General features: G+C 33.4%; 6 protein-coding genes across 6 annotated transcripts; 2 read left to right on the top strand and 4 right to left on the bottom strand.

The window, feature by feature from the left end:
* Positions 1-11335: 11335 nt before the first annotated feature.
* LOC142229540 (glucose dehydrogenase [FAD, quinone]-like) lies at positions 11336-13329 on the top strand. Its single transcript, XM_075300101.1, has 2 exons — positions 11336-11650; positions 11713-13329. The coding sequence occupies exons 1-2, from the start codon at positions 11342-11344 to the stop codon at positions 13264-13266; spliced, it is 1863 nt and encodes a 620-aa protein (XP_075156216.1). The 5' UTR covers positions 11336-11341; the 3' UTR covers positions 13267-13329.
* Positions 13330-26064: 12735 nt separating this feature from the next.
* On the bottom strand, positions 26065-28046 carry LOC142229857 (glucose dehydrogenase [FAD, quinone]-like). The gene is made up of 2 exons (XM_075300439.1): positions 27755-28046; positions 26065-27696 (listed from the first exon to the last, which is right to left on the bottom strand). Exons 1-2 carry the CDS (start codon positions 28037-28039, stop codon positions 26143-26145), a joined length of 1839 nt encoding a protein of 612 aa, XP_075156554.1. The 5' UTR covers positions 28040-28046; the 3' UTR covers positions 26065-26142.
* A 7205-nt stretch (positions 28047-35251) lies between these two features.
* LOC142229638 (glucose dehydrogenase [FAD, quinone]-like) lies at positions 35252-37148 on the bottom strand. The gene is made up of 2 exons (XM_075300216.1): positions 36860-37148; positions 35252-36796 (listed from the first exon to the last, which is right to left on the bottom strand). The coding sequence occupies exons 1-2, from the start codon at positions 37142-37144 to the stop codon at positions 35264-35266; spliced, it is 1818 nt and encodes a 605-aa protein (XP_075156331.1). The 5' UTR covers positions 37145-37148; the 3' UTR covers positions 35252-35263.
* A 5384-nt stretch (positions 37149-42532) lies between these two features.
* On the bottom strand, positions 42533-65416 carry LOC142230172 (glucose dehydrogenase [FAD, quinone]-like). The gene is made up of 3 exons (XM_075300801.1): positions 65303-65416; positions 49690-50002; positions 42533-44137 (listed from the first exon to the last, which is right to left on the bottom strand). Exons 2-3 carry the CDS (start codon positions 49990-49992, stop codon positions 42581-42583), a joined length of 1860 nt encoding a protein of 619 aa, XP_075156916.1. The 5' UTR covers positions 49993-50002; positions 65303-65416; the 3' UTR covers positions 42533-42580.
* Positions 63631-65655, top strand: LOC142230171 (glucose dehydrogenase [FAD, quinone]-like). Its single transcript, XM_075300800.1, has 2 exons — positions 63631-63955; positions 64017-65655. Exons 1-2 carry the CDS (start codon positions 63662-63664, stop codon positions 65616-65618), a joined length of 1896 nt encoding a protein of 631 aa, XP_075156915.1. The 5' UTR covers positions 63631-63661; the 3' UTR covers positions 65619-65655.
* Positions 65656-69594: 3939 nt separating this feature from the next.
* Positions 69595-71822, bottom strand: LOC142230305 (glucose dehydrogenase [FAD, quinone]-like). The gene is made up of 2 exons (XM_075300955.1): positions 71455-71822; positions 69595-71397 (listed from the first exon to the last, which is right to left on the bottom strand). Exons 1-2 carry the CDS (start codon positions 71749-71751, stop codon positions 69832-69834), a joined length of 1863 nt encoding a protein of 620 aa, XP_075157070.1. The 5' UTR covers positions 71752-71822; the 3' UTR covers positions 69595-69831.
* Between the last annotated feature and the right edge of the window lie 267 nt (positions 71823-72089).

The following is a 72089-nucleotide window of genomic DNA, read 5'->3' as shown; positions in this document are numbered from 1 at the left end:
CCTTTCTTCAATATTAAGCTTAAAGTTCAGCTTCCTGTCCAAAATAACGCCAAGGTATTTTGCACACTCCCTAAAGGGAATTTCAATACCCCCTAAGGAAATGGGCCTAACCGTGGGAGTTTTGCGATCTTTGCAGTACATGACTATTTCTGTCTTTGCAGGATTTACCCCAAGACCATTATCTTTCGCCCATTTCTCAGTCATCCGGAGGGCTCTCTGTATAATATCTCTAATTGTTGATGGGAATTTTCCCCTGACTGCTATCGCCACATCATCTGCGTATGCCACCACTTGTATCCTTTCTTTTTCTAGGGAAACCAGAAGGTCGTTTATAGCAACATTCCAAAGAAGAGGTGATAGAACTCCTCCTTGAGGAGTGCCTCTGTTCACATACTTTTGTATGTTTGCTTGTCCTAGTGTGGCTGAAATACGTCTCTTCATTAGCAGTTCGTCTAACAGCCTGAGTATACATGGATCAACATTCAGAGTTGTCAGTCCATTTAATATCGAGCTCGGATGGACATTATTGAACGCCCCTTCGATGTCTAGAAACGCCACGATTGTGTATTCTTTGACAGATAGTGAGCTTTCAATAAAGCTGACTAGTTCATGTAGTGCGGTCTCAGTAGACCTGCCCTTCGAGTATGCATGCTGTCGTTTCGAAAACAAACTTGAATCGATGCTAGTTCTAAGATAAATATCTATCATCCTCTCCAGAGTCTTAAGTAGGAATGAGGATAAGCTGATTGGTCGGAAATCCTTCGCCCTCGAGTGAGAGGCTTTTCCCGCTTTAGGTATGAAAACGACTTTTGTTTCCCTCCACTTTCCTGGGATATATGATAAGTTGATACATCCTTTATATATCACCGACAACCAGGGGATAATTTTGTCAGTTACAGCTTGTAACTCCGCCGGAGTAATTCCATCAGGTCCAGGGGATTTGAATGGTCCAAAGCTATTTAGCGCCCATCTTATTCTAGTTTCCGATACAATTTCCTCGACAGGAAACGACCGCTGAGCAACTGTGGCACCGCCAGTACATGGTTCAACCGTTTGATTTCCGGGAAAATGTGTGTCCAATAGTACCTCCAGCGTCTCCTCACTGGACGTTGTCCAATTGCCCTCCGATGTTTTAATGAAACCTGGAGCGGAGTTGGTGGATGCTAGAACCTTCCGTAGTCTGGAAGCCTCGGACGTATTCTCAATACTGCTGCAGTAAGCATTCCAAGAGTTATGCTGAGCCTTTCTCAGTTCTCGCTTGTATCCTCTCAGATTCTTCTTGTAAGCGTCCCAGTCCTCAGGGGCTCTGGTGGACTTTGCCTTGTTGAAGAGCTTCCTGCAGGATTTCCTCATATTACTTAATTCCGTAGACCACCATGGTGGTCGATGTTTCCCCCTTGGCTTTCCTCTAGGGCATGCAGCTTTCAGTGAGATGTTGAAGGCCTTAGTAATCCGCTCCACTGCGTGTTCGATATCTTGCACATTTCTCATATTTGTCTCTGTTATTTCCGGTATCATCATATTGAACGATTCCCTATACCTATTCCAGTCAGCTTTCCTAACATTTGGCGGAAATATGATCTTGGTGATATGATATAAAAGTGAAAAGTACAAGAAGAAGAAAAAGTGCGTTTTACAGTTGATAATATCACACGGAAATTGGAAATAGTGGAATAATAAACTAATATTTCAAAGAGATTCGATTCTGTTGATTCTTAATAAATATATATGCAATATATTAATAAAACATGTATTTTATTGAAGATAAAATTGCTTATAGAAATAAATAAAATTGTATTTAAAAACGAAGGTAAGCAGTTCTAATTATGAAGTAAAAGTTTTACCACAAATGTGTAAGATTTGTCGAAATGAATGAAAAAATTTCAATAAAATCATTCCATATATGAATTCAAATTAGTTAAATTTTTTTCATTCTGTAGTATAGTGGTATATAAATATAAGAAAATGTTAACTAATATATGGAATGCATTATTCCTAATTTCTACGAAAATCACATCGTTCAAACAAATAAAAATGTCTTTGGCGCTATACGAAGTTCAACTTTCTTCACAATGAGTTCATTTTAACTTAAAGAAGGGGTCACTTTTTTCTGGGTGTATATAAAATTTTATATAAAATTTTATTGCTATAGAAAATTTTGGCAAAATTTTATTTCTATAGAAAATTTGTTAACATTTTACTTCTATAGAAAATGTTGTCAAAATTTTAACTCTATAGAAACTTTTGTCAAAATTTTATTTCTATAGAAAATTTTGTGAAAAACTTATGTAATCGGCAGTTTAATAATAATATACCACGTATGGACTACCTTGCAATTTAGAAGACGGAGTTAGAAAGTTTTAAGATATCTTGCCATCGGCAAGTATTAACGCAACCCAAGTAATTCGATTGTGGATGACAGTCTTTCGTAGAAGTTTCTACGCATTCCATGGTGGAAGGTACATAAGATTCGGCCTGGCCGAACTTACGGCCGTATATGCTTGTTTTTATCTTATAATGTTATAGACTTCAAACTTTTCATATTGAAGTATTTATAAATCTATTTATTAACCTCATCATTTAATTTATTGACTACACTCGTGTTATTCACAGAAACTATTAATTTTGCAACTAAGCCCTCCCAGAAGCTTAGAGTCTAATTTACTTACAAACTATTTATTAAAGGAGGAGTACATATCACGCACTGTTAAATATTTTGATTAATTGTGTAGATTGATAAACTAAAACACGTTTAAGTATCTCATAATAAATTGCTTTCATAATTCGTTAGTGCACCCAGAAAAAAGTGACCCCTTCTTTAAGTTAAAATGAACTCATTGTGAAGAAAGTTGAACTTCGTATAGCGCCAAAGACATTTTTATTTGTTTGAACGATGTGATTTTCGTAGAAATTAGGTATAATGCATTCCATATATTAGTTAACATTTTCCTATATTTATGTACCACTATACTACAGAATGAAAAAATTTAACTGATTTGAATTCATATATGGAATGATTTTATTGAAATTTTTTCATTCATTTGGACAAATTTTACACATTTGTGGTAAAACTTTTACTTCATGATTAGAACTGCTTACCTTCGTTTTTAAATACAATTTTATTTATTTATATAAGCAATTTTATCTTCAATAAAATACATGTTTTATTAATATATTGAATATATTTATTAAGAATCAACAGCATCGAATCTCCTTGAAATATTAGTTTATTATTCCGCTGTTTCCAATTTCCATGTGATATTATCAACTGAAAAACGCACTTTTTCTTCTTCTTGTACTTTTCACTTTTAATAAGTTGCTGACTAACGATTTTGTCCTCCTTTTACAATTTCAATACCTACAAATATAAAAAATCATAAACCATTTTTTTTACAAAAGGTTAGCGTCACTGAATATTACCTAATAATTGAAGATTCCAAAATGAAGACAAATGAAAGGGTTGTTATTCTGCTGGTGTTTTCTTTCTTTATACACTATCACGAACATTGATAGATTTATTAAAAAAAAAACGAAAAATTTTCTCACTAATTTAAAATAATAAATATTTTATATATTTTATTTGTTATTTATTATATTATTTTACCATATTATTTTTTAACAATCTTTCCGTATACCACAACAACGCGATTCCAACTAAAAAAACAACCCACGCGCAAACATATCGATTACACCCACGCGCAAACACATCGATTGCGATGACAGGTATCGATTACAGGTAGACAATAGAAATATAGGAAAATTTCCTATATTCTAACAAGTGTGTTTCCTTAAGTTTTGAAAGGATTGCATACTTCTTAGTACGAATGAACTAAAATATTTTTCTATGCCAAGTGTTGTTCGTATGTATGAAAAACTTTCTATTATAAAGGAAGTCGCAATTATCATTTTATAAGAAATTTTACTAATTTTGAGGAAACTTGGTTTTAGTTCGGTTTCTGTTTATTTTCACGAATGCTTTGTTATCGGTGAATAAAATTTTCTTGTTCAGTAGTAAATTCTTATACCCAGCGAAGAAAATAGTATGAGTAAAATTCCATGCCTTATTCTAGTTAATGAACTATTTCTAACTGCTTACAGTTTAGGATTTTTTTTACTGAAACGAGTAAATTTTATTATTTCTCACAAAAATTTACCTTAATGGAAATAAAATGGATAAACTATATTGATGAAAAATTTTTCCTTTAGTTTCGAAGGCACTTTTTTCTGGGTGTGGTCACAACGTTTTGCAAATCATAATAAGCAAGCTAAATAAGCAATAATTTTGTGAAGGTGAAATTAAATACACTTCATCCTAATATGAGACTTTAATTAAGGGTCGCAAGTTTCGAAGATATCGTAACCTGAAGAAAGCAATCCTTAAATCCTTAAATTATGAACTCTCCTTTAATTACAATTTCTTTAGTTGAAAGAAATTTGTCGTTATTATTTTGTCAGTTGCATATTCTAAAATGTAGGTTGTACAATCTTTACTGCTTCGACCGAATACCAAACAAGTTTTTCAGCGGTGGATTATCCCACCTCAGTAATGCTGGTGACATTTCTGGGGGTTTCAAAGCTTCTCTAAGTGGTTTCACTGCAGTGGTTTCGTTGAGCTTAACATGGAATCGGGCAGCACTCAGTGATAAGAGAGAAGTTCACCAATGTGGTATCACAATGGACTGAATAGTCTAAGTGAGCCTGATACATCGGGCTGCCACCTAACCTAACCTTCATATTAGATCAATATTGTTTTTTTTTTTAGTGTCGAAGTTGGGTCTCATCAGTGTAGTAATTTGATTCGTCCTATCTTCCAAAAGTTTGCGTGGTCTACACTTCAAATCTGCACTGAAAAAATTATTGTAGTGAGGCTAAAGATTTCATACCCTTAAAATACGAATGCGAAATTTGTTTAGACGCTTTACTCTGAGACGCTTTATTCTGATATGAAGTTTTTTCCTTGTCCAAAAGTCGATAAATTTTTCAATGAAGTCGTTTTGTCGTTATAGTTAAGTTGATCCGATTTAAAAATGGGTATCGTACCATGAAACAAAAATTTGTTTGACTATTATTTGTTTGACTATTTTATTAATTCTGAAAAATTCTTACACACAAAGAAAGTTTAATTAAAAGTCAGCCAACGAAAAATTTTCAACAAATGAAAATATTCGTTAATAATACGAAACGTTACGTTGATTGCCAGAAAATTCGTTATATTAACGGAAAAATTCGTTGTATTAACGAATTTGTTTCATTTACTGATTTTTACCGACACATTTCGTTAATATAACGAAACTTTTTCTATTAGTGTAAAATTGTTGACTTTTTGTATATTTACTACAAAGCAACAAAGGATTCAAAAATAGGATATGTTTTTCAACATATAATACCCGCCACCATAGGATGGGGGGTATATTGAATTTGGCATTCCTTTTGAAACACATCGAAATATTACTCTAAGATCCCATAAAATATATATATATATTCTGGGTCGTGGTGAAATTCTGAGTCGATCTAAGCATGTCCGTCCGTCTGTTGAAATCACGCTAACTTCCGAACGAAAGAAGCTATCGACTTGAAACTTGGCGCAAGTTGTTGTTATTGATGTAGGTCGGATGGTATTGCAAATGGGCCATATCGGACCACTTTTACGTATAGCCCCCATATTAACCGATCCCCAGATTTGGCTTGCGGAGCCTCTAAGCGAAGCAAATTTCATCCGATCCGGCTGAAATTTGGTACATGGTGTTAGTATATGGCCTCTTACAACCATTTGGTACGTGGTTTTAGTATATGGTCTCTAACAACCATGCAAAAATTGGTCCATACCGGTCTTAATTATATATAATCCCCATTTAGACCGATCCCCAGATTTGACCTCCGGAGCTTTTGGAAGAGCAAAATTCATCCGACCCGGTTGAAATTTGGTAGGTGGTGAAATTTGGTACATTACGCTAGTATATGGCCGCTAACAACCATGACAAAATTGGTCCATATCGGTCTATAGTTATATATATAGCCGATCCCCAAAAATAATCTACCACAATTTTATTTCTATAAAAAAATTTGTCAAAATTTTATTCCTATAGAAAAATTTGTCAAAATTTTATTTCTATAGAACATTTTGTCAAAATTTTATTCCTATAGAAAATTTTGTCAAAATTTTGTTACTATAAAACATTTTGTTAAAATTTTATTTGCCAAAAAATAATTTTTCAAAATTTTATTCCTATAGGAAATTTTGTCAAGATTTTATTCTTATAGAAAATTTTGTCAAGATTTTATTCCTATAGAAAATTTTGTCAAAATTTTATTACTATAGAAAATTTTGTCAAAATTTTATTACTATAAAAAATTTCGTCAAAATTTTATTTCTATAGAAAAATTTCGTCAAAATTTTATTACTATAGAAAATTTTGGCAAAATTTTATTCCTATAGAAAAATGTGTCAAAATGTTATTTCTTTAGAAAATTTTGTTAAAATTTTATTTGCCAAAAAATAATTATTCAAGATTTTATTTTTATAGATAATTTTGTCAAAATTTTATTTCAATAGATAATTTTGTCAAAATTTTATTTCAATAGAAAATTTTGTCAAAGTTTTATTTCTATAGAAATTTATTAATTAATTGGCCTTTGTTTGTTTAATATATACCCCGTATGGACTAACTTACAATTGAGACGGTGTTAAGAAGTTTTAAGATATCTTGGCATCGGCAAGTGTTATCGCATCCCAAGTAATTCGATTGTGCATGACAGTCTTTAGTACAAGTTTCTATGCAGTCCATTTGCATAGAAAATTTTGTCCAAATTTTATTTCTATAGAAAATTTTGTCAAAATTTTATTGCTATAAAAAATTTTGTCAAAATTTTATTTCTATAGAAAATTTTGTCAAAATTTTATTACTTTAGAAAATTTTGTCAAAATTTTATTACTATAGAAAAGTTTGTCAAAATTTTGTTAGTATAAAAAATTTCGTCAAAATTTTATTTCTATAGAAAATTTTGTCAAGACTTTATTTCTATAAAAAATTTTGTCAAATTTTATAGCTATAGAAAGTTTTGTCAAAATTTTATTTCTATAGAAAATTTTGCCAAACTGAATTATTTACGTACTTAATTGGCCTTTGTTTGTTTAATATCCATACGGGGGTATGACTAACTTACAATTGAGACGGTGTTAAGAAGTTTTAAGATATCTTGCCATCGGCAAGTGTTATCGCAACCCAATTAATTCGATTGTGCATGACAGTCTTTAGTACAAGTTTCTATGCAATCCATGGTGGAGGGTACATTAGATACGGCCTGGCCTGCCCCCGTTCCGGTTGAAATTTGGTACATGGTTTTAGTATATGGTCTCTAACAACCATGCAAAAATAGGTCCATACCGGTCTTAATTATATATAATCCTCATTTAGACCTATTCCCAGGAGCTGTTGGAGGAGCAAAATTCATCCGATCCGGTTGAAATTTTGTACGTGGTGAAATTTGGTACATTACGCTAGTATATGGCCGCTAACAACCATGCCAAAATTGGTCCATATCGGTCTATCTATATATATAAAATGCAATCTATGTTTGTTTATTTGTTTGTTTGTTTGTATGTTCCGAGTTGGCTCCGAAACGGCTGAACCGATTTACTTGAAACTTTCAGAGATCGTAGGGGGTGTTCATGTGGTGAAAATAGGGTACCTCATTTTTTGACACCGGGTCGCGGAGGGGGACCTCCCCTTCGTCGGACTTTTTGAAAATTGGACCAAAGTTGACCGATTTGCTTGAAATTTTCATTGAAGATTGGGGTTGGCATCTAGACAAAGATCCGCTACTTTTTATTTCGATATTTGGTGGCGGAGGGGGGCCTCCCCTTTGTTCGACTTTTTTTAAGTACAGTGAAAAAACTAAAATTCTCTAAATTATCTGAGATTTACAGAGAACATGTGGTGAGGTTATGGAATTAAGTACAAGATGATTTCATATGTGGATGTGGAGGGGGACCTCCCCCTTGCCCTACTTTTTGAAACTTGGAACAAAATTATGCGATTTGCTTGAAATTTTCATTGAATGTTGGGGTTGGCATCTAGACAAAAATCCGATACATTACTTTTCGATATTTGGTCGGGGAGGGGGACCACCCCTTTGCCTGAATTTTTTTGTTTGGAAGTACAAACAAAACTAAACTCCCCCGACTGAAATTTTACGGAAAAAATGGGTTATGAAATTTATATCAGGTTCTTGATTTTTTAATAAAAATAGAAGGGCATAGGGAGACATCCGCTTCTCTTAAGTACATACAGAGAAACAATTAAACTTTTACCGAGTTACTTGAAATTTACAGAGGACTGCGGAGAGGTTACGATATTAATAGTTGATACCTCATTTTGTGATATTTGGACGGAAGAGAGGCCGCCCTTTTCACATCACTTTTCGATATTTAGTCGGGGAGAAGGTCCTCCTCTAAAACTGAAAAAAAAACAATTCTTAAGTTTTCTTGAAATTTACATAGGCAGTGGGGGAAGGTTATGAACGAAGAGGACACTTCATATAGAAAATTTTGTTAAAATTTTATTCCTATAGAAAAATTTGTCAAAATTTTATTTCTATAGAAAAATTTGTCAAAATTTTATTACTATAGAAAATTTTGTCAAAATTTTGTTACTATAAAAAATTTTGTTAAAATTTTATTTGCCAAAGTATAGTTATTCAAAATTTTATTTCTATAGAAAATTTGTCAAAATTTTATTACTATAAAATATTTTGTCAAAATTTTATTTCTATAGAAAATTTTGTTAAAATTTTGTTACTATAAAAAATTTCGTCAAAATTTTATTTCTATAGAAAATTTTGTCAAAATTTTATTACTATAGAAAATGTTGTCAAAATTTTATTTCTATAGAAAATGTTGTCAAAATTTTATTACTATAGAAAATTTTGTCAAACTGAATAATTTACGTACTTAATTGGCCTTTGTTTGTTTAATATATACCCCGTATGGACTAACTTACAATTGTGAACACGGTGGTTAAGAAGTTTTAAGATATCTTGCCATCGGCAAGTGTTACCGCAATCCAAGTATTTCGATTATGGATGACAGTCTTTAGTACAAGTTTCTATGCAATCCATGATGGAGGGTACATTAGATTCGGCCTGGCCGAACTTACGGCCGTATGTACTTGTTTTATTTTAAAGTCTTTTTACTTGAAACATAGCATAATTTCTAAATTTTTTTCTGATACAATCAAGAAATCAATTGGTCCAATTAATTTTTTAATTGAAATATCTTAAATCGCAGAAATGATAGTATTAAATAAAAAAATAATTTGAAGCCAATTAAATTGATCCAATTAAAAAATTAATTGATACTATTAATTTTTGTTTCAATTATTGAATTTGTTGAATCAATTAAATTTTTAATTGAATATTTTTATACCCACCACCATAGGATGGGGGGTATATTAACTTTGTCATTCCGTTTGTAACACATCGAAATATTGCTCTAAGACCCCATAAAGTATATATATTCTGGGTCGTGGTGAAATTCTGAGTCGATCTGAGCATGTCCGTCCGTCCGTCCGTCCGTCCGTCTGTTGAAATCACGCTAACTTCCGAACGAAACTTGAAACTTGGCACAAGTAGTTGTTATTTATGTAGGTCGGATGGTATTGCAAATGGGCCATATCGGTCCACTTTGACGTATAGCTCCCATATAAACGGACCCCAAAATTTGGCTTGCGAGGCCTCTAAGAGAAGCAAATTTCATCCGATCCGGCTGAAATTTGGTACATGGTGTTAGTATATGGTCTCTAACAACCATGCAAAAATTGGTCCACATCGGTCCATAATTATATATAGCCCCCATATAAACCGATCACCCGATTTGGCTTGCGAGGCCCCTAAGAGAAGCAAATGTCATCCGATCCGGCTGAAATTTGGTACATGGTGTCAGTATATGGTCTCTAATAACCATGCAAAAATTGGTCCACATCGGTCCATAATTATATATAGCCCCCATATAAACCGATCCCCCGATTTGGTTTGCGAGGCCTCTAAGAGAAGAAAATTTCATCCGATCCGGCTGAAATTTGGTGCATGGTGTTAGTATATGGTCTCGAATAACCATGCAAAAAGTGGTCCAAATCGGTCCATAATTATATATAGCCCCCATATAAACCGATCCCCCGATTTGGCTTGCGAGGCCTCTAAGAGAATCAAATTTCATCCGATATGGCTGAAATTTGGTACGTGATGTTAGTATATGGTCTCTAACAACCATGCAAAAATTGGTCCACATCGGTTCATAATTATATATAGCCCCCATATAAACCGATCACCAGATTTGACCTCCGGAACCTCTTGGAAGACCAAAATTCATCTGATTCAGTTTAAATTTAGTACGTGGTGTTAATATATGGCCTCAAACTCCCATGCAAAATTGGTCGATATCGGTCCATAATTATATATAGGCCCCATATAAACCGATACCCAGATTTGACCTCCAGAGCCCCTTGGAAGAGCAAAATACTTCCCATTCGGTTGAAATTTGGTACGTGAAGTTAGTATATGGTATCCAACAACCATGCAGGAATAAGAAGTTTTAAGATACCACAACCCAAGTAATTCGATTGTGGATGACAGTCTTTCGTAGAAGTTTCTACGCAATCCATGGTGGTGGGTACATAAGATTCGGCCTGGCCGAACTTGCGGCCGTATATACTTGTTTAAAACTCAATTAAGACTTTAATTGGAAAAATTTTCGTGAAAGTTTTTTTCTGTGTACGTGAAGTCGAGTCTGAAGCTAGATAGGTATTGAAGTCATCGTTAACATATTTTTAATAGATAGCACATAAAGAAAAAGGCTGAGAAAAACGAATGAAGTAAAACTTGTTTCTTAGAATCAATCAATATTTTCAACAAAAATTATGCACTAAGTAATTGACGAAACATACATACGTATATGAGAGCTAACCCTAAATCTGGACCGATTTGGATCTTATTGGACAGGTTTAGTATATGTAACATATATTTGACTTCTTTCCCTTGAACCTAACGTATTCATTTTTAAAATAAAATTAAATCCTATCTTTGGTAGTGAAAAATATATCGCTACATTGCCTATGTTCCCGATTACTCTTGTCTAACATTTAATTATTCACGACAAAGTACATGTTCCCTAATTTATTTTATCTTATAAAAATAGACACGCTTATACCGTATTGGTAATTAGGACAAAAGTGTAGACTTATTTCGAACAATTACTTCGAATTTTCCGTAACTATCGAATACTATTTAACACCTTAACTGTCACAATAGTTTCTTCAGTCTGTTAGGAGAAGTGCTTGACGTCAATATGTCTACAACGTTAGCTAATACAAGGGCAACTCAATGTTCCCCCATCAATAATGCAGGAGTAATGAGTGCTTTGGTTTCCTTACTGGTGGAGTCCCTATATACAGCCCAATGTGGCATAACACACGATGAGGAATATTCTCCTGATTATGGTCGTGAGGCTATGGCAAAGTCATCGACTTTAAATTTTGATTTTGTTGTAATTGGTGGTGGTTCTGCAGGATCTGTGGTAGCCAGTCGTTTAAGTGAAAATCCCCAATGGATGGTTTTGGTACTGGAGGCTGGTGGTAATCCTATGCAAGAATCAGAGGTAGGTAGACGGATGAGTTTGATATCGCAGCCAGCATATTACTTTCGTACATTCCTATTCAGGTTCCCAGATTGTTTTCAACACAACAGCCCAATAATGTCTACAGTTACACTACTGAACCCACCAATAGATCCTGTAATGCCTTCAAATCGAATCGCTGCTACTTAACCCAAGGCAAAAGTTTGGGAGGTTCCGGATCCATTAATGGTCTTTTATATTTTAGGGGATTGCGAGAGGATTATGATAATTGGTGGCGATTGGGCAACACTGGCTGGAGTTATAATGATGTTAAAGCTTATCTCGATAAATCAACTCAACCGCAAGGCAATATCACTCATCCCATGGGTTATGTTGTAGTCGAGGATTTTGAAGAAAATGATGGTGACATAGTCCAAACTATTATTGAGGCAGCCCAAGAGTTGGATATTCCAATTGTTGATCATTTTGATGAGAATACCACTTTGGGTTATGGTCTTATCAAAGGTATTGTAAGTCATGGTCGTCGTACTGGCGCAGCCAAAGGCCATTTGGGCCGTGTTGCTCATAGGGAAAATTTGAAAGTTATAAAAAATGCCCAAGTCACTAAATTGAAATTTGATTCCCAAGGCCAACATGTCAAATCTCTGAATTTTGTGGTTAATCAGAAAAGACATATGAGTGTAAATGTAGGCCGAGAGGCTATACTATCGGCTGGAGCTATAAATACCCCGCAATTACTAATGCTCTCTGGCATTGGTCCCCAGAGAATACTAAAACCTTTAAAAATCCCTGTTGTGCACAACCTCCACGTGGGAGAAAATTTCCAAGATCACTTGGTGGGTTTAGTATTTCTACAATTCAATGACAACCTCGATGTTAAACGTTTATCCAATGTTGTCTACGAATATTTAATGGACGCGAAGGGTCCCCTAGCCGGTGTGGGAGCGGCCCATTTAGGAGGATTTATCAAAGTGACTGAAAATACCAACACAAGTCAACCAGATTTACTAATCCATCATATGACCTTTAGAAGAGGTGAAGGATTTGCTACGAATATAACTCTCACACAATTAAATATGAAAAACGTCTTAAGGGATTATTTGGTAGACAAATTAAACAACTTTGGTATTATTATGTTTGCCATATCGCTTTTACACCCGATATCACATGGCTCCATACACTTGAAATCAAAATCTCACAGAGATCCTCCTGTAATCTATGCCAACTATGTTCAGGAGAAAGAAGATGCAGACATTTTGGTAAAAGGTTTTCAATATGTGAATCGTTTGACCACAACTCAGGCATTACAAAAGAAATGGGAAATGGATATTATCCATATACCGCTTAAAGAATGTGATCAATTGCAATTCAAATCTCCTAAATATTGGGAATGTTATCTGCGATATTTCTCTACTACTTGCTATCATGCTGCGGGTACTGCCAAAATGGGTCCTCCGAACGATGAGACAGCTGTTGTAACTCCTCGTCTGCTTGTGAAAGGTGTAGACAACTTGCGTGTTGTTGATGCTTCAATAATGCCAGTACTACCCAGTACTAATATCTATGGACCGACAATTATGATTGCCGAAAAAGCAGCCGATATAATAAAGCAAGATTGGTCCGAAACAAGCTCGTAAGCAAAGAAGTATATCTAATGAATTTTGTTTTATTTAACTAAAGAAAAAATATGTACATATATATTTTTGAAATTGTTTTTGCTCAGGTATATTTACAAATGAGCTTTAAAATAAATGCTAACTTTTCTCTCAACACACAGATAAAAAATAGGTTTGAGAACCAATAACTTTTGTAGGCAAAACAACGACAAAATTTGTTAATGTTCCTGCAACAAATTAATTTGAACAAGAAAAGTCGCTTGGGCCAGATCTGGAGAATACGGTGGGTGGGGAAGCAATTCGAAGCCCAATTCATGAATTTTTGCCATCGTTCTCAATGATTTGTGGCACGGTGCGTTGTCTTAGTGGAACAAAACTTTTTTATACCCTCCACCATAGGATGGGGGGTATATTAACTTTGTCATTACGTTTGTAACACATCGAAATATTGCTCTAAGACCCCATAAAGTATATATATTCTGGGTCGTGGTGAAATTCTGAGTCGATCTGAGCGTGTCCGTCCGTCCGTCCGTCTGTTGAAATCACGTTAACTTCCGAACGGAACAAGCTATCGACTTGTTATTGATGTAGGTCGGATGGTATTGCAAATGGGCCATATCGGTCCACTTTTACGTATAGCCCCCATATAAACGGACCCCCAGATTTGGCTTGCAGAGCCTATAAAAGAAGCATATTTCATCCGATCTGGCTAAAATTTGGTACATGGTGTTGGTATATGGTATGTAACACCCATGCAAAAATTGGTCCACATCGGTCCATAATTATATATAGCCCCCATATAAACCGATCCCCATATTTGGCTTGCGGAGCCTCAAAGAGAAGCAAATTTCATCCGATCCGGCTTAAATTTGGTACATCGTGGTAGTTATAGTCTCTAACAACCATGCAAAAATTGGTTCACATCGGTTCATAATTATATATAGACCCCATATAAACCGATCACCAGATTTCCCCAGATTTGACCTCCGGAACCTCTTGGAGGAGCAAAATTCAGTACATGGCCACAACCAGGGATCCGGAGCGGAGCGGAGCGGAGCAAGCCCTTTTTTTGCCGGAGCGGGAGCGGAGCGGGAGCGGTATTTCTAAAACCCGGAGCGGAGCGGGAGCGGAGCGGTTTCCAAATGAAAAACCGCTCCGCTCCGAATAAAATATTACTTGAATGAAATGTGTAACTTTGAAATTACACTGTGTAGGTAATTTCAAATTTAGCTAGTACTTAGCGTAGTGTGAGTAAACGTTTAAAATGTACGATATGTATTTTTGTACGTACGTACATTGGGGAAAACACAACGTGTTTTTTAGTAATTGTTTTCAAAAACGGCAAATGTCAAAATATATATCTAGTATGTGTTGTAAAAGTAACAACACTACTTTCGATCAATTTCATCCCGTATTACTACAAAGATGTTTGTAATGAACGTCGAATAAATGCAATTAAACGATCTTATTTATATTTAATTTTTTAGTTTTCTACACTGAAAAAAATATTGTCGTGAAGTCAAAGATTCCATGTCCTTAGAATAAGAATGCAAATTTGCTTAACATGGAAGACGCATTTCTCTAAAATAAAGTTTTTTCCTCGTCTAAAAGTCAATAAACTTTTGAATGAAGTTGTAATGTCCTTATAATTAAGTGATTTTACTTAAAAATGTGTATCATAACATGAAAGATAAAATTTTTGAGGTAAGGTCAACGTGACTTTAATAATTAAGAAAAATTCTTTAAAATTAATAAAATTGTCTTTAAATTTGTTTCCTTTTTGCATCTTGCCTACAAAGCAAAAAATCGTTAAAAAATAAGACATGTTTTTCAACACTTTATTTTAAAGACGCTTTTTACTTGAAACATAGCATAATTGTCTACTGGAAGTCGAGTCTTAATATGGAAAAAAAATAACTCGTTAACTCGTTTTTAAAGGATTTTGATAACAACTGACGAAAAAAAAATCTAAAAAAATTAAAAATTAACATTTGCTTCCTAGAAACAAGTACATAACCCCCAAATTTAAAAGAGAATTACGTCTTTAAGGTATCCTTACTTGTATTCTCCGCTTCTTTGGCTCGGAATTAATACCCAAACTGTTAAAGTAAAGACAAAATCTTTGGAACCGGGCATGCTTTTTTTCATTCACATTTGCTTTACTATTGTACTATATCCTAGCATTCTCTTATTTCTGATATTAGTTCTCGAAAATTTAATCAATATTATGGATAGTTTCAATTTTGGTTGAAAAATGTGCGCATATACATTTATTATACAATAAAGGGGAAAAAAGCGAAATTACACTCTTAGAAAAATATGTTTTTCATATGTTCCGATATAAACAAAGTGTGTTTCGGGCACAATTTTAAAACACAATATATTTAAGTGCAAACATGTAATGTTTCTAAACTAACACTAAATGTTTGGGACATCTATGTTAATATGTTAAAATATATTATGTTTGGGGCATAAATGTTTCATAAAAATCATATGTGTGAATGCAAACATATATAAATTTACAAATTTCGACTAAACATACATATGTTGTGATATTTTATCCAAAGCGACAGAGAGAGTATAGAGAAAGAAATAGAGATGGAAACCGGGAGAGTTGACGAAAGATATCAACATAACACAGCGAAACAATCCAAAGAGAGAAATTTTTGTGAAACTGCTTGTATGTTGTTTCGGAAAACTGTTTTATGATAAGGCCACACATTTGATATGCTTAAGTCTAAATATTATTTAATTTGAATAAAGAGAATGGACATTCGGAACCAAGAGAATAGACATTTGAAAAAAAGCATGTGTTTTCGCCTTGAGAGCAGCATTTTATGTATGTGTGGACATGTGTTTTGTTTATCATTTTGGCATTATGGGAACAATTTTTTTCTTGGTGCGTTAAAAGAAATCAGGGGTCTTCATAAAAATAACGAAAGGGCACTATTCTCTTTTTAGAGTCGGGACAGTAAAATTAAATAAGGAGGAAATAGTGAAAATTTACACAGTAAAATGTATAAAAACAAAGTTTAGTTCCTCTTTATTAATAAGTAGTCCAAGAGGAGTTGACGGACACCTTCAAATATAAAAGCGGCCATTAAGTTCGAGTTTTGCAGCTAAAACAATTTAAAAAGTTTATTTTCTTTAAAATGAATTATTAAAGAAAAATAAAAGGCATTTTAGACCGATGGTGTTAAATGCTAGTAAAAAACTGTTCACGCCTAAATAAATTTATGTTTATATTATAAAATTATTTATGTATGTTACTACTCGATTCCACGTTCTTCTTTTGTTAGAGTTTTTGAATTCCTTCCAAATTTTAAAGTTTTGTACCAAAAACAGTTTTTTGTTACAAAATTGTTATTTTTGCAATAAAACATAATATTTTATCCAAAAATCAGTCAATTTCGTTTATATCAAGCACTGTTAATGACTATAAATCTTTAATAACCCACATTTCGAAGTTTCATTATAAAAATTTTATATAGTATAAATATAAATGTGTAAATTAAAAAAAAAAAAAAAAGTGTTCGGTCGGAGCAGGGATTGAACCCACGACCCTTTGCATTCAAGGCAGACATGCTAACCACTGCTCCACGTGGCAAACAAATGTATGTTTCTGTTAAATAATGTTATGTTTGCATGGGCTCGTGGGCGCTGCAAACTATGCTATATAAATGTAGCTTATAACGATAATTATCTGCTGGTGACCATGACAGCTACGTAGCCCAGTGGCTAGTGTGTTGGCTTACAAACTGTATGGTCCTCGGTTCGATTCTCCGTGCAGACGAAAGGTAAAATTTAAAAAAATTATAAAAGTGAATAATTTCTTCAACATTATTTGTATTACAGAAAAAGGTGCCAAGAATTAAAATATTTCGTGGAAGTGAAAATAACGAGTATGTTAGGGAATGAGCACAATCGTCTTTGGGAAAAATTCTTCCAAGCATATAATATTTTTGGGCTCAAAATGCTTCCAAACATATAATATGTTCACATAAAACAAACATATTAATGTTTCGGCAGTATCCAATAATATATGTGCTTCCTGCAAAATATGTTTGGAACATATGTTAAAGAAGCGATTTTTTTTGAGGGTGTAGGTAACACTAGATCTGAGTAAGAATATTCGTAGGTATACCAGGGACTGATGTCGATGGAGGTTGTTGCAAACATAAACATACACACACACATTACAAATATAACAAAACCTCTTCTCTACGTCTGTTGCAAAACAAAAGAAAACTTTCGGAGAGTAGTTACCAGGGATGGAAAATAAAATTTTTAAGAAAGTTCGTTCAAAAAAAATACCTTTTTTGTATTTTTTTGAACGAAAAAGTACTTTCCACCAAATTTCAACAAAAATTCCATTGGAAGATTATTGTCACGAGCTCCTTTAAACTGAATTTTAAAGAAAATAAAATTTTGCTTGTCATCTCCTCAATTTTAAATATTTTTTTAGTTTCATATCCGCTTACAAAGACTATCGTAGTATTGTAATCACGGTTGCCTCAGTTGTACTTCATATATTTTGACACAATTTTCTATAGAAATAAACTTTTGGAAAAGTTTTCTATAAAAATACAATTTTGTCAAAATTTTCTATAAAAATTAAATTTTGAAAAAAAAATCTATAAAAATAAAATTTTGACAAAATCTTCTATAGAAATAAAATTTTGACAAAATTTCCTATAGAAATAAAATTTTCTATAGAAATAATATTTTGACAAAATTTTCTATAGAAATAAAATTTTGACAAAATTTTCTATAGAAATAAAATGTTGACAAAATTTTCTGTAGATATAACATTTTGACAAAATTTTCTATAAATATAAATTTTTTAAAAAATTTTCTATATTAAAATTTTGACAAAATTTTCTACCGAAATAAAATTTTGGCAAAATTTTCTATAGATATAAAATTTTGACAAAATTTTCTGTAGATATAACATTTTGACAAAATTTTCTATAAAATAAAATTTTTAAAAAATTTTCTATATTAAAATTTTGACAAAATTTTCTATAGAAATAACATGTTGCCAAAAAATAAAATAAAATTTTGGCAAAATTTTCTGTACAAATAAAAGTTTGACAAAACTTTCTGAAGAAATACATTTTTGCAAAATAATATTATTTGGTTCGCATTATTTTAACAAGCGATCGATAACTTCTCATCTCGAAAGTGTTCTTTTACAAAATCGGGAAGAATCCCCCATGAACTTGTCTGTTTGGCCAAATTTTTAAAATACTATTAGCAAATAAGTATGTTAAAAAAATTCTCAAAATCTTAAAAAATTTTGTCAAAACTTGTATTTGTACAATAAATCTGAAATAGGCTCAAAAATGTCTATACAAAAGGTACTAAATCATTCGCGGGGTACTACGGTACTGACCAGGGTGAAAAAGTATTGAAAAAAGTACTATAGTACTGCATTTTCCATCCCTGGTAGTTACTTCTACTCTGTGTATAGACTTTCAATTCCAATCAGCGTTGCCGTTTTGGTCCGATCGGACCAAAATTGGTCCAAAAGATTTCTAATTTTTAAATTTGGTCCGATGGTCAGACCAAACAGAATTTGGTCCATTTTGGTCCATTTTCATAAATTTGGTTTCTATCACATATTAAATAGTAGATGGTGCACCGCAAAGAATATTGTCGGGAGGCCAAATATTTCACCTGCTTAAAATACGAATTTTGCTTAGAATAGAAGACGTATTTCTCTGAAAAAAAGTTTTTCCTTGTCTAAAAGTCTCTAAACTTTTCAATAAAGTCTGTTTGTCCTTATAGCTCAGTGATTCGACATAAAAATGTGTATCCTAACATGAATGCAAATTTCGTTTTAATGAAGTCAAAATGGATTTAATATTTCTGAAAAAATCTTCAAAATAAATAAAATATTTCAACACATTGTTTTAAAGTCATTATACCCTAAACCACATAGTGGTTAGGGTATAATAAGTTTGATCTGCCAAAAAATGTGCCTACAAGAAATATTGATTTTAGACCCCATAAAATATATACCGATCGACTCAGAATCACCTCCTGAGTCGATCTAGCGCTTGGCGTCCGTCCGTCCATCCGTCCGTCTGTCCATGTATTTGTTGTTCACAGGATTTCGGTCGCAATTATTAACCGATTTGGATGAAATTTGGTACAGGGAGTTTTTTTGGGCACAAGGACGAACGTTATTGAATTTGGAAGAAATCGGATCAAATTTAGATATAGCTCCCATATATATGTATTGCCCGATTTCGACAAATGGGTTCACGTTGCACTTTTTTACTAACCGATCGTCGTCAAATTTAGCACAAAATAATCTTCTGTATCACCCTTTAAGTCTGAACATTTCATCGAAATCGGTTCAGATTTACATATAGGTCCCATATATATGTATCGCCCGATTTTGTCAAATTATGTCATAAAACCCTTATTTATCAACCGATCTTACTCAAAGTTGGCGAAATGTAATCTTCTATAGCACTAACTATATGTGCAAAAAATCATCGAAATCGGTTCAGATTTAGCTATAGCTCCCATATATGTACCGCCCGATTTTTCTAAATAAAATAAAACTCAATTGAGCAAATAATACAATGTTTGTACTATAATTTTCTCGAAGAGGAGCGGAGCGGAGCGTGGAGCGGAGCGGAGCGATTTTTTTTTTCTCGGAGCGGAGCGAGGAGCGGAGCGGTTTTTTTTTCTCCGGAGCGGGAGCGGAGCGGAGCGAAAAAAATGGACCGCTCCGGATCCCTGGCCACAACCATACCAAAATTGGTCCATATCGGTCAATAGTTATATATAGCCGATCTCCAAACACACAAAAATTGGTCCATATCGATTCATAATCATGGTTGCCACTCGAGCCAAAAATAATCTACCAAAATTTTATTTCTATAGAAAATTTTGTCAAAATTTTATTTCTGTAGAAAATTTTGTCAAAATTTTATTTTTATAGAAAATTTTGTCAAAATTTTATTTCTATAGAAAATTTTGTCAAACTGAATCATATACGTATTTAATCGATCTTTTTTGATTTAATATATACCATGTATGGACTTACATACAATTTAGAAGGCGGTGTTAGGAGGTTTTAAGATACCGCAACTTAAGTAATTCGATTGTGGATGGCAGTGTTTAGAAGTTTCTACGCAATCCATGGTGGAGGGTACATAAGCTTCGGCCTGGCCGAACTTACGGCCGTATATACTTGTTCTTCTTCATATGGGGCCGTTTTGCCGCGATTTCGACCTTCAAACGCTCCAATAACGCCATATAATCGATAAAAAGTATTCCATGCGCATCCCAAAAAACAGAGGCCATTACGTTGTTGTTTTTGGTCAAATGTAAGATCGCGCGGCACCCATTTTGCACAGAGCTTCCGCATATTCAAATATTGATGAATGATATAACCAACAAGTTCCTTTGATATCTTTAAGGCCTCTACTATCTCGATCAACTTCATTTTACGGTCATTCAAAATCATTGTGGGGATTTTTGTGATGTTTTCGTCGGTAACCACCTCTTTCGGGCGTCCACTACGTTCACCGTCCTCCGTGCTCATTTCACCACACTTGAATTTTGCATACCAATCAATTATTGTTGATTTCCCTGGAGCAGAGTCCGGAAACTCATTATAAAGGCAATTTTTTGCTTCCACCGTATTTTTTCCCTTCAGAAAACAGTATTTTATCAAAACACGAAATTCCTTTTTTTCCATTTTTTTCACAATAAAAAAAGTTGCTTCACAAAAGACGCTCTATCTCATAAACTAATTGACTTACAGACATCAAATTTTGACACGAATCATTTGCAGGTTGGTACTATATAAAAATAATATGCATTTAATACTAGCAACGCCATCTATGTGTCAGACCGGGGACTTATCAGCCATCCTGTTAATTTGTGTTCTCAATAACATAATTTGTAGGTAATTTGTTGAGCACCAAACATTACGAAATATTTGTTGTTGAACATTACGTTTAACCCTCTACAAATATTTTGGAATTTGAACGAACAAGTTTGTATATGGTTTGTTGAACGTCTATTAATGATCTGTAACAAATTATAATTTATCCGAAAGTTTATAGATTTTTTTTTTATATTTCCAGACAGGGCTGTAGAGTCGAGCCAATTTTGCTCAACTCCGACTTCAGCTTTTTCATCAGCCTCGACTCCTAACTAAATCTCATTTTAGTACCATTAATTAGTATTTTTATTGTGGGTGTACCGTAAATGGATCGATATAAACTTTCGTATTTATTTATGTGTGCAAAAAAACATCCTAATTTCACATTTGATGCCAATTGAAGTCTATATTTCATATTTAAGGCAATGTCGGCCCTACGTTTAATAAATAAAATAATTATATAAACACCCCCATCACAATTGGAGCAGATACCAACAGTCTTCAACAGTATATGTATTTATAGAAAAAATAAAGAAAGTTCAAAGTCGGACGGGGCTCATTGTATTATACCCTTTAACACATTGTGGACCAAAATTATTGATACCATCTCAAATTCTTTAAATTTGTTGCGGGCCATATAAAAGTATATATCACCATATGCATGAATTTGAATCTGAACCAATTTAGACAAAATTGTATACACATCTACAAAATCTATGTACTTAACAATTAAATCTAACGTTATTAGATTTAGTAAAAAACAAATAAGGAAAGTCTGAAGTCGGGCTGCACAACTTTGTATTTAGATCTACATTTCGATAAAATCTCAAATTCTTAAAATTTGTTGAGTGCTCTATTTAAAGGTTTATATTCCCATTAACCAATATTTAAAACTGAGCCGATTTGGACAATATTTTGTTAGACATCTACAAAATCTTGAACACAGTGTAGCGCAGGGAATAAATATGGGAAATACTTGTAATTTTTTAGGCAATTTCGCAAACATGCATTTATGATTCATCAGTAAATAGATATGTATTACATGTATAGGAAAATTTGAGTCAAGTTTTCGACAAAGCACTCAGTATCAGTGAGCATTAGTAAGAAATAAAATTTTGAGAAATTTTGCTATAGTTATAAAATTTAAAAAAAAAATTCTATAGAAATAAAATTTTGATAAATTTTCTATAGAAATAACATTTTGACAAATATATAGAAATAAAATTTTGACAAAATTTTCTATTGAAATAAAATTTTGAGAAAATTTTCTATAGAAAAAAAAAATTTGAGAAAATTTTCTATAGAAATAAAATTTTGACAAAATTCTTTATAGAAATAAAATTTTGACAAAATTTTCTATAGAAATAAAATTTTGAGAAAATTTTCTATAGAAATAAAATTTTGACAAAATTCTTATAAAAATAAAATTTTGACAAAATTTTCTATAGAAATAAAATTTTGACAAAAATTTCTATAGAAATAAAATTTTGAGAAAATTTTCTATAGAAATAAAATTTTGACAAAATTCTCTATAGTAATAAAATGTTGACAAAATTTTCTATAGAAATAAAATTTTCACAAAATTTGCTATACAAATAAAATTTTGACAACATTTTCTATAGAAATAAAATTTTGACAATAAAAATAAAATGTTGACAAAATTTTCTATAGAAATAAAAATTTGATAAAATTTTCTATAGAAATAAAATTTTGACAAAATGTTCTATAAATAAAATTTTGACAATATTTTTTATAGAAAAAAATTTGGGAAACTTTCTATAGAAATAAAAGTTTGAGAAAATTTTCTATAGAAATAAAAATTTGATAAAATTTTCTATAGAAATAAAATTTTGACAAAATTTTCTATAAATAAAATTTTGACAAAATTTTCTATAGAAAAAAAATTTGAGAAAATTTCTATAGAATAAAAGTTTGAGAAAATTTTCTATAGAAATAAAAATTTGGCAAAATTTTCTATTGAAATAAAATTTTGAGAAAATTTTCTATAGAAAAAAAGATTTGAGAAAATTTTTTATAGAAATAAAATTTTAAGAAAAATTTCTATAGAAATAAAATTTTGAGAAAAATTTCTATAGAAATAAAATTTTGAGAAAATTTTCGATAGAAATAAAATTTTGAGAAAATTTTCTATAGAAATAAAAATTTGATAAAATTTTCTATAGAAATAAAATTTTGACAAAATTTTCTATAAATAAAATTTTGACAAAATTCTCTATAGTAATAAAATGTTGACAAAATTTTCTATACAAATAATATTTTGAGAAATGTATAGAAATAAAATTTTGACAAGATTTTCTATTGAAATAAAATTTTGAGAAAATTTTCTATAGAAAAAAAGATTTGAGAAAATTTTTTATAGAAATAAAATTTTAAGAAAAATTTCTATAGAAATAAAATTTTGAGAAAAATTTCTATAGAAATAAAATTTTGAGAAAATTTTCGATAGAAATAAAATTTTGAGAAAATTTTCTATTGAAATAAAATTTTGACAAAATTCTCTATGAAAATAAAATTTTGACAAAATTTTCTTTAGAAATAAAATTTTGACAAAATTTTTTATAGAAATAAAATTTTGAGAAAAATTTCTATAGAAATAAAATTTTGAGAAAATTTTCGATAGAAATAAAATTTTGAGAAAATTTTCTATAGAAAAAAGATTTTGAGAAACTTTCTATATAAATAAAATTTTGACAAAATTTTCTATAGAAATAAAAATTTGATAAAATTTTCTATAGAAAGAAAATTTTGACAATATTTTCTATAAATAAAATTTTGACAAAGTGTTCTATAGTAATAAAATGTTGACAAAATTTTCTATAGAAATAAAATTTTCATAAAATTTGCTATACAAATAAAATTTTGACAACATTTTCTACAGAAATAAAATTTTGACAATAAAAATAAAATGTTGACAAAATTTTCTATAGAAATAAAAATTTGATAAAATTTTCTATAGAAATAAAATTTTGACAAAATTTTCAATAAATAAAATTTTGACAAAATTTTCTATAGAAAAAAATTTTGAGAAACTTTCTATAGAAATAAAAGTTTGAGAAAATTTTCTATAGAAATAAAAATTTTGCAAAATTTTCTATAGAAATAAATTTTTGAAAAAATTATCAATAGAAAGAAAATTTTGAAAAAATTATAATATAGCGAATAAAATTACAAAAAATTCTATAGAAATAAAATTTTGGCAAATTTTTCCATAGAAATAAAATCTTGACAAAACCTTCTATAGAAATAAAGTTTTGAAAATTTTCTATAGAAATAAAGTTTTGACAAAAATCTCTATAGAAATAAAATTTTGAATAACTATAATTTAGCAAATAAAATTTTAAAAAAATTTTTCTATAGAAATAAAATTGTGACAAAATTTTCTATAGAAATAAAATTTTGCCAAAAATTTCTATAGAAATAAAATTTTGCCAAAAAATTTCTATAGAAATAAAATTTTAACAAAATTTTCTTTAGAGAAAAACATTTGACAAAAATTTCTATAGAAATAAAATTTTTACAAAATTTTCTATCGAAATAAAAATTTGACAAAATTTTCTATAGAAAAAACAAACTTGACAAAATTTTCTATAAAAAAAAAATTCTGAGAAAATTTTCTATAGAAAAAAATTTTGAGAAACTTTCTATAGAAATAAAATTTTCCATAGAAATAAACATTTGATAAAATTTTCTATAGAAAGAAAATTTTGACAAAATTTTCTATAAATAAAATTTTGACAAAATTCTCTATAGAAATAAAATTTCGACAAAATTTTCTATAGAAATAAAATTTCAACAAAATTTTCTATGGAAATAAATTTTTGCCAAAACTTTCTATAGAAATAAAATTTTGCCAAAATTTTCTATAGAAATAAAATTTTGACAAAATCTTCTATAGAAATAAAGTCAAGTTGTCGACTTAGCACTGAGAATCAGTAAGAAATAAAATTTTAAGAAATTTTGCTGTAGTTATAAAATTTTGACAAAATTTTCTATAGAAATAAAAATTTGTCAACATTTTCTATAGAAATAAAATTTTGACAAAATTTTTTATTTTATAAAATTTTGAGAAAATTTTCTATAGAAATAAAATTTTGACAAAATTTTCTATAGAAATAAAATTTTTACAAAATTTTCTATAGAAATAAAAATTTGATAAGATTTTCTAAATTTTTTATATAGGAATAAAATTTTGACAACATTTTCTATAGAAATAAAATTTTGACAATAAAAATAAAATGTTGAAAAAATTTTCTATAGAAATTAAATGTTGGCAAAACTTTCTATACAAATTATTTATTTCTAACAAAACTTTCTATAGAAATAAAATTTTGATTTCTATAGAAAGTTTTGTTAGAAATAAAATTTTGACAAATTTTTCTATAGGAATAAAATTTTGACAAAATTTTCTATAGAAATAATATTGTAACAAATTTTTCTATAGAAATAAAATTTTGACAAAATTTTCTATAGAAATAAAGTTTTGACAAAATTTTCTATAGAAATAAAATTTTGTCATAATATTCTACAGAAACAAAATTTTGACAAAATTTGCTATAGAAATAAAATGTTGACAACATTTTCTATAGATATAAAATTTTGACAATAAAAATAAAATGTTGAAAAATTTTTCTATAGAAATTAAATGTTGACAAAACTTTCTATAGAAATAAAATGCTGACAAAAGTTTCTATAGAAATAAAATTTTGACAAAATTTTCTATAGAAATAAAATTTTGACAAAATTTTCTATAGAAATAAAATTTTTAATAAATAAAAAAAAATTGACAAAAAATTACATTTTTATTGGTGTTTTGATTTTAGCCTAAAACCATGCGTTGACTGAATTACAAGAGTATCTTAACCAATAGAAGAAAAGTCAGTTTGTAAAATTTATTTGGGATTTTCTAATTTGTAGATTAGATGGAATAACAAAAGCAAATTGGGAAATTTGGTTTTATTTTTGACATATTATGCTGATTCAGCCCAATCTTCTTTAACAATATCTGAAGCCTTTTCAGCAACCATAATCGTTGGAGCATTAGTATTGACACCGGGTATTGTAGGCATTATGGAAGCATCTACAACACGTAAGTTTGTAACTCCTTTGACCCTCAAACGAGGATCAACAACACTGGAATTATCAGTTGATGGACCCATTTTTACTGTACCGACTGGATGATAACATGTCTTGGTCATGTAAGTCGCATAGCAACGCCAATATTCATCACTTCCTACTACCCACTGCTTACAATCCTCTAAGGATATATGGATAATTTCAGCATGTCTTTCTTTTAAAACTGAAGTATTGACAAATTTTTCAATATAACGCAAAGATTTCACCATGGTATTCATATCTTCATTATTACCAAAATAGTTGGCATCTATAATGGGTTCATCTTTAGGGGATTTCGATTTAAGCCTGATCGAACCTTTTGACTTAGGATGAGCTACTAGTAGAAAGAAAATCATAATTGAATGAGTTTTTAGAGATTTCAAAATAATTTCTTGAATTTCATTTCTCATTCCATTTGTCTCGAAGAAGGATTTCATTTTCTGTTGTTCGTTTTTTCTTATATTCAAATGAATTATTTGCAATCGAGGATAATTGGAGTCCTTTCCATCCAAGTCCACCAAACCCACCAAATTCATAATGCCGATGGTGGCTAAAGGTCCCTTTTTGTATACCAAATATTCATAAGCATCGTCCAACTGACTGGTCATATTTATTTCAGAGCCTTTGTATTTGGCAAAGACCATAGCCATTACATGATCTTGTAAATTTTCACCCACAGGCAAATCTTGGATAACTGGTATACGCAAAGGTTTTAGTATCGCTCTAGGACCTATACCTGACAGCATTAGAAGTTTTGGAGAATCTATAGCTCCGGCTGATAAGATTACCTCACGTCTAACCTTAACATTCATAGATCTGCGGTTTTTTAGACTAAATCGAACTCTACGCACTCGTTTGCCTTCTGCATCGAAATCCAAATGCATAACTTGAGCATTTTTAATGACCTGAAGATTAGAGCGATTAGAGGCAGGAGTTAAATATCCCTTGGCCGTAGTGGATCGTAAGCCATCTTTTACAAAACCTGGAACATTGGTATAGCCAATATAATTATCTTTTCCAAATTCCCTGGGTAAAGGTTGACCCATTTCATGGGCAGCTTTAAACAGTAAATTATGCTCATCTTCCTGAGTAGGTAAAAACTGATTAACTTCTATATATCCCTTCGTGGTGGCCTCTCTATCGTCTGGTGGTGTTAGCGATTTCTCAAAATATGGCCATACATCATCATAACCCCATCCTGTATTACCAGCCTCTAACCATTCATCATAGTCCCGGCGATTACCTCTTAAATACATTAAAGCATTTACAGCACCAGATCCTCCCAGGAGTCTGCCACGAGGCCAATAGCATTGATTATTATTGAAAGCTCGACATGAGCGATTGTTAGCAACAGTTGTGTAATTGTACATGAAGTAGGTTCGCGAGATTGTTAAAGCCATTGAAGGGACCTAGAAAAGTTGGATTCGCTTAAATGTTTCTCTGTCTACGAAAATGTTCTTATTTTACCTCAGATTCTTGTGGGGGATTTCCTCCAGCCTCCAAAATCAAAACCTTCCATTGGGGATTTTCACTTAGTCGGCTAGCTACCACGGATCCTTCTGTTCCTGCCCCTATTACTACAAAATCGTAACTATCCAAACCTCTATATAAAGCAGTATCTCCATAATCTGGAGGATACAATTCAGGTTTTGCCAATTGACATTGGGCTCCCAGTAGATATTCGGTCAATAAAGATACCATGGTATTCATTACTCCAACACTAGGAGCAGGGCATTGATTACAGGAAGCCATATTCAGATATCCGTAACGAGTAGTAGTTTATTGAAATTGATCCGAAACTAAGAACTTTTTTCCAATTGAAACGATTCATACACACTAACCACATTTGGAGAATGCATTTTTATTGCCTGCATTCTTCGTTTACCTTGAGAAACTTGCATTTTATATCAGTAGATAAAACATTTGGTAATTGGTTGTGTGCTTTGAAATTTTAATCAAAATGGTGGGCGGAGGCCTAATACCTATTTTTTTTAATTATTTGCTGTTTCAATTTTATGGGTTTTATATCATTAACAATGACGTTATTCTTTTAAATTTTTGATCAAGTTCGCAAACTTCTACCATTTCTTGTATATATATACAAATTTATCAATGGATTTGTCGACTTCATAGTGCAGAATGGAAGAGATTTTCATGTCTGCACCATTAGGTTAGGTTAGGTTGTAGAGGATGACACCAATTCTTGAAATCGAATTGATGTCCACTTAGATCACTAAAGGTCCATTGTGATACCTCGACGTAATTTTCTCATCTTCTTCTTCGTGTGGTGATCTTCTTTAAAGTTGCTCAAGAACTCCCATTTATACGTCTTCCTTAAAGTAGCTTAAAACATCCAACCAGAGGCCCCGATGAAGGCGAGTATGTTCCCTAAGCTACACTTTCGAAGATCGGTGAGAGCCTCAAGAACTCCCATTTATACGTCTTCCTTAAAGTAGCTTAAAACATCCAACCGGAGGCCCCGATGAAGGCGAGTATGTTCCCTAAGCTACACTTTCGAAGATCGGTGAGAGCCTCAAGAACTCCCATTTATACGTCTTCCTTAAAGTAGCTTAAAACATCCAACCAGAGGCCCCGATGAAGGCGAGTATGTTCCTTAAGTTACACTTTCGATGATCGGTGAGAGCCTGAAAGAAAAAGGTGCCCAGTCGTTTCTTTCCTCTAAAGGATAATGCCGAACACCGGCACAGGACAAAGTGGTACGAGTCTTCCGTAACTTCCGGGTCCAGACACCATCTGCCAATGTAATCATCTTTAAGGTCTATTCTTACCATATGATTCCCAGTTATAATGCCAATTAGAGGCCTCAATTTCTGGTCGTTCATCGTTATCAGAATTTCTCAATTGGTTTCATCCCATATCAACTTGGTTTTCTCCAAGGAGATCCAACGTCCTCGCCATAGTTTCTCATCTTTAACATGAATCCTGTAAAGATATAAAGACAGCTGAATAAATTCCTCTGCAAGGAGCACCCTCCTTATCCAGCACATCTGCTACTTCCCATTCTTCCACAGTGTCCAGGAATCCAGCACAGAGTTAATTATGCTGTTCAGTGGGATTCTTAAGCTCTCTACCTTAGACCTTGTGTTTGCATTGACCAAGGGCTTAGTAGTTGCTTGACTGTTAAAGGAAGGGCTTCTGAATAACGGTCTTATCAAGCTGCTGAAATGTGTGCTCGAAATAAAATTCAATCGCTATGTAACGTATACGACTCCCATAATCTTAGTTCACTGCAATATATGTCGCTACCAGTTCCTTCGTCCATTTTAGATTCATTTGTATACAAATTCAGAATTCCGAAAGGTATCCTCCCCATTCTTCCATACATATATTTCGGTTTATCGTGATAGACTTGCTCAGTCGTCATATGGTTCGTTTCTCTATAATGCTCGAAAAGAAGTATGCCTGCAAACAGTGCTTTCCAGCGTATCTAAGCTTCTAAGTCTCACGAGTGGGCGGACTTCCATCAGTACCTCTAAACCTACAGTGGATGTGGTCCTCATAGCAATTATCCTATATTCTATTAATTTTCAATATCTGATATTGTTGGTTCGCGATTGTCCACCCAACTAGCGGCCATATGTAGCCACAAGTCTAATAAAGCCAATTAAAAACGCGAAGGTCGCATACCCCATCATTCCCCCACTAATTTTTGAGTACAATGTCGGATAGGCTTTCTTGAGGAGGTCTGTTGTATTTTCCATCCATATCGGTTTATGGATGGAAAATACTGATTTGGAGAGACTCAACTTCGGCCCTTGAAATTCAGAAGTTTTGTATCTTTCTTCTTTTAGTGAAGAGTGTCACCTATATTTTCCAGGATTCACTTATTATCCACATCCTCTGGTTATGTCTGAAAGATACTACAAAAAGCCTTTCTCAAAACATCTGAGATAGTATCCGGTCGGCACCACTGGACGGTCCACCAATCACAAAATCCTTAATTGAAGTTACAAAATCGACATTTGACCTCCAAAACTCACTACTGGAGAACTCACTACTCAAGAAATTGAGAACGGAAGCCACAATGGTGCAAAGGCTAGTATGTCTGTGGTGCATACAAAGGATCTTCAATACCAGTATCGACCCAACACCAAAAAGTTATCCTGCTGTAATGCTGGTGACCCACCACACGGTTACCCACACTAAACAACGGTACATTTCTGTGTGTTTCAAAGCCTCTCTAAGTGGTTTCACTCCAATTTGAAATGCCGTTCAAACTCAGCTATGAAATGGAGGTTCCTTGTCGTTAAGCTAAACATATAGTCGGGCAGCACTCAAGGATAAGAGAGAAGTTCACCATTGTGCTATCACAATGGACTGAATAGTCTGAGTGAACTTGAAATAATGGGTTGTCTCTATTCCTAATATAACCTAACTGGAGACTTGTATTCCGCCATCTTGTGTGACTGATGTAAGACGAAAATACAAAGGAGTTACCCAAAACAGAAAAAACAGGGACCTACCAGAGGAGGCTAAGGAAAGCCGTGGGTATTATGACCGAGTACCTAGATTTGGCGGCATATCTTCGTCCAATAGCAGCGTAAAACTGTGAATGTTGTTAGGATGAAAAGAGCTTGGAGAACTTTCTATGCCACTGCCGTGCATATCACGTGATAACAGGTTGCCTGATAAGTGCCCGGTATCACAAAGAAAAACACATTTTTTTTGTCAAAATTCGTTTTTATTATTCAACATAGTTCCCTTCAAGAGTGATACAACGATTATAACGACCTTCCAATTTTTTGATACCATTTTGGTAGTACTCCCTCGGTTTTGCCTCAAAATAAGCCTCAGTTTCGGCGATCACCTCTTCATTGCAGCCAAATTTTTCCCCTGCGATCAACCTTTTGAGGTCTGAGAACAAGAAAAAGTCGCTGGGGGCCAGATCTGGAGAATACAGTGGGTGGGGAAGCAATTCGAAGCCCAATTCATGAATTTTTGCCATCGTTCTCAATGACTTGTGGCACGGTGCGTTGTCTTGGTGGAACAACACTTTTTTCTTCTTCATATGAGACCGTTTTGCCGCGATTTCGATCTTCAAACGCTCCAATAACGCCATATAATAGTCACTGTTGATGGTTTTTCCCTTCTCAAGATAATCGATACAAATTATTCCATGCGCATCCCAAAAATCAGGGGCCATTACTTTGCCAGCGGACTTTTGAGTCTTTCCACGCTTCGGAGATGGTTCACCGGTCGCTGTCCACTCAGCCGACTGTCGATTGGACTCAGGAGTGTAGTGATGGAGCCATGTTTCATCCATTGTCACATATCGACGGAAAAACTCGGGTGTATTACGAGTTAACAGCTGCAAACACCGCTCAGAATCATCAACACGTTGTTGTCTTTGGTCAAATGTGAGCTCGCGCGGCACCCAGTTTGCACAGAGCTTCCGTATATCCAAATATTGGTGAATGATATGACCAACACGTTCCGTTGATATCTTTAAGGCCTCTGCTATCTCGATCAACTTCATTTTACGGTCATTCAAAATTATTTTGTGGATTTTTTGTGATGTTTTCGTCGGTAACCACCTCTTTCGGGCGTAAACTGCTTTCACCGTCCTCAGTGCTCATTTTACCACGCTTGAATTTTGCATACCAATCGATTATTGTTGATTTCCTTTTTTCCCATTTTTTCACAATAACAAAAGTTGCTTCACAAAAGACGCTCTAACTCACAAACTAATTGACTATCAGACGTCAAATTTTGACACGAATCATTTGAAGGTTGGTACTATATAAAAATAATATGCATTTAATACTAGCGACGCCATCTATGTGTCAGACCGGGGACTTATACTGCAAGCTATATTGAGGAAGAAGTGAATCAGATATTGTCCAGTTTGAAAACGTGGACTGGAAACAAATAACAGAATTCGTTAAAACTATGGAATTCTTCGAAAGCAGAAGGTACCTAGGCAACTGCTGTGCCTTTCACGCAATATACCGTAAGGAAGAAGGAATTCCGAACCTGGTGCTATTTGAAAACAGGTACTGGAAACAAATAAACAGAATTCGAAACAAATAAGAGAATTCGTTAAAGCTTTGGAGTTCCTAGAATAAAGAAGGTAGGAGATTTTTTACTTCAGATCGTGCTGGTGGCAAAAACGAGGAAGAGTCGAAACAGTGGACCGGCCGGAATTCTTCGAAAGAAGAAGGTACCTAGGCAACTGCTGTGCCTTTCACGCAATATACCGTAAGGAAGAAGGGATTCCGAACCTGGTAAAATTTGAAAACAGGGACTGGAAACAAATAAACAGAATTCGAAACAAATAAGAGAATTCATTAAAGCTTTGGAGTTCCTAGAATAAAGAAGGTAGGAGATTTTTTACTTCAGATCGTGCTGGTGGCAAAAACGAGGAAGACGAAACGAAACAGTGGACCGGCCGGATCTGCGGGATGATGGTCACCGTTTTTCGGGAGGAAACGCACACTTTTTGTCTCGTCACGATCAAATTGGACTACTAACTCTGGGAATTTCCCTTGACTCCACTTCATCTGCGTATGCCACCACTTGTATCCCTTCTTTTCCTAATGAAACCAGAATACTGGTTATAGCGAAATTCCAAAGAAGAAGTGATAGAACTCTTCTATGGGGAGTGCTTGTGTGAATGAATAAAAATACCTCTCTTCGTTAGAAGTTAGTTTATCAGCCTCAATATCCCATGAGTCAATGTCTAGAAAAGCCCCAATTGTGTATTACTTGATAGATGTGTAAAGTTTTCATGCAAATGGTCTCAGTAGACCTGCCCATCGAATATGTAAGACTCGAGAGATATCATGAATCCATGCTTGTTTTAAGACAAAAATCTATAAGCCTCTCCAGCGTCTTAAGAAGGAATAAGGATAAGCTTATTGGTCGGATATCATTCCCTTCCGAGTGGAAGGATTTCCCAGAAACCAACTTTTTTCTCCTTCCAATTTCCTGGTATATATGATAAGTTGCTACAGCCTCTGTATATTGCCGACAACCATGGGATAGTTCTTTCAGTCACTGCGTGCAATTCCGCCGGAGTAAAGGGTGATACGGTCAAAATTTGGTCAAGGGAAAACGCGTGTAAATCAGTGAAATCGTTTATTTAAAAAATCAAATTAAATTTTTTTTTCAAGTTAAATTAGTGTAAAATTCAGGAAAAATATTCAGTTAGGCTTTCACTTTTCCAAATCCGAATTGCAGGGCCTCACGCTTGACACCTGCCATCAGATTTTGTACAGCCACCTTGTCCACCTTCTTCGCCGCAGAAAGCCAGTTTGCCTTGAACTGCTGCTCGTCCTTAGCAGTTTTTTGGTCTTCTTTAGGTTCCGCTTGACAATAGCCCAGTATTTCTCAATTGGGCGGAGCTCTGGCGTGTTGGGAGGGTTCTTGTCCTTGGGAACCACCTGCACGTTGTTGGCGGCGTACCACTCCATGGCCTTTTTTACCGTAATGGCAAGATGCCAAATCCGGCCAAAACAGTACGGAACAACCGTGTTTCTTCAGGAAAGACAGCAGACGTTTATTCAAACACTCTTTCACGTAAATTTCTTGGTTGACAGTCCCGGAAGCTATGAAAATGCTGCTTTTCAAGCTACAGGTACAGATGGCTTGCCAAACCACATATTTCTTTGCGAACTTTGACAGTTTTATGTGCTTGAAAATATCTGCTACCTTTCCCCTTCCCTTTGCCGTATAAAACTCCTGTCCCGGAAGCTGCTTGTAGTCGACTTTGACGTAGGTTTCGTCGTCCATTACCACGCAGTCAAACTTCGTCAGCATCGTCGTGTACAGCCTCCGGGATCGCCGTCGTATTTTGTTTATCATCGCGATTTGGAGTCACTACCTTCTTGTAAGTCGATAGTCCGGCTCGTTTTTTGGCTCGATGCACGGTTGTAGACGATACACCCAGCTTATTTGCGGCATCTCGGAGAGAGAGGTTAGGGTTTCGCTTGAAACTACCGGCAACTCTCTTTGTCGTCTCAGCGGCTTCCGGTTTTCGATTTCCCCCCGATCCAGACTTCCTGGCTGTTGACAAACGTTCCCCAAATACTTTAATTACATTTGTAACGGTTGATTTGGCAACTTTTAGCGATTTTGCCAGCTTTGCGTGCGAGTAGCTCGGATTTTCGCGATGCGCGAGCAAAATTTTGATACGTTGCTCTTCTTGCTTGGACGGCATTTTGACAACTGAAGAGTGAATTCCAAAATCAAAATAGGAGCAACATTCTACACACACACACCTTCAAAATGAGGGGTGTTCAGGTTTTTTAAATGCAAAATTGAACGAAATACGTTAAGTTTATATTGACCAAATTTTGACCGTATCACCCTATATCCATAAGGTCAGGGGGATTTAAATGGTCGAAAAATGTTTAGCGCTCACTTCAGTCTAGATTCCGACACAATTTCCCCGATTGAAAATGACCATTGATCCTTTAAAATACTATAAGTGGATGATTCAAACGTCTCATTTCAAGGCAAATACATGACAAACTGTACTCCAGCGTCTCCTGAGTGGGAGTAACGCTGGTCTTTGTTCACTTTTTCATAAGGACGGCATGAATTCCTTATGAAAAAGTAAAAGTAGAAATAGATCGCCACTTTTCTAAAATGTGGGCCAATTACTTATCACATCGCACTCCTATTACAAACTTGAATATTTTAAGAAACCTCTCAAACGCGGAAGTATCACACTCATACGAAAGAATGTACTCGCTCCCGAACAACGTTTAAAGATTCTCACACAACCACAAGAGAACATCACAAATATTCCACAATGGACAACGTTACTCACGTACACTCACCCAATATCAATCAGGACTGCCGATGTCTTTGTAGCACAAACAAATTTCAGAGAATAGATATGACTCAATGAGAGAAAATTATATTCTTTTTTTAAGAGAAATATTTTTTAAATTTCAACTAAAGATAATTAAAAAAAAGAAAAAAACTTATAGTCAACAATCTAAAATGAGCTCACAAGGCCCAATCCTCCTTTATAATATCTGAGGCTTTTTCGGCAATCATAATCGTTGGACCATTCGTATTCACTCCAGGTATTGTAGGCATTATGGAAGCATCGACGACTCTTACATTACTTAAACCTTTCACTCTCAAACGAGGATCAACTACAGTAGTGTTATCTGCCAATGGACCCATTTTTGCTGTACCCACTGGATGGAAGCAAGTTTTTGTCATATATGTAGTATAACAACGCCAATATTCATCACTTTTATATTCCAAGTGATTACAATCCCGCAAAGGTAAACGAATCATTTTAGCCTCTTTTTCTTGGAAAACTGAAGTATTGATAAATTTTTCAATATAATGCAAAGCTTTAACCATGGTTTTCATATCATCATCGTCATCAAAATAATTAGCATCTATAATGGGTAGATCTTTCTGAGATTTTGATTTAAGCCTTAGAGAACCCCTTGATTTGGGATGGGCTACCAGCAGCAAAAACATCATAACAGCTTTATTCTCCACAACTTTCAAGAGAACTTCTTTTAAGTCATTTTTCATTCTTTCCGATTCAAAAAATTTTTGCATTTTCATTTGTTCTCCTTTTTTGAAATATCTATGAATTATTTGCAATTCAGGATATTTAGAATTATGCCCTTCTAAATTTACCAAACCCACTAGGTTCATTGAACCTATTGTGGCCAATGGACCTTTCCTATAGATCAAATATTCATAGGTTCCATCCAAATCATTCTTCAAGTGAACTTCGGGACCATTGAATTCAACAAATAACATACTCATAACATGATCCTGTAAATTGTAACCCACAGGCAAGTTTTGTTTAACTGGAATTTGTAGAGATCTTAAGTGATTTACTGGTCCCACTCCAGAAAGCATAAGCAATTTGGGAGAGTCAATAGCTCCTGCTGATAATATCACTTCTTTCCTTACATTAACTTTCATAGTCCTGTGGTTTCTCAGATTGAATTTTACTTGACGAACTTTTTGACCACCTTGGACAAATTCCAAAGGCATAACTTGGGCATTTTTTATGACATGAAGATTAGAACGCTTTGCAGCTACAGTTAAATATCCTTTGGCTGTTGTTGTGCGTAAGCCATTCTTCACTGTACCCGGTATGCGAGTATATCCCAAATAATTATCTTTTCCATAAGACTTAGGTAAAGGTTGACCTATTTCTTTAGCAGCCTGTAGCAATAAAACATGCACTCTTTCATTTGTGGCCTCGAATTGATTAACCTCTATATATCCTCGAGTATCGGAAAGAGTAAGTGATTTCTCAAAATATGGCCAAATGTCATCATAACCCCATCCAGGATTGCCAGCCTCTAACCAGTTATCATAATCCTTACGATTGCCTCTCAGGTACATTAAACCATTAACAGCTCCAGATCCTCCCAATACTTTTCCGCGAGGCCAGTAACATTGATCATTTTTGAAAGCCCGACAAGAACGCTTATTAGCTTCAGTTGTGTAATTATACATGAAGGACGTTCGAGGTATTGTCATAGACAAAGCTGGGATCTAAAGAAATAAATGTTATATCCAATTATCCCATGTTTTTTTAGCACAACATAGTCCTTTTACCTCTGATTCCTGCGGCGGATTATCACCTGCCTCTAAGATTAAAACCTTCCATTGGGGATTTTCACTAAGACGGCTAGCAACCACAGATCCTGCTGTTCCAGCCCCAATTACCACAAAATCATAAACGCCCAAGCCTTGGTGCAAAGCAATTTCTCCATAATCTGGAGGATATAATTCTGATCTTGCCACATCACAATGGGCTTGTAGTAAATATTCCGTCAATACTGAGACCATGGTATTCATTACTCCCACACTTGGAGCAGGGCATTGATTACAAGAGCTCATAGCACCGAATTGTATTGCAATATAATGACATTAATACAGCGGCTAGGGTAGCTAGGCCTTATTTATAAATTCCATAACAAATAAATACAGACAATAACTCGTTAATTAGTAGGCGGGATATAAGGAAACATTGAATAAATATTTCCCTTAAATAAAGCAATTTTATGTATTGATAATTAAGAGCTCTGCTAACCTGGTTGTCAGACATAAGATATGTGGGCTAATTTGTATATAATTTTCCTCAGTAGCAAGTGACTTTTTTATCTGGGTGATATAAGAACTTGTATTGGATTGAATGGTCGATTCAATTCAAAGAAGGCCATAGTGGCTTTATGACCATGAAACAATAAGGGAAACCCTCAAATACTGCAGTAGTTAGGCCTATAACGCTACACGTATTCCCGACCTTGAATCTAAACGGAAATGGTCGATGATTCGCAAACTCTCGAATCCCAAACGGACCGTGCACGCATAAAACAAATGCGAGTCTCCCATTCATTCAAACTAGACAGACGCCTATGGTATCCGCCAGGATTTTATGCTCCGGGAGTTGAAGGCTACCAAGAGTTCTATCGCAATTGGCCCAGACGAGGATGTTGTAGCACATTGCTCCCCTACTTCACAGAAAGTTAGTGTTTGCGGGACATTAGCAGAAGTGAAACAACATAGCACCCTGGAAATACCATACATCTGGAAAATAGGGAAGAATTTTCCAGGGAAACAAGGATACAATGGACTGAATAGTCTAAGTGAGCCTAACAATAAATCGGCCTGTCACTTGTAGGACACCTTGGAAACTCGTATTGGCAGATTACTCTACTTTCCCCTGTTTCAAAGATTGTGGAAGCTATTTTACGGCTCTACTTCACAGAACACTTAATGCTGGCGAAGCATTAACAGGAGTACGACCACACAGTATCTTACACTCGAATATTGCACCCTCGATATTGTGGTTCTGAAACCAGGGAAACAGGCAGACTTTGGAAACTCGTATCGGCAGATTACTTTACTTTCCCCTGGTACAAAGGTTTTGGGAGCTATTTTACGGCCCTACTTCACAGAACACATTGTCAACATTGCAGAGGTATTGAAGAGTAATGGGCCGCATAAACTTTCAATACGGTAAGCCATACCAGCCTCTTTGGATATATTAACAGGTTGGCTGATAAGTCCCCGGTCTAACAAAGAAAAACACATTTTTTGTCAAAATTCGTTTTTATTATTCAACATAGTTCCCTTCAAGAGCGATACAACAATTATAACGACCTTCCAATTTTTTGATACCATTTTGGTAGTACTCCTTCGGTTTTGCCTCAAAATAGGCCTCAGTTTCGGCGATCACCTCTTCATTGCAGCCAAATTTTTTCCCTGCGACCATCCTTGCGAGGTCTGAGAACAAGAAAAAGTTGCTTGGGGCCAGATCTGGAGAATACGGTGGGTGGGGAAGCAATTCGAAGACCAATTCATGAATTTTTGCCATCGTTCTCAATGACTTGTTGCACGGTGCGTTGTCTTGGTGGAACAACACTTTTTTCTTCTTCATATGGGGCCGTTTTGCCGCGATTTCGACCTTGAAACGCTCCAATAACGCCATATAATAGTCACTGTTGATGGTTTTTCCCTTCTCAAGATAATCGATAAAAATTATTCCATGCGCATCCCAAAAAACAGAGGCCATTACTTTGCCAGCGGACTTTTGAGTCTTTCCACGCTTCGGAGATGGTTCACCGGTCGCTGTCCACTCAGCCGACTGTCGATTGGACTCAGGAGTGTAGTGTTGGAGCCATGTTTCATCCATTGTCACATATCGACGGAAAAACTCGGGGGTATTACGAGTTAACAGCTGCAAACACCGCTCAGAATTATCAACACGTTGTTGTTTTTGGTCAAATGTGAGCTCGCGCGGCACCCATTTTGCACAGAGCTTCCGCATGTCTAAATGTTGATGAAGGATACGACCAACTCGTTCCTTTGATATCTTTAAGGCCTCTGCTATCTCGATCAACTTCATTTTACGGTCATTCAAAATTATTTTGTGGATTTTTTTGATGTTTTCGTCGGTAACCAATGCTGCCGAAGCATTAACAGGAGTACGATCACACAGTAACAGGTTGGCTGATAAGTCCGCGGTCTAACAAAGAAAAACACATTTTTTGTCAATCATCAACACGTTGTTGTTTTTGGTCAAATGTGAGCTCGCGCGGCACCCATTTTGCACAGAGCTTCCGCATATCCAAATATTGATGAATGATATGACCAACACGTTCCTTTGATATCTTTAAGGCCTCTGCTATCTCGATCAACTTCATTTTACGGTCATTCAAAATTATTTTGTGGATTTTTTTGATGTTTTCGTCGGTAACCACCTCTTCCGGGCGTCCACTGCGTTCACCGTCCTCCATGCTCATTTCACCACGCTTGAATTTTGCATACCACTCAATTATTGTTGATTTCCCTGGGGCAGAGTCCGGAAACTCATTATCAAACCAAGTTTTTGCTTCCACCGTATTTTTTCACTTCAGAAAACAGTATTTTATCAAAACACGAAATTCCTTTTTTTCCATTTTTTTCACAATAACAAAAGTTGCTTCACAAAAGACGCTCTATCTCACAAACTAATTGACTTACAGAATCATTTGAAGGTTGGTACTATATAAAAATAATATGAATTTAATACTAGCGACGCCATCTATGTGTCAGACCGGGGACTTATCAGCCAACCTGTTACACTCGAATATTGCATTCTCGATATTGCGGTTCTGAAACCAGGGAAACAGGCAGACTTTGGAAACTCGTATCGGCAGATTACTTTACTTTCCCCTGGTACAAAGGTTTTGGGAGCTATTTTACGGCCCTACTTCACAGAACACATTGTCAACATTGCAGAGATATTGAAGAGTAATGGGCCGCATAAACTTTCGATACGGTAAGCCATACCAGCCTCTTTGGAGATATTATGGTAATCTCCCTCTCTAATAATCTTAAGAGATGGTTTTCTTTTTGCCCTAACACTTAACTCTGTCGGAGTATTAGCATGATTTCCACTCGGGCAGGAATACGATTACGCAGCACCCTCGAAATATTAGGCATCTGGTAAATAGGGAAGATTGTTCCGGTTCTGAAACCAGGGAAAGATGTCCCTGATCTTGGAAATTCGTATCGAACATCAGCATGGGTTCCGCTCGGACAGTAGTACGATTACTACGTTGTGTGAATTAACAGTCAACATTACAGAAGGATTGAATAGTAATATACCGCATAAACTTTTGATTCTCATAGCATTGAATTTGTCTAAGGATTCAGATACGGTAAGCCATACCACTCTCTTAGCAGACTTACCTCTCTAACAATCTCAAGAGATTGCTGGCTAACTAAGTAGCTAGTATACAATCCTATGATGAATTTAGTAGGAAAACATCTTCACACAGGACCAATATACAGGGCATACCTCAAGGCGGTGTACTTTCCCTCTCTCCATCTCTCCTTATTTAACTTTTACGTGGCTGGTTCTCCGCTTCCACCACCAAAGGTTCATCTAGTAACCTATGCAGGCCATTGTTCCATAGTTAGATCAAGCAGAAATGTCTAGGCGCTTTCGGTGAAGATTAATGGCTATCCCTCCTTTTTTAACTTGTACGGGGCTGGTTCTCCGATTCCACCACCAATGGTTCATCTAGTAACCTATGCAGGCCATTGTTCCATAGTTAAGCTGAAATATTTAGGCGCTTCCGGTGAAGATTAATGGCTATATGTATATACTTTGGGACTTCTTTGGCGTCAGGAATCGGAAATTTTTTCCACCAAATCGACAGTAACCATGTTCTCGTCTAGGATTAAAGAGGTGAATAAGAAGTTCCCTTGGCGTGACGTTTGAAAACCTGGTCCTCTTTGAGAACCACGCCGAAGGGTGCCGTTTGGAATCGCAGTGTAAGCGAGACCCAATTTAGGAACCTCCATATCTGTATAAAGACCCTTCCTATATGGTGGAATGCCTACATAAGTCAGTCAATATAACTAAGGAGACATCTTTAATCCCTTATTTCAGTGCTTCATTACATAGAGTCATACGCATATCTGCACACATTTTGAGAGCAACATCACAATGTTCAAATGACTTTTTTTTCCCAAATTTAATCTAAGAGCTACTAATGTGCTTAAACTCTCTAAAGGTTGCATTGCTCAGTTCTTCTTCGTGTAAGAGCTGAACCGATAGGTTAGGTTAAGCTAAAAATTCTATTAAAGGATGATACGGTCAAAATTTGGTCAAGGGAAAACGCGTGTAAATCGATGAACTCGTTTATTTAAAAAATCAAATTAAATTTCTTTTTCAAGTTCAATTAGTATAAAATTGAGGAAAAATATTCAGTTAGGCTTTCGCTTTTCCAAATCTGAATTGCCGGGCCTCACGCTTGACACCTGCCATCAGATTTTGTACAGCCACCTTGTCCACCTTCTTCGCCGCAGAAAGCCAGTTTGCCTTGAACTGCTGCTCGTCCATAGCAGTTTTTTTGGTCTTCTTTAGGTTCCGCTTGACAATAGCCCAGTATTTCTCAATTGGACGTTGTTGGCGGCGTACCACTCCATCGCCTTTTTACCGTTTATTCAAACACTCTTTCACTTAAATTTCTTGGACAGTCCCGGAAGCTATGAAAATGCTGCTTTTCAAGCCACAGGTACAGATGGCTTGCCAAACCCGATATTTCTTTGCGAACTTTGACAGTTTTATGTGCTTGAAAATATCTGCTACCTTCCCCCTTCCTTTTGCCGTATAAAACTCCTGTCCCGGAAGCTGTTTGTAGTCGGCTTTGACGTAGGTTTCGTCGTCCATTACCACGCAGTCAAACTTCGTCAGCATCATCGTGTACAGCCTCCGGGATCGCGCTTTGGCCGTCTTATTTTGTTTATCATCGCGATTTGGAGTCACTACCTTCTTGTAAGTCGATAGTCCGGCTCGTTTTTTTGGCTCGATGCACGGTTGTAGACGAGGGTTTCGCTTGAAACTACCGGCAACTCTCTTTGCCGTCTCAGCAGCTTCCGGTTTTCGATTTCCCCCCGATCCAGACTTCTTGGCTGTCGACAAACGTTCCCCAAACACTTTAATTACATTTGTAACGTTTGATTTGGCAACTTTTAGCGATTTTGCCAGCTTTGCGTGCGAGTAGCTCGGATTTTCGCGATGCGCAAGCAAAATTTTGATACGCTGCTCTTCTTGCTTGGACGGCATTTTGACAACTGAAGAGTGAATTCCAACATCAAAATAGGAGCGACATTCTACACACACGCACACCTTCAAAATGAAGGGTGTTCAGGTTTCTTAAATGCAAAATTGAAAGAAATACGTCAAGTTTATATTGACCAAATTTTGACCGTATCACCATTTAGTTAAAATAGTTTTGAATCATTTTTTATTTATTTTTATCGTTAACATAGTATATATTAATTATTGCATGACCAATCTTCTTTTATCAAATCCGATGCCTTTTCTCCTATCATTATTGAAGCTGCATTAGTATTTGCACTGGGTAAGGTGGGCATTATGGATGCATCTGCTACGCGTAAATTCTCCAGATCTTTGACTTTTAGACGGGGATCAACAACGGAAGAGTTATTATCCAATGATCCCATTTGCACTGTACCCACAGGATGATAACAAGTATAAGACATATACTTGATGTAGCAATTCCAATATTCTGGAGATTTAAATTGATGTAGATCACATTCCTGCAATGGTATGTGAATAATTTCAGCATTTTTCTCTTGCAAAGTTTGAGAATTGACAAAGTTTTCTGCATAGTTTAGGGCTCTCAACATTGATTCAATATCTTCCGGAGCACTAAAATAATTCGTATCTATAGTTGGGGGATCTTTAAAAGATTTTGATGTTATGATTACACTTCCTCTAGATTTGGGATGTAAGAGAACAATAAAGATTAGAAGAATGGCATTTTCTTTGATCACTTCCATCAAATAATTGGCCTTATCTTCTTTCATGCCCACCGCTTTTAGATAAGTCTGCAATGTTTCAATCTCATTTTTCTGGAAAGAAAAATGCAAATATTGTATATCTGGATACATGGACATGCCATCAACATTAACCAAACCGACGAGACTAGAAACACTGAGAGATGCCAAGGGTCCTTTTTGATAAACCAAGTACTGATAGACAGAATCCAATTGATCTTCCTTGGTTTGTTGGGAACCATTAAATTTTACAAATAATTGAACCAAAACATGATCCTGAAGATTCTCACCCACGGGTAGATGATTAATCATCGGTATGTTTAATGGTTTTAAAACTTCTTGTGGTCCTATACCAGACAACATTAAAAGCTTAGGTGTATCCAAGGATCCAGCTGCTACTATGACTTCCTTATTCACTTCAACATTTACACGTTTTCTATCGTTAACCACAAAATCCAAGGATACTACGCGTTTGCCTTGGAAATTCAATTTGGTTACCTGGGCATTTTTAATAATCTTTAGATTTTTGCTATAACCAACACGATTCAAATATCCCTTGGCTGTCGTTGTACGATGACCCTTGTTAACAGTACCAGGACTAAATGCATAACCCATTGGCTGGTCTTTGTCAAAGCTTGGAGGTAATGGTTGTTGCATTTCTTCAGCGGCTTTGAGTAACATTTCAAAAACTTCTTTATTCTCCGGGGCCTTTTCAAATTCATTTACCTCAATATAGCCACGATGTTGCTGTTTCCCGATTTCATTATGCTCTGACTTTATAGATTTCTCAAAATAAGGCCATAAATCTTCATAACCCCAACCTGTATTACCCATGTCCAACCATGTATCATAATCGCGACGATTACCTCTTAGATAGAGGAGGAAGTTTATTGCTCCAGAGCCACCGAACATTTTTCCACGAGGCCAATAACATTGTTCATTCTCCAAAGCCAAACAAGAACGGTTATTGGCGACAGTGTAATAATTGTAAGCATAGGGGCTATGTTGCATTGTAAGAGCCATAGCAGGAACCTGGAAAAAGAAAACAAATGGGAAAATATTGAGAAGGACTTGTATACCTAACTATCCACACTATCCACATACTCGACGACCTATCAAACAGAAAGATTGCCTTTGTTTCAGCAGACTGCTTGATTACTATGCCTAAAGCTAGTATATGCTACATAACATTAAGGGTATCTGGACCTGTATTACCATATGCGCTTAAAATACTGCACTTGTTTCCTAAATTGTAGACAAGTCGATTGCTTCAGTACTAGCTCTAAGGTATTTGGACCCATTTCCGGCAAAACAGCGTCTTGAAATAATCTACACATTGGTATGTTTTTTTTAATGCCAGCCTTACCCCTCAAAATGCCGCAGGAGAAAAAGTTTATCGGATTGAGATTAAGAGATTTTGCTAGCCATATTGCCGAAGAAGTGAAGCGAGAAACCTCCTTTTGAAGCCATTCGCGGTTGACGCTTGGAGCCTTTGTTTCAGCAGACTTCTTGATTACTATGTCTAAAGCTAGTATATGCAACATAACATTAAAGGAATCTGGACGTGTACCATATGCGCCTAAAATGCTGCACTTTTTTTCTAAAATTGTAGACAAGTCGATTGCTTCAGTACTAGCTCTAAGGTATTTGGACCCATTTCCGGCAAAACAGGGGCTTGAAATGATCGACACATTGGTATGTTTTTTTAGTGCCAGCCTTACCCTTCAAAATGACACAGGGGCAGAAGTGCATCGGATTGATATCCAGAGATTTTGCTAGCCATAGTGCCCAAGAAATGAAGCGAGAAACCTCCTTTTGAAGCCATTCGCGGTTGACGCTTGGAGCCTTTGTTTCAGCAGACTGCTTGATTAATATATCTAAAGCTAGTATATGCAACATAACATTAAGGGTATCTGGACCTGTATTACCATATGCGCCTAAAATGCTGCACTTTTTTTGTAAAATTGTAGGCAAGTCGATTTCTTCAGTACCAGTTCTGCGGTATTTTGCTGCACTTGTTTTCTAAAATTGTAGACAAGTCGATTTCTTCAGTACTAGTTCTGCGGTATTTTGACCCATTCCCGGCAAAACAGTGTCTTGAAATGATCGACACATTGGTATGTTTTTTTTTTTAGTGCCAGCAATACCCTTCAAAATGTCGCAGGAGGAAAAGTCTATCGGATTGAGATTCAGAGATTTTGCTAGCCACAGTGCCGAAGAAATGAAGCGAGAAACCTCCGTTTGAAGCCATTCACGGTTGACGCTTGCTGCCTGAGCCAGTACTGAGTCCTACACAAATTTTTTTTCTGATTCAATCACGAAATAAATTGATCCAATTAATTCTTCAATTGAAATGTCTTCAATCACAGAAATGATAGTATCAATTACAAAAATAATTGAAAGTCATTTAAACAATTAATTGATCCAATTAAAAAATTAATTGATCCCATTAAAAAAATCATTAATACTATTAATATTGGTGATTGATTTTTGTTTTAATTAAAAAATTTGTTGAATCGATTTAATTTTTAATTGAATATTTTTTAAAACTCAATTAAGACTATAATTGGAAAAACGTTTTTCAAATTGTATTCTGTGTATTTGAAAGTCTCTTATTTACGGCCGAAATGTTTGTCCGCCCAGGGCTCTAATACTGTCTGTAGGACATTTTCCTGATAATAATAGGGATTGAGTTTGACCCCCGGGCGATGAAAACGAGCGGGGAAAGACTATCGGCCATAGAGGCGCTTGAGTTCTGGTGACCAATCGAAGGTGTAAATTTGCAGCTAACCTCTTTGGCAAGTAATACCGATCATTTTGTATTTCACAAACCGCTTACACTGGAATGGCTTCTCACCATAGAAATTCGGTAACTAACCGCTTTCGTGTAAGCGAAGCAACTCTTTGGCTCTTTCCAGTCTAACTTTTTGCTGGGCATCGGTGAGCTCTTACAATTTTTCGAACTTCAATGGCTTTAGGTTAGGTTAGGCAGCACGATATTTCAGGCTCACTTTGGTTACGTTAGGTATAGGCTATTGAGTTCATTGCGATACCATAGTGGTGAACTATGTTCACAGAATGCTCAATGACAATGAGAAGGGACCTCCTCTTTATAGCCGAGTCCGAACGGCGTTCCACACTGCGATGAAGGTTAGGATAGGTGGCAGCCCGATGTATCAGGCTCACTTAGACTATTCAGTCCATTGTGATACCACATTGGTGAACTTCTCTCTTATCACTGAGTGCTGCCCGATTCCATGTTAATCTCAATGACAAGGGACCTGCTTTTTATAGTCGAGTCCGAACGGCGTTCCACATTGCAGTGAAACCACTTAGAGAAGTTTTGAAACCCTCAGAAATGTCACCAGCATTACTGAGGTGGGATAATCCACCGATGAAAAACTTTTTGGTGTTTGGTCGAAGCAGGAATCGAACCCACGACCTTGTGTATGCAAGGCGGACATGCTAACCATTGCACACTGCGATGAAACGACATAGCTTTGAAGCACTCAGAAATATCACCAGCATTGCTGAGAGGGGGTAGGTTAGGTTAGGTTAGTTAAAGTGGCAGCCTGATATTTCAGGTTAGCTTAGACTATTCAGTCCATTGTAATACCAAAGTTGTGAACTTCTCTCTTATCACATAGTGCTGCCTGATTCTATGGTTAGCTCAATGATAAAGGACTTCCTCTTTATAGCCGAGTCCGAACGGCGTTTCGGATTGTTATGAAACCACTCAGAGAAGCTTTGAAGCACTCAGAAATATCACCAGCATTAGTGCGATAATCCAACGCTGAAAAGAGGGGGTAATCCACCTCTGAAAAACTTTTTGGTCTTTGGTCGAAACTGGGAGTGAAGCCATGACCCTTTGTACGCAAAGCTGGTGTGGTAACCATTGCACCACCGTGGCTCTCTTCAATGGCTTTAGTCCAAGCTCATTTTTCAATATGTGTTGCATCCATTCTCCCAATATTTTAAACTCACGAGCAAGTTTTGTACCAATGTGTCATGGATTTCGACCAAATCTGGTCTTCACTTTTGGTGCTATTTTCGTGTATTTTTAGACGCGATGTCAGTAAAACGGTAATGACCAATTGTACGAGAAATTAAAAATCTATTGACATTTAAATGCCCCATGGCCCTAACTATAGACACATGAGGTTTTACAGTCAAATATATAGCAATCCCACTATCGCACTTGAATTCCATCACGAATAACTTTATTTCTCAATGCCACAGATCGAAATACCTTTATAAGCCTGTAAAAAATAACATGAACTGTCATAGGAGTTAATCTGTCAGCTGTTCTATACACCCATAGAAGGAATATGATCACCTCAAACATGTTTTAAGAGCAAAATGTTATTTTTGGGTGGTGACCATGTAACATGGTTTTCGCAACCATGTTATTTTCTCGGAAATTACGTATCTGATTTCGACAAGCAGGTTATGTTTGACGAGAAAAAAACATTTTATTGACAAACATGTTACATGGTCACCATACAAAAATAACATTTTGCTCTTGAAACATGTTTGAGGTGATCATTTTCCTTCCCTGCGCCCAGTAAATTGTTGATCATTTTTCCCATGGCGTACCATAATGTTTTCAAGCGGTCACATATGTCGCCTAAAAATATGCAACGAAAATTGTCTATAGTAGGTAAAGCATAATACTCCCGTGAAACGTAAAGTTAAAGTGGTGATTTTCGATGAAGTCGAAATAAAATAATTGTTGGGACAATATAATTTCAATTTAAAAGAAGCCATCTCACACTCCTATTAAAAAACAAAAAAAAAACTGATAAAAATGCATTTAATTGGTATTTTTGTATGCCAATTTTTGTGACACTTTTTTAATATTTGTGTGATTTTTTTATTGCAAGTGACATTTTTTGTGTCATAGTTTAAAATTTCTCAACGAATACTCTGCGGTCGAGTTATTTTGTTATTACTAAGCTAACTAATAGATTACATTTCCATCCTTATAGAAAGAATCCTCAACTTGCCTTCAGAAATGTCCAGAAACTCCAAAATTGCCTGAAATTACGTTCTGTGATTTCCTGAGCAGACTACTATCTACTGTGAAATGTAGAATATAAAGGGTGATACGGTCAAAATTTGGTCAAGGGAAAACACGTGTAAATCGGTGAAATCGTTTATTTAAAAAATCAAATTAAATTTCTTTTTCAAGTTCAATTAGTATAAAATTCAGGGAAAATATTCAGTTAGGCTTTCGCTTTTCCAAATCCGAATTGCCGGGCCTCACGCTTGACACCTGCCATCAGATTTTGTACAGCCACCTTGTCCACCTTCTTCGCCGCAGAAAGCCAGTTTGCCTTGAGCTGCTGCTCGTCCTTAGCAGTTTTTTGGTCTTCTTTAGGTTCCGCAATAGCCCAGTATTTCTCAATTGGGCCGAGCTCTGGCGTGTTGGGAGGGTTATTGTCTTTGGGAACCACCTGCACGTTGTTGGCGGCGTCCCACTCCATGACCTTTTTACCGTAATGGCAAGATGCCAAATCCGGCCAAAACAGTACGGAACAACCGTGTTTCTTCAGGAAAGGCAGCAGACGTTTATTCGAACACTCTTTCACGTAAATTTCTTGGTTGACAGTCCCGGAAGCTATGAAAATGCTGATTTTCAAGCCACAGGTACAGATGGCTTGCCAAACCAGATATTTCTTTGCGAACTTTGACAGTTTTATGTGCTTGAAAATATCTGCTACCTTTCCCCTTCCTTTTGCCGCATAAAACTCCTGTCCCGGAAGCTGCTTGTAGTCGGCTTTGACGTAGGTTTCGTCGTCCATTACCACGCAATCAAACTTCGTCAGCATCGTCATGTACAGCCTTCGGGATCGCGCTTTGGCCGTCGTATTTTGTTTATCATCGCGATTTGGAGTCACTACCTTCTTGTAAGTCGATAGTCCGTCTCGTTTTTTTGGCTCTATGCACGGTTGTAGACGATACACCCAGCTTATTTGCGGCATCTCGGAGAGAGAGGTTAGGGTTTCGCTTGAAACTACCGGCAACTCTCTTTGTCGTCTCAGCGGCTTCCGGTTTTCGATTTCCCCCCGATCCAGACTTCCCCAAACACTTTAATTACATTTATAACGGTTGATTTGGCAACTTTTAGCGATTTTGCCAGCTTTGCGTGCGAGTAGCTCGGATTTTCTCGACAAACGTTCCCCAAACACTTTAATTACATTTATAACGGTTGATTTGGCAACTTTTAGCGATTTTGCCAGCTTTGCGTGCGAGTAGCTCGGATTTTCTCGATGCGCGAGCAAAATTTTGATACGCTGCTCTTCTTGCTTGGACGGCATTTTGACAACTGAAGAGTGAATTCCAAAATCAAAATAGGAGCAACATTCTACACACACACCTTCAAAATGAGGGGTGTTCAGGTTTTTTAAATGCAAAATTGAAAGAAATACGTCAAGTTTATATTGACCAAATTTTGACCGTATCACCCTTTATTTACATAACCGAATTGTCGAAAAAGGGTCGTAATGTTGGAACTCATAAATAATTGTTCCCACATCTTCTTCATTATACTGTGTTACCATCGTATAATCTCTCGCACTTACCTCTGATTCAATTGGTGGATCTTCTCCAGCTTCCAAAACTAACACTTTCCATTGGGGGTTTTCACTTAAACGACTAGCAACAACAGAACCAGCTGACCCAGCTCCTACTATAATAAAGTCATATGTATCTCGAACATTAGGGAAACGTTTCTCTTCACTTTCCCGGGATTGCTTCTCGCCTTCATTTAAATCACATTTGGCCGTCAATAGATATTCCGTTAAAAGACTAACCATAGTATTCATAGTTCCCACACTTGGTGCAGCACATTGTATGGTCGCACAGCTCATTGTCGTTGTCACCATGTTTGCTGGGCTGAAAAATAACACTTCGATGATAACCTGATCGTTGTTTAAATACCTACAGTTGGGGAGGTGCAACATTGAATTTTATTATCAAGGTTTTATTGCATTAATTATAACCAAAGCTTTGGCTTTAGACATTTACAATAAAACTTCTAAACCTGTAGGATAAACAAAAAATGAAATTTATTTATTTATTAGCAAGATAATCACTCATGGTTTCTATGAACTTCAGCAAGAGGTTAACGGTTAGGCGGTACATTGTTTGATCGCTGTTAGTTGTTATTAATACATGCGGAGTTTGAGAGAAGAAGTTTTTAAAATAAAGTGCACAGCGATCAAAAATTGAGTATTGAGATATTTTACCTAAAGTCTTGACTTAATACAAAGTATTATGAATATATAGACTATATAAAATTATCCCAAAATCCAAAAATATTGAGGAATATTCCCCTTTTTTAATTTCTAAAACGCGACAAGTTTCTTCACTGTGGTCCTAAAGTTAGGTGGCAGCCCGATGTATCAGGCTCACTTAGACTATTCAGTCCATTGTGATACCACATGAACTTCTCTCTTATCTCTGAGTGCTGCCCGATTCCATGTTAAGCTCTATGACAAGGGACCTCCTTTTTACAGCCGAGTCCGAACGGCGTTCGACATTGCAGTGAAACCACTTAGAGAAGCTTTGGAACCTTCAGAAATGTCACCAGCATTACTGAGGTGGGATAATCCTCCGCTGAAAAACTTTTTGGTATTCGGTCGAAGCAGGAATCGAACCCACGACCTTGTGTATGCAAGGCGGGCATGCGAACCATTGCACCACGGTGCCTCCCAAATATTTCCTTCCAATAGTATTATCGACTTTGACTAAAATGCAAAGTATAATGATTACTACATAAGTTTCCATGAGGACAATCTAAGCATCTCTTGTGTGAGTTCCTTTCATTTTTAAAGGCGCGTAAGCGAATATTCTGTTTCTGTAATCTGCTAATGTTTTTAGAATAAATATTCGAAAATAATCGGGTGGGTTCAGTGGTAAAACAGTACAAATGCCTATACGTAATTCGTATTTTTAATTAATGTAATATTACAAAGGTTGCCACTCGCGCCAAAAATAATCTGTCAAAATTTGAAGAAAATTTTACCAAAACTCTAGCAAATATATAAAAAAATCTCATTTTGAAGTTTCTGATAAAACTTTTGTGGTTAGTATGAAAAAAATAGTTTTCTTCGAAAGAAATGTTTGAATATTTTTATTTCAGTATTTTCAATATAATTTTTGGCTGCATATATACCCCTTGTGCATTGTAAAAGTTTCGAATTTGAAACGTTATAACGATTTTAGATTTCACCAACAAGGGAACGTTCCTACTTTTACAAAAAGGAAAAACTTAATCTCATGATAGCACGATCTAACAAGAAAATTAAAATTTTGACAAAATTTTATTTCCAATGCAAATTCTGTGAGAATTTAACTTCTAAAGGTGGAATTATATACCACGCGGCAGTGCGTGCGTACACCCTCAAAAAGATCGCTTCTGCAACATTTTGCTTCAAGCATATTTCTATAGAAAATCAAAATTTTATATTTAAATAGAAAATTTTGTCAATATTTTATTTCTATAGAAAATTTTGTCAAAATTGTATTTCTATACAAAATTTTGTAAAAATTTTATTTCTATAGAAAGTTTTGTCAAAATTTTATTTCTATAGAAAATTTTGTCAAAATTGTATTTCTATAGAAAATTTTGTAAAAATTTTATTTCTATAGAAAATTTTGTCAAAATTTTATTTCTATACAAAATTTTGTCAACATTTTAGTTCTATAGAAAATTTTGTCAAAATTTTATTTCTATAGAAAATTTTGTCAAAATTTTATTTCTATAAAAATTTTGTCAAAATTTTATTTCTGTAGAAAATTTTGTCAACAATTTATTTCTATAGAAAAATTTGTCAAAATTTTATTTCTATAGAAAAATTTGTCAATATTTTATTTCTGTAGGAAAATAAAAATATAAAAAAAATTGTGAAGTACCTTTTAGTTGGAGAGGAATATTTTGCAAAATTTATCAAATCATCAGGGATTTTACCAAACAGCAAAAAATCTACCATTTTTGGTAGAATTCTACCAACTGCGGCAACCGTGATTGGCATGAATCATGAAAAAAAGATTTAGTAGTTTGTTAATCTTTTATCATACATACCAGAGAGATTAACGGCGTTTTCGTTTCGCAAAAACTATGTTGCCTTTTTGTTACACTACTTTTTTCCTAATTGTATTTTCGCCCACATGATAGTGGTATTCCAAAGTTATTGTTAATTCATAATATTATGAGGAATACAGGACCCAACAGCTATGACAGTGTCCTTCATATTTTGCAATCAATTTCGAGAATGTTCCACCTTTTTTACCAATCGAAATCGCCTAAGAAATTCGATAACACTAAAAATCAAAGCATACTTTTAGGTGTTAATAATTGAAACCGTTTTGTTAGTTATTTAAATTTTATTAAGACTTGTTTTTAAGCTACATGACCATACAATATTAGTGTAGTGATAATGAAAACCTAAAATTTTAGTGTTATATTTTAATACATAGGGATTTTTGTTCACAACTCATGCTGCGATTTTTTATGTAAAGCTGTCTCCCCGTATTTACATAACTAAACTTGTAATTCTTTTACATTTTCCCGAAAATGTATATATAGAAACCAAAATACAAAATAATTATAATAAAAGGACTGAGAGATAAATAAACAATATACTATAATGTTCAATAAGGCTTAATTTGGTTTAATATTTCACTTGGAATAGCGAGAAGAGGATCGATAGCCAAAACAGAATTTTGCATAGTTATGAATGTTGTCTCTCTACAATCTTTATGTGAATAAAAAGCTTACTGTAGAGTGATGTATATATAGTTATTTCTCGAGTCAATTTCTATGAATGAACAATTTGGGTTTTAATCTACCAATTTGCATATACACATTCAATTACTATTTTTTCTAGTATTTCCCTATCTTAATCTATTTTAAAATTACTCTAGCATCAATTTTTGTATTGTTATCAGCTACAAAAACCGATAACATGCACAACATAACATATATAAAAATTATGATAAGAATCAATTATTGCATACAACTCGTATATTTTTAAAATGTCTATTTTTAAAATGACCTATAGCAATATTTCAATGAATTCAAATTTTAATACAATATTTGGTTACACAGGTCGATTCGGCGTCACAAAAAAAGTTTTTTTGACACCCTCAACCATAAGATGGGGGTATTTTAACTTTGTCATTCCGTTTGTAACACATCGAAATATTCGTCTAAGAGCCCATAAAGTACATATATTTTGGGCGTGGTGAAATTCTGAGTCGATCTAGCTATGTCCGTCTGTCAGTCTGTCCGGCTGTCGGTCCGTCTGTGGAAATCACGCTAACTTCCGAACGAAACAAGTTATCGACTTGAAACTTGGCGCACAAGTAGTTGTTATTGATGTAGGTCGGATGGTATTGCAAATGGGCAATATCGTTTACGTATAGCCCCCATATAAACCGATCCCCTGATTTGACCTTCGGAGCCTCTTGGAGGAGCAAATTTCATCCGATCCGGTGGAAATTTGGTACGTGGTGTTAGTATAGGATCTCTAGCAACCATGCAAAAATTGGTTCATATCGGACCATAAATATATATAGCCATATCGGTCCATAATTATATCGGAGTCCCCATATAAACCGATCCCCAGATATGACCTCTAGAGCCTATTGGAAGAGGAAAATGCATCCGATTCGGTTTGGTATGCGATTTGAAATTTGGTATGTGATGTTAGTATATGGTCTCTAACAACCATGCAGGAATTGATCCATATCAGTTCATAATTATATATGGCCCCCATATAAACCGATCCCCAGATTTGACCTCCGGTGCCTTTTGGAGAAGCAAAATTCATCCGATCTGGTTTACATTTGGTACGTGGTGTTAGTATATGATATTTAACAACCACGCCAAATGTGGTCCATATCGGTCCATAAACATACGAGTATATAGCCCCATATAAACCGATCCGGAGATTTGGTTTTGGAACCTCTTGGAGGAGCAAATTTCATCCGAGTCGGTACAAATTTGGTACATTGTGCTAGTATATGGTCGTTAACAACCATGCCTAACTAGGTCCATATCGGTCTATAGTTATATGTAGCCCTCATATAAATCGATCCCCAATCACACAAAAATTGGTCCATATCAAGTTCATAATTGTATATAGCCCCCATATAAGCGACCCCCATATTTCAATTCTGGCTTCGTACGTACCGAGCAAAATTCCACATCGATTCGTAGTTATTTGTAGACATACCTTTTTTGTCTAATATATACCACGTATGGACTAACTTACAATTCAGAAGACGATGTTAAGAAGTTTTAAGATACCTTACCATCGGTAAGTATTACCACACCCCAAGTAATTCGAAAAGTAAGATTTCATTAAGCTGTGGAAAATTTCGAAAAAAATAAAACTTAACTACAAACAAATACTCGTAAGTTTTTCCAAAAAAAAAATGTTAAATTCAGCGATAGTTTAACTACGGATTTTTTTCTGTGTAAGGAAACAATTATATTTTTTGACTCATGGTGGTGGGTATTTGAGATTCAACCCGGCTGAACGTAAGTCCGTAACCCAATTGGTGCAAATTGCCCCTAACGGACCCAGCATAGGACTAGTACCAGTGCTCCAGTTTTTATATAATTTATTGATTTCTATTCTCTCTTGTTATTAAAATCATATCGGATCTACACATTTAACGAAATACAATTATCTGAATAGTCTATTGGTGAATATACTCCAAAATATTCGCATTTTTTTAGCTCATAAGTATCATCATTTCCTAATCAATGACTTTTTTTCGTTTTTTACAGGTACGTCTTTTAAGATTCTATATTAAATCAAATTATAAATATTTAATATATAAATGTAAGTAAAAAACATATTAATAAATGTATAACCATAGTCTATCAGATAGATTATTAAAAAAAAACTTTTTGTTATTCATGAATGTGAGCCAAATATGACGGACAACTCATGGACATTATCGAGAATGATCCTCATGTGAAAACTATTTCCATTGCTCAAAAGCTAAAAATTTGAAGCCATTTGAATAGAGCTGGATAAGAAAAAACATCGCGAGATACCAATAATAGTTATTTATAGCCGATCCTCAATCCCAAAAAAATTGGTCCATATCGGTTCAAAATCATGGTTGCCACTCGAGCACAAAAATAATCTACCAAAAAATTTTATTTCAATAGAAAATTTTGTCAAAATTTTATTACTATAGAATATTTTGTCAAAATTTTATTACAATAGAATATTTTGCCAAAATTTTATTTCTATAAAAAAAAATTGTCAAAATTGTATTTCTATAGAAAATCTTGCCAAATTTTATTTCTATAAAAAATGTTGCCAACATTTTATTTCTATGGAAAATTTTGTCAAAATTTTATTTCTATAAAAAATGTTGCCAACATTTTATTTCTATAGAAAATTTTATCAAAATTTTATTTCTATAGAAAATTTTGTCTAAAATTTTTTTTCTATAGAAAATTTTGTCAACATTTTATTTCTATAGAAAATTTTGTCAAAATTTTATTTCATTAGAAAATTTTGTCAAAATTGCACTTCTATAGACAATTTTGTGAAAATTTTATTTCATTCATTTTGTTTTGTTATTGTTGGTTTTTTTCTTTAATCATTGTTGTTGTTGGTTAAGCTACACTTGTAGTTTTGTCAATGCATGGTTTTAAGCTGAAATAAAAAAAAAACAACAACAATGATTAAAGAAAAAAAACCAACAATAACAACGAATGAAAAAAAGAGGAAGCACACTTCAAATTAAACCCAGCCAACTGCACTCAAGTCGATGATTTGACGGTGGCAAAGGAAAAGAGATATGTTTGCACGAATTTATTTCGGCATAAGCCGGCTATCATGTAAAACCTTTTTTCGGAAGGTTCAAGTGTGGTTTACTTTTGGGTTTAGTGAACTGCCTGAATTTATTCTGATAATTGATTGATAGTTTTGCTGCAAGTAGAGGATGCTGATGAGGAATGTGGTAATTCCGATACGTCCGTCCATCCAACCATCTTGCAGTCTATAGGGCTTTTCCCAAATAAATTTGACAAACATTCGTTTCCTCTGTTGGTTAAGCTACACATGTAGTTTAGTCAATGCATGGTTTTAAGCTGAAATCAAAAAAAAAAAAACAACAACAACAAAATTTTATTTCCATAGAAAATTTAATCAAAATTTTATTTCTATAGATAATTTTGTCAAAATTTTATTTCGATAGAAAATTTTATTATTTCATGACCACATTTGTAGAAATCATGCGATACATGTACATGGGAGCAATATCCAAATTTGATCAGATATAACAGTCTTTCGTAGAAGTTTCTATGCAATCCATGGTGGAGGGTACATAAGATTCGACCTGGCCGAACTTACGGCCGTATATACACACAAAAAATTTTTTTCTGATTCAATCACGAAATTAATTGATCCAATTAATTTTTTAATTGAAATGTCTTCAATCACGAAAATGATAGTATCAATCACAGTTTTAATTGGAAATTAAAAAAATGCTTGATTAAAAAATTAATTGATTTTATTAGTAATTTTCAATTAATTTTTTAATTGATTTAATTAAAAATTTAATTGATGTTGAATGCAAACCTCAATTAATTTTTTCCATTAAAAACGTAACTATTTTCAATTACTTTCTTAACAGCCATTTTCATGTAGCTCCGTTAGGCTTTAACTGCCAGTTAACAGAAAGAAAAATGAAAATATCTTTTCTCCGGTTAACTTTCAACTGAAAAAATTTCAGCAGTTAAGGTTCCAGCTGGCATACACAAGATGGCAGATATGTAGATACCACGGTATAAAAGTTCGTTAGCTAACGTAGCACTAACGGAACTTCATGAAAATGGCGGTTAGAGTTTTAATTTGATTAAAAATGGATAGTTTGATATAAATTTTTAGTTAAAAATTAAAAAAATGTCGACCATTTTTTTAAGTGACTTAGTCTTCCGAGTTTGGTTAACAAGTTAATTGTATCAATTAATTTTTTAATTAAAAATTTTAAAATGTTTAATCATTGGTATAATTAGCTTAATGGTTCTATATTAATTAAAAGTTAATTGTATCAATTAATTTATTAATTGAAAAAATTTTCAACTTCAATCAACTTTTTAATTGGAAATATTTTGGTGATATTTTTTCTGTGTGCTTGTTTATTTTAACTTCCTCTAATACTGTAGAATCAAAACAAGCTATCTAATAATAAAAAAAATGTAATACAATCTTTTATTAGATATTAATACACGGACAAAAAAGACTGTTTTTCATATGTTTGGGTGTAAAAATTATATGTTTGGAACTCAAATTTTTTATTACAAGCGTATATTGTTCATAAACTAGCATAACATGTTTGGGACATATATGTTAATATCTTAGAACATATTATGTTTGGGACCTAAAATTTTTGTAAATATAATAGGTTTGGATGCAAACATATATAGTAATTTAGAAATAACCTACAAATATAAAATAATAGCCTATAAACAAGTAAAATAATGGAAGTAACCAATTGGCGTGTTAAAAACATATATACATAAAGAAAATGTCATTAATTTTTTTTTCTAAGTGTATGCCTAAGATGAAACATAATATGTTTGAACAATATAAAGAATATTTTGTTTGGACCAATCCTGAAAATATATATGCAAGAAGCAGAAGGTGTTTGGGGTATATGTTACAGAAGCGATTTTTTTTTTTTTTTTGAAGGTGTACCTATTTAGTTCAACAAGATTTGTCAACAAACCCAATTTTTAATATTTCATTTATTTCTCGATTTAATTTAAAAACAAAATCAAAAGCAAATATAACTTGAAATTCAGTCGGCTGGAACAAGAAAATCCGATGAATTATCGCCTTTCATATGATACTCATACTATTTCTGTAAAGTTTTGCCGTATTCTGTAAATTTTTACTCGCATTACTCAGATGAGAACGAGAAGTAAAATCGGGAAATTTGTGGGATGATCAGTTAACCATCCATACACAGAAAAAAATTTCACGAAAATTTTTCCAATTAAAATCTTAATTGAGTTTTAAAAAATATTCAATTAAAAATTTAATTGATTCAACAAATTTTTTAATTGAAATAAAAATCAATCACACAATTTAATAGTATCAATTAAATATTTAATTGGATCAATTAATTTTTTAATTGACTGTCAATTAATTTTTTAATTGGTACTATCAATTCTGTGATTGAAGACATTTCAATTAAAAAATTAATTGGATCAATTAATTTCGTGATTGAATCAGAAAAAAATTTTTTTGTGTGTACCCTCAAGAAATTAAATCGGTATATATGAGCGTTACAAAAAACTCTTTCCAGTATAAGAAAATCGGATAAAAGTCGCGGTTTGTAAAGTCCAAGAAGTCATACCAAAACATGGACTGATACACGTCATATTCGGTTCCCTTACGTATGGACCTAAACTTCGAACAAATCGGAAGTCAAATCAGGAGATCAGTCCATATTGGTACTATAGTAGATTTCAAATTTCCAGCCTTCGGATAAAAATTGTGGTTTCTAAATGCCCAAGAATTCAAATCGGGAGATCAGTCTATATTGGGTCTTTACCAATGCATGAACCGTTACACTCCATATTCGGCACATGTATTTATGGACTTAAAATACCTCTAGATTTGCAACAAATAGGATAAATGTTGCGGTGTCTAGATGCTTAAAACCCCAAATCGGGAGATCAATTTATATATGGTCCTACTATATCAAAAACCTGGACCGACATAAACCATCTTCGAACTTGAACTGTTTATAGACGAATTTGCTATATAATTGTAGTTGCGTGATTTCAACGGACAGACGGACATGGTTATATCGTCTTAGAATTTCTTTCTGATCAAGAATGGTTTGTCCCGTTTATACTTATTTTTTATATAAACTTTGAAAAGATATATTTTAATAAAGGATGACTAAATTTAATTTAAATTATAATATATTATATTTATCGAAAATTAAAAATAAAACAACTTAAATTTATTTTAATTAAGGGATAAAAATTTCGTAAACAAATACCTAAAATGTTCTACTTATTTTCTGTTGTTTGTATGAAGTATCGAAAAATGTTCCAAACGTATGGCATAGGCAAAACTTCTCATATTCATATTGTAAACAATAGCGATCATCTATTTGTACATTTTAAATAGCCATATAAAAACAAATTAAAATCAACCGGCATACGACCAGTATTACTCGTACTCTCCAGACTATACGTGTGGTCGGAGAGATGATTGGCTCTGGACAGTGTTGCCAGTATTTTTCTGGCCCTTGTCCCTAAATTATGATGTTTTCTTCCCCAAAAATCCCCGAATTAAATTTAAATTCCTCACAAAAATCCCTAATACATTTGTGTTTTTTTTTAGGCAAAAATCTCTGCTGTAGCAAATCAGTAATAGTTTAAAAATTAAAATTTTGTCAAATCCAGCAAGCTGCAATAAGATCAAGATTTCGAACCATAATACCAAGAGACTGGTGATCGTCTTCCAAATGCTGGAGATATGAAAATGGGAGTCGGTCATCTGGTCTTTATGAACGAAAAATTTCTTCTAAATATTCAAGTAGTAAAATTGGGTTCCCAAAGCTCTACCAGAAATAGTAGATTTTTTATTGTTTGGTAAATTGGTAGAATTTTTAATGTTTTGGTAGATTTTGCAAAGAGGTACTTCATAAATTTTCTATAGAAATAAACTTCTGACAAAATTTTCTGTTTAGAAATAAAATTTTAAGAAATTTGTCTATATAAAAAATAGAAAAAAAATACAATTTTGACAAAATATTTTACAGTAATAAAATTTCGACAAAATTTTCTATATAAAATAAAAGTTTGACAAAATTTTCCACAGAAATAAAATTTTGACAAAATTTTCTATACAAACAAAATTCTAAAAAAAACCTTATATAGAAGTAAAATATTGAAAAAATTTTCTATAGAAATAAAATTTTGACAAAATATTCTAGAGAAATAAAATTTTGACAAAATTTTCTATAGAAATGAAATTTTGACAAAATTTCTGATAGAAATAAAATTTTTACAACATTTTCTATAGAAAAAAATTTGACAAAATTTTCGATACAAATAAAATTTTATTTATAAAAAGATTAAACCGATTTCTCAAAAAAAAAAACGTCACAAAAATCCCCAAATTTATGGAAATTTTTTCTTCATAGAAATACAATTTTGACAAAATTTTCCACAGAAATAAAATGTTGGCAAAATTTTCTATATAAAATAAAACTTTGACAAATATTTCCAGAAATAAAATTTTGACAAAATTTTCTATATAAAAAAAAACGACAAAATGTTCTATACAAACAAAATTCTAAAAAAAAACCTTCTATAGAAATAAAATATTGAAAAAATTTTATATAGCAATAAAATTTTGACAAAATGTTCTAGAGAAATAAAATTTTGACAAAATTTTCTATACAAATAAAATTTTGAAAAAATTTTCTATAGAAAAATAATTTTGGCAAAATTTTCTATAGAAATAAAATTTTGGCAATATTTTCTATAGAAATAAAATTTTTGCCAAATTTTCTATAGAAATAAAATTTTGACAAAATTTTCGATAGAGATAAAATTTTATTTATAAAAAAGATTAAACCGATTTCTCGAAAAAAATCCCCACAAAAATCCACAAATTTATGGAAATTTCCCAAATTGACAACATTTTCTATATAGAAATAAAATTTTAAGAAATTTGTCTATATATTAGAAATTTGTCTACATAGAAATACAATTTTGACAAAATATTTTACAGTAATAAAATTTCGACAAAATTTTCTATATAGAAATAAAATTTTGACAAAATTTTCTATAGAAATAAATTTTGACAAAATTTTCTATACAAACAAAATTCTAAAAAAACATTCTATAGAAATAAAATATTGAAAAAATTTTCTATAGAAATAAAATTTTGACAAAATATTCTAGAGAAATAAAATTTTGACAAAATTTTCTATAGAAATAAAATTTTGACAAAATATTCTAGAGAAATAAAATTTTGACAAAATTTTCTATAGAAATAAAATTTTGACAAAATTTTCGATAGAAATAAAATTTTGACAAAATTTTCGATAGAAATAAAATTTTGGCAAAATTTTCTATATAGAAATAAAATTTTGACAAAATTTTCGATAGAAATAAAATTTTATTTATAAAAAGATTAAACCGATTTCTCGAAAAAATCGCCACAAAAATCCCCAAATTTATGGAAATTTTTTCTACATAGAAATACAATTTTGACAAAATTTTCCACAGAAATAAAATTTTGGCAAAATTTTCTATATAGAAATAAAATTTTGACAAAATTTTCCATAGAAATAAATTTTGACAAAAGTTTCTATATAATATAAAATTTTGACAAAATTTTCTATACAAACAAAATTCTAAAAAAAAAACCTTCAATAGAAATAAAATATTGAAAAAATTTTCTATACAAATAAAATTTTTACAAAATTTTTTATAAAATAAAATTTTGAAAAAAATTTCTATAGCAATATAATTTTGGCAAAATTTTCTATAGAAATAAAATTTTGGCACAATTTTCTATAGAAATAAAATTTTGGCAACATTTTCTATAGAAATAAAATTTTGCCAAAATTTTCGATAGAAATAAAATTTTATTTATAAAAAGATTAAACCGATTTCTCCAAAAAATTCACAAAAATCCCCAAATTTATGGAAATTTTTTCTACATAGATTTACAATTATGACAAAATTTTCCACAGAAATAAAATTTTGGCAAAATTTTCTATATAGAAATAAAATTTTGACAAAATTTTCCACAGAAATAAAATTTTGACAAAATTTTCTATATAAAATAAAATTTCGACAAAATGTTATATACAAACAAAATTCTATAAAAAAAAAACCTTGTATAGAAATAAAATATTGAAAAAATTTTCTATAGCAATAAAATTTTGACAAAATATTCTAGAGAAATAAAATTTTGACAAAATTTTCTATACAAATAAGATTTTGAAAAAATTTTCGATAGAAATATAATTTGGGCAAAATCTTCTAGAGAAATAAAATTTTGGAAAATTTTCTAGAGAAATAAAATTTTGGAAAATTTTCTATAGAAATGAAATTTTGGCAAATTTTTCTATAAAAATAAAATTTTGGCAAAATTTTCTATAGAAATAAAATTTTGACAAAATTTTCGATAGAGATAAAATTTTTCTTATAAAAAAGAATAAACCGATTTCTCGAAAAAAATCCCCACAAAAATCCCCAAATTTATGAAAGTTTCCCAAATTGACAAAATTTTCTGTATAGAAATAAAATTTTAAGAAATTTGTCTATATACAAAAAAATAGAAAATTTTTTCTACATAGAAATACAATCTTGACAAAATATTTTACAGTAATAAAATTTTGACAAAATTTTCTATATAAAAATAAAATTTTGACAAAATTTACCATAAAAATAAATTGTGACAAAATTGTTTATATAAAATAAAATTTTGACAAAATTTTCTATACAAACAAAATTCTAAAAAAAACCTTCTATAGAAATAAAATATTGAAAAAATTTTCTATAGAAATAAAATCTTGACAAAATATTCTAGAGCAATAAAATTTTGACAAAATTTTCTATAGAAATAAAATTTTGACAAAATTTTCGATAGAAATAAAATTTTGACAAAATTTTCGATAGAAATAAAATTTTGACAACATTTTCTATAGAAATAAAATGTTGACAAAATTTTCGATAGAAATAAAATTTTATTTATAAAAAGATTAAACCGATTTCTCCAAAAAATTCACAAAAATCCCTAAATTTATGGACATTTTTTCTACATAGAATTACAATTTTGACAAAAATTTTTATAGAAATTAAATTTTGACAAAATTTTCTATATAAAATAAAACTTTGACAAAATTTTCCACAGAAATAAAATTTTCTATACAAAATAAAATTTCGACAAAATTTTTTATACAAACAAAATTCAAAAAAAAATTCTATAGAAATTAAATATTGAAAAAATTTTCTATACAAATAAAATTTTGACAAAATTTTCCACAGGAATAAAATTTTTGCAAAATTTTCTATAGAAATAAAATATTGGCAAAATTTTCTATAGAAATAAAATTTTGGCAAAATTTTCTATAGAAATAAAATTTTTGACAAAATTTTCGATAGAGATAAAATGTTATTTATAAAAAAGATTCAACCGATTTCTCGAAAAAAATTGCCACAAAAATCCCCAAATTTATGGAAATTCCCCACCAAATCCCCAAGACCCCAACTCTGAAATTTCGTACCCATTCATGAAAAAATATCCCCAATTTGGGGGGAAATGCCCAATACTGGCAACACTGGCTCTGAATATTAATTTTTGGTAATGAAGCTTTCTTTTTAAGTAGTGGTGCATTTAAAAACTGGATTATTTTCGTTAACTATACATGTTAATTTCGAATGATTTTATATGCGTTTAAATATTTAAATTTGAAAAAAAATGAGAAGAAACTGAATTGAGAAATCAGTTGTCATTTCGATTAGGTGGTGAACAGATGTCAGTACCAGCATTAGCCCCTCAATGTTCCATACCAAGCGTGGGCCCGGTTAATACCTTGGTTACACTCTTGGTACAAAGTATTCTTGCAGCCCAATGCAATATTTCTCGCGTAGATGAATGGCCTGAGGATTATGCCGATGAAGCTTTAGCAAATGGTTTGGATTCCTTTGATTTTGTCGTGATCGGAGCTGGATCTGCAGGTTCTGTGGTGGCAAGCCGCCTCAGTGAGAATCCCCAATGGAAGGTTTTAGTTTTGGAAGCAGGGGGAGATCCACCACCAGAATCAGAGGTAATAATATTTCTTGCCCAAAATCTATCTTTTGGAGTATAATAGAGTTGTCTTTTGTTAGATTCCAATTTTATTATTTTTTGTGCAACATTCCAATGCCAGCTATGCCTATCATACCCTGGCCAATGAACGTTCCTGTAAGGCTTGGCAAAATAATCAATGTCATTGGCCCCGTGGCAAGGCAATTGGAGGTTCGGGAGCCATAAATGCCATGCTTTATGTTCGTGGTAATCGCCGTGATTATGATCGTTGGTGTGCCGAGGGTAACGAAGATTGGTGCTATGACCAGGTCTTGCCCTATTTCCAAAAATCCCTGCAACCTCAAGGCAATACTTCTCATCCCAAAGGTCACATGACCGTAAATGATTTCAGCTCATTCTACAAGCATATTGTGGATTTATTCCTGGAAGGTTCCCATGAGATGGGTATACCTAAAGTAGATGATTTCGTTGAAGGCAACTATATAGGATATAGCCAAGTTAAGGGTACCATACAGCAAGGACAAAGATCCAGTTCGGGAAAAGGTTATTTGGCCAAGGTAAAGGAAAGATCCAATTTAAAGGTGATTAAAAATGCCCAAGTGACAAAATTGAATTTCAATGAAAAAGGCGATAAAGTGGAATCTGTAGAATTCGAACTGAGGAAAGAGCACATCTTAAAAGTGAACATAGGCAAGGAAGCTATTCTCTCGGCTGGGGCCATTGATTCACCTAAAATTCTTATGTTATCCGGAGTGGGCCCCAAACCGATTTTAGAACCTTTGCATATACCTGTTAAACACCATTTACCCATAGGTGAAAATCTTCAAGATCATGTTGTGGCCCATATTTATATACGTATACCAGCATCTGCTGTAAATCCTAAGACTAGTCTTGACCAAATCTATGAATATATTATGCATCAGCGTGGACCCTTTTCGGGCATTGGATCGACATCATTAACTGCTTTTCTGAAAACAAATATCTCCAATCCAGAACCTTATCCAGATGTGGAAATGCATCACATTACCTATCCCAGAGGGGCATCACTTTTTTTGGACCTGTATTTACAAAACTTTGAAGCAAAACCTGAATACAAGGATTTCCTCTTGAATCAAGTAGAGAACTATGACTTAGTAGATATTTATGTCTTAGTATCTCATCCCAAATCTAGAGGATCTATAAGTTTACAAAGTTCTTCACATAAGGATGAGCCACTTATCGATTCGGGTTATTTTACTGAAGAAGATGACATAGAAACTGTACTACGTGGTATTGATTATTTGCAGAGTTTGGAAAGCACCTCGGCCTTTGTAGAGAAACAAGCTGAAATTATTCATGTACCCATAGAAGAATGTGATAAATTTACCTTTAAATCTCCAGAATATTGGCGTTGCTATATTCAATATTTCTCCGGTACTTGTTTCCATCAATCTGGTACTGTCAAAATGGGAGCTCTTACAGATAAAACGTCCTGTGTTGATCCTTATTTAAAATTAAAAGGTGTGAATAATTTAAGAGTTGTAGATGCTTCCATAATGCCTTATGTTACCAGTGGCAATACAAATGCTCCCACTATTATGATAGCGGAAAAAGCTTCCGATATGATTGAGGACCATTGGCAAGCTGTAGTGGAGACAGTGGATGATACTATAGGTGTTGCAACTATAAAAGAAGAGTTGTAAATATTTGTGAAGATTTAAATAAAAAATAGATACTATATCCCTTTTCCGTTTATTTTTCAAGTGTGCACTAAGCAAAAAATTGTTCGCATAATTAAAGGATTTGGTCATTAAAATTGAAGTAAAATGTTGACAAAACTTTCTATAGAAATGAAATTTTGAAAAAATTTACTGTAGAAATAAACTTTTGATAAAATGTTGACAAAATTTTCTATAGAAATAAAATGTTGACAAAATTTTCTACATAAATAAAATTTTGACAAAATTTTCAATATAAATAAAATTTTGATAAAATTTTCTATAGAACTAAAATTTTTACAAAATTTCCTATAGAAATAAAATGTTAAAATTGATACTGTAGAAATAAAATTTTGACAAAATTTTGTATAAAAAGAAAATTTTGATATAATTTTCTATAGAAATAAAATTTTAACAAAATTTACTATAGAAATAAAATGTTGACAAAATTTTCTAAAAAATTATATCTTGACAAAATTTTGTATAAAAATAAAATTTTGATATAATTTTCTATAGAAATAAAATTTTGACAATTTTCTACAGAAATAACATCTTAACAATATTTTCTACAGAAATAAAATTTTGAAAAAATTTTCTATAGAAATAAAATTTTGACAAAATTTTCTACAGAAATAAAATTTTGACAAAATTTCTATAGAAATAAAATTTTGACAAAATTTTCTATATAAATAAAATTTTGATAAAATTTTCTATAGAACTAAAATTTTGACAAAATTTTCTATAGAAATAAAATGTTAAAATTGTTGTAAACTTTATTTATATAGAAATGAAATTTTGATAAAATTTACTGTAGAAATAAAATTTTGACAAAATTTTGTATAAAAATAAAATTTTGATATAATTTTCTATAGAAATAAAATTCTGACAAAATTTTCTATAGAAATTAAATGTTTACAAAATTTTCTATATAAATAAAATTTTGATAAAATTTTCTATAGAAACAAATAATTTCTATAGAAATAAAATGTAGGCAAAATTTTCTATAGAAATAAACATTTTCTATAGAAATAAAATGTACACAAAATTTTCTATAGAAATAAAATTTTTACAAAATTTTCTATAGAAATAAAATTTTTACAAAATTTTCTACAGAAATAAAATTTTCTACAGAAATAACATTTTAACAAAGTTTTCTATAGAAATAAAATTTTGAAAAAATTTTCTATAGAAATAAAATTTTGACAAAATTTTCTATGGAAAAAAAAATTAACAAAATTTTCTATAGAAATAAAATGTTGACAAAATTTACTATAGAAATAAAATTTTGACAAAATTTATTATAGAAATAAAATTTGGACAAAATTTCTATAGAAATAAAATTTTGACAAAATTTACTATCGAAATAAAATTTTGACAAAATTTACTATATATAAAATAAGTCAGATTTTCCTTCCTGGCGCAATAACTCCAGAACGCACGAACCGATTTCCACGGTTTTGCATTCGTTGGAAAGGTCTCGGGCTCCGTGAGGTTTATAGCAATGAAAATTCAAGAAAAGTTTTAACGGAAAAGCTGGCAAACAGTGCCATATCTGATGCAATTTCAGAACGCACGAACCGATTTCCACGGTTTTGCATTTGTTAGACAGGCGTCGGGCTCTGTGAGGTTTATAGCAAAGAAAATACATGCTAACCATTGCACCACTGTGGCAACATAGAGGGTGCTTCATTTTTCGGTATATGTTTGGGAAAGGCATGTTCTCCGTGTCCAACACTTTAACAAATGTTAATATGGTCAATTTTTGAAGAACTTTTACTTTTTCCGATTTATTGGATAGTATGTTTAGGAGAAGTATACCACTCCTTGACAAACCACGCTTGAAATTCGCAGGAAATGTAGAAGATTGTCCAACTATTTGAATACAGAACAATTAAGAAACAAAAACTTGTTTGAAAGGGACACTCCCTAACCGACGTTTGTTAAGGCGGTCGTTTTACATCTGCATAACCGCCCTATTTCTGTATGTAAACGAAAAAGCAAGTAGTCCAATTTTTTTTGAAATGTACAGGACACGTGTGTGGAAACCATGAAGTGCCAGACTTCCCCTGACCCTACTTTTTAAAACAGTTCAAATCGTTTCGAATTTGTTTTCAGATCGAAGGGTATGGTTGACTAAGTTAACGAAAACATGCATCGAGAGGCGCAGCGAAGCGGGCCGGATTACGCTAGTTTTCTATAGAAATAAAATTTTGACAAAATGTTCTATAGAAATAAAATTTTGACAAAATTTTCTGTAGAAATAAAATTTTGACAAAATTTTCTATAGAGATAAAGTTTTGTTCACAATGACGAGCTGAAAACCCCAAAGTTAGTAGAAAACAAGTAAGGAAAGTCTACAGTCGGGCGGTGCCGACTATATTATACCCTGCACCACTTTGTAGATCTAAATGTTCGATACCATATCACATAAGTCAAATGTGTTGGGGGCTATATATAAAGGTTTGTCCCAAATACATACATTTAAATATCACTTGATCTGGACAGAATTTGATAGACTTCTACAAAATCTATAGACTCAAAATTTAAGTCGGCTAATGCACTAGGGTGGAACACAATGTTAGTAAAAAAAATATGGGAAACGTTTAAATCTGAAGCAATTTTAAGGAAACTTCGAAAAAGTTTATTTATGATTTATCGCTCGATATATATGTATTAGAAGTTAAGGAAAATTAGAGTCATTTTTACAACTTTTCGACTAAGCAGTGGCGATTTTACAAGGAAAATGTTGGTATTTTAACCATTTTTGTCGAAATCAGAAAAACATGTATATAGGAGCTATATCTAAATCTGAACCGATTTCAACCAAATTTGGCACGCATAGTTGCAATGCTAATTCTACTCCCTGTGCAAAATTTCATCTAAATGGGAGCAAAAAATTGGCCTCTGTGGTCATATGAGTGTAAATCGGGCGAAAGCTATATATGGGAGCTATATCTAAATCTGAACCGATTTCAACCAAATTTGGCACGCGTAGCTACAATGCTAATTCTACTCCCTGTGCAAAATTTCAACTAAATCGGAGCAAAATATTGGCCTCTGTGGTCATATGAGTGTAAATCGGCCGAAAGCTATATATTGGAGCTATATCTAAATCTGAACCGATTTCAACCAAATTTGGCACGCGTAGCTACAATGCTAATTCTACTCCCTGTGCAAAATTTCAACCAAATTGGGGTAAAACTCTGGCTTTTGGGACCGTATTAGTCCATATCGGGCGAAAGATATATATGGGAGCTATATCTAAATCTGAAACGATTTCAATAAAATTTGGCACACTCGACTATAGTACCAATTGTTTTTTTTGTGCAAAACTTTAAGCAAATTATGGTAAAACTCAGGCATCTGGGGCCATATAAGCCCATATCGGGCGAAATATATATATGGGAGCTATATCTAAATCTGAACCGATTTTTTCCAAAATCAATAGGGATCTATTCTGAGCCAAAACACATACTTGTGCCAAATTTGAAGTCGATTGGACTAAAACTGCGACCTACACTTTGATTACAACAATGTGTTCACGGACAGACGGACAGACGGACATCGCTATATCGACTCAAGAGCCCACCCTGAGCATTTTTGCCAAAGACACCATGTGTCTATCTCGTCTCCTTCTGGGTGTTGCAAACATATGCACTAACTTATAATACCCTGTTCCACAGTGTGGAGCAGGGTATAATAAATTCCGTGAAAATGTCACCATTCAGAGAGGACAATTCGGAGACGAAAAATTACTCATATCGGTTCATTGTGGATGAAAGGCTTTAATAGACGTTTGTACCCAATCCATGATGGAGGGTGCATAAGATTCGGCCTGACGGAACTTTCGACCGTATTTACTTTGAATTAATTAAGTTGAATTAATTACGTATGTCTATGAGACATTCTCATTACCTGTTTAAAATTCAAATAAACCATCCAAATAAGACATCTTTAAATATAAAATATTATAAATAAAAATATGTATATTTTTTCTTTTTAGTTTCTGCCAAAGATATGTGTTTTTTATTCTATTTAACAAACAACTTTTATTATTTGTCTAAGGCTAATGGTCTTATATTGTATGAATACCAATAGTTGAATGACATAAGACGAGAATTTGATTTAAAAAAAAATGTTTGAAACGTTAAGCCACAATAGATGAAAACGATTTGTTTTGCAATAACTGCTTATTTACTTAAATACCATTTGTTTCTCCATACCACCACTGTTCTTTGATCATATCGGAGGCTTTTTCAGCTATCATTATGGTGGGAGCATAGGTATTGCCACTGGTAACATAGGGCATTATGGAAGCATCTATTACCCGTAGATTATCAACACCCTTTAGGAGTAAAGATGCATCGACACAAGAAGATTTATCTTCTGGGTTACCCATTTTTATAGTTCCAACTGGATGATAAAGTGTAGAACTAAAATAGCTAAAATAACATTGCCAATATTCTTGAGATCCATAGGTGTAAATATCACATTCCTCTATGGGTATAGGAATGAGTTCAGCTTTCTGTTGTTTAAACGCAGGAGTTTGCAGTAAACTGTAAATATAATCAAACCCCTCCAATAGCACCCTCATATCTTGGGGCTCATTAAAATAAGCAGCATCAATTATGGGAGGATCTTGGGGAGATGGTGATTTTAATTTAATATTTCCTCGAGATTTGGGATTCAGTAAAGTGACTACAATTATGATTATGCCATTATCTTGTATTTCCTGCATTAGCAAATTTTTGTATTCATCCTTAAAGACCAAAGCATTTAGAAAGATATTGAGACCCATTGTGTTACCCCTTCTAAAGAAGATATTGTGAAATTGCAAATTTGGATAGAGTGGATTTGATGTTCCATTGGTTTGTATAAACGAAAGCAACGAAGTAGTTCCAATAGAGGATAAGGGTCCTTGTTGATGTATAACATAATCGTAGATATCATCCAATTGGGCCTTAGGATCCCTACGTGCTGTGGGTATGCGGATCATTATAAAGCCAGCACTATGATCCTGTAGATTATTGCCCACAGGCAAATCATGTTGCACAGGGATATTTAAAGCTTCCAGATCCTGCTTAGGGCCCACTCCTGAGAGTTGTAAAATTTTGGGAGAATCTATAACGCCAGCCGATAGAATGGCTTCCTTTTTTATGTCAACATTGAATGTGTGTTCACCTCTTAGTAAAAATTCCAATGAATCTATATGATCTCCTTCAGCATTGAATTTCAATTGGGTAACTTGGGCATTTTTAAGGATTTTTAAATTTGCCCTCTTTTCCATGTGAGCCAAATAAGATTTTCCACTGCTTACTCTTTTCCCCTCCTTTATAAAACCTTTAGGTTGTCCATATCCTATATAGCTACCCTTATGGAAATCCTTTACATAAGGAAGACCCATTTCTTGGTAGCCTTGTTGCATTAGATCCATAATATCAGTATCAAACAAGCCATAATCATTTAGCTCTATATGACCTTGAGGCTGTGATGTAGGGCTTTGGGCTACCAGGGATTTTTCGAAATAAGGCCAAATGTCATTAAAACACCATCCTTTATTGCCTTCATTACACCAACGATCATAATCCATGGGATTACCGGTAACATAAAGCATGGCATTCATACCTCCTGAGCCTCCAATCATTTTACCACGGGGCCAATGACAGCGGTTGTGTTTGAAGGCCTTACAAGAACGCTCATTGGGCTCAGTGAAATAGGCAAATGACGAATTGCTATGTTGCAGTGTGAAAAATAGTGCAGGTATCTAATATAAAAGAGAAATGGGATTATGTTACGAAAATTCCTTTTAATGTGATCTTACCTCTGATTCTGGTGGAGGATCTCCTCCTGCCTCTAGCAATAAAACTTTCCATTCTGGATTTTCACTTAAACGACTAGCCACCACTGATCCAGCTGTCCCTGCTCCAATAACCACAAAATCAAATGAATCCAATCCTTTTGTCAACAGCTCATCAGCATAATCTTCCGGCCACTGATCTTTGCTAGAGATAGAACATTGAGCTCCAAATATACTTTGTATGAGAAGCGTTACCAAAGTATTTACCGGGCCCAGACTAGGAATTGAGCATTGATTTGCCGCTGCCAAGACATTCAACATCTTTCCGTCAAGCAATGATTTTACGAAGTGTTTTGTGACAAACGCCAATGCCACGCTATAGTCCCCATTTGTGAAGTTTTGATTATTTTAGCAGTTTGTATAGACATTTGCCCAAACAACAAAACACTTGGCCGTTCATAAATTCTCTTATTTACTCAGCTTATCTAACAACCAGAATTTTATTCTAGTTTTGTTTTGCTCTTTTATTCAGTAAGAGGCAAAATCAGCAAAGACGATCGAGCCCCTCGTTAACATTGGGTTATAGAATGACAGATGGACGGACGATTCAGCAAACGATTTTGGGGTGTACCTCCAGAATGGCTATTATACAGAGAATG

This window comes from Haematobia irritans, chromosome 3 (assembly GCF_050003625.1).
Source record: "Haematobia irritans isolate KBUSLIRL chromosome 3, ASM5000362v1, whole genome shotgun sequence".
Classification (NCBI taxonomy): Eukaryota; Metazoa; Arthropoda; class Insecta; order Diptera; family Muscidae; genus Haematobia; species Haematobia irritans.
Note: the sequence above shows the minus strand (reverse complement) of the source record. Positions and strands in the feature narration are given on the sequence as shown.

Excerpts from the sequence above, each read along its gene's own strand:
- LOC142229540 (XM_075300101.1), top strand. The coding sequence starts at position 11,342 with ATGTCTACAACGTTAGCTAATACAAGGGCAACTCAATGTTCCCCCATC. Across the intron at positions 11,651-11,712 it reads ATCCTATGCAAGAATCAGAG|GTTCCCAGATTGTTTTCAAC; the intron begins GTAGGTAGACGG and ends ATTCCTATTCAG.
- LOC142229857 (XM_075300439.1), bottom strand. The coding sequence starts at position 28,039 with ATGGCTTCCTGTAATCAATGCCCTGCTCCTAGTGTTGGAGTAATGAAT. Across the intron at positions 27,697-27,754 it reads ATCCCCCACAAGAATCTGAG|GTCCCTTCAATGGCTTTAAC; the intron begins GTAAAATAAGAA and ends CAACTTTTCTAG.
- LOC142229638 (XM_075300216.1), bottom strand. The coding sequence starts at position 37,144 with ATGAGCTCTTGTAATCAATGCCCTGCTCCAAGTGTGGGAGTAATGAAT. Across the intron at positions 36,797-36,859 it reads ATCCGCCGCAGGAATCAGAG|ATCCCAGCTTTGTCTATGAC; the intron begins GTAAAAGGACTA and ends TTATTTCTTTAG.
- LOC142230172 (XM_075300801.1), bottom strand. The coding sequence starts at position 49,992 with ATGGTGACAACGACAATGAGCTGTGCGACCATACAATGTGCTGCACCA. Across the intron at positions 44,138-49,689 it reads ATCCACCAATTGAATCAGAG|GTTCCTGCTATGGCTCTTAC; the intron begins GTAAGTGCGAGA and ends TTCTTTTTCCAG.
- LOC142230171 (XM_075300800.1), top strand. The coding sequence starts at position 63,662 with ATGTCAGTACCAGCATTAGCCCCTCAATGTTCCATACCAAGCGTGGGC. Across the intron at positions 63,956-64,016 it reads ATCCACCACCAGAATCAGAG|ATTCCAATTTTATTATTTTT; the intron begins GTAATAATATTT and ends GTCTTTTGTTAG.
- LOC142230305 (XM_075300955.1), bottom strand. The coding sequence starts at position 71,751 with ATGTTGAATGTCTTGGCAGCGGCAAATCAATGCTCAATTCCTAGTCTG. Across the intron at positions 71,398-71,454 it reads ATCCTCCACCAGAATCAGAG|ATACCTGCACTATTTTTCAC; the intron begins GTAAGATCACAT and ends CTTTTATATTAG.